The sequence below is a fragment of the Heteronotia binoei genome, chromosome 21, assembly GCF_032191835.1.
Source record: "Heteronotia binoei isolate CCM8104 ecotype False Entrance Well chromosome 21, APGP_CSIRO_Hbin_v1, whole genome shotgun sequence".
In the NCBI taxonomy this organism is placed as follows: Eukaryota; Metazoa; Chordata; class Lepidosauria; order Squamata; family Gekkonidae; genus Heteronotia; species Heteronotia binoei.
In genome coordinates this window covers 171961923-172031342 of record NC_083243.1, presented here as the reverse complement: position 1 = coordinate 172031342, position 69420 = coordinate 171961923, and the positions used below count along the sequence as shown (strand labels likewise).

Sequence of the window (69420 nt, the reverse complement as noted above, 5' to 3'; positions counted from 1 at the left end):
TCTGTAAAAGTTCTGTCATTTACTGCAACTGATAATCTGATGGTATAAAAGCTTGTGTTCTTCCTGAAATCAGGGCTCCAGACCCTTTTGGACATAAAGTCCTCTGGAGTCCGTGCACAAAATCAATAAACTGCTGTTTTCCTGACTGCCGTGGCTTAGTCTACTGATTCACCACCAATTGGCAGCGGGTCTCCTGCTACACCCCCCCCCCCCCCAATCATTAACTAGTTGAACAAAGTTTGAGTCCAGTAACACCTTTAAGACAAACAAAGTTTTAGCTCAATTAGCATTTCTAAGAAGCTGGGGGTTGTAAAGTCATTAACACCACTAACTGCTTTGCAGCTCAGAGGGAAAATCACACATGGACTCTACCACCCCATTCATGCCTGTGCGAAAACGCCCTTATAGTGATGTATGGGAAGTGGGGCTGTCCTTTTCTGTAAAAGTTCTGTCATTTACTGCAACTGATAATCTGATGGTATAAAAGCTTGTGTTCTTCCTGAAATCAGGGCTCCAGACCCTTTTGGACATAAAGTCCTCTGGAGTCCGTGCACAAAATCAATAAACTGCTGTTTTCCTGACTGCCGTGGCTTAGTCTACTGATTCACCACCAATTGGCAGCGGGTCTCCTGCTACACCCCCCCCCCCAATCATTAACTAGTTGAACAAAGTTTGAGTCCAGTAACACCTTTAAGACAAACAAAGTTTTAGCTCAATTAGCATTTCTAAGAAGCTGGGGGTTGTAAAGTCGTTAACACCACTAACTGCTTTGCAGCTCAGAGGGAAAATCACACATGGACTCTACCACCCCATTCATGCCTGTGAAGAGAATAATCTCTCCTCCTTGAAAATTTAAATTGGAAGCCCCAAAGTGTTGGTTGCCTAGAAGGGGCTTAGCCCCCGCCAGGAAAATCCAGGAGGGGCTCGAGCTCCAGCGTAGTTTATGCCTATGTTAGGCACACAAGAAAGATGACAACTCTAGAGGAGCTAGCTAGCCTGGGAAAGTACAGGAAGATGAAGAAGATATTGGATTTATATTAGATTACTAATTTACCACAGAAATTCTTTATGTTAGGCAATGGAGCCCTCCAGGAACAGCTCTTTCCATCTGAGCCTAGCTTGGAGATGGCAGACAGCACAAAAAATGCTGCTAGATTCCCTTACAATATGTCCATCTAGGAAATGCAAAAGCTATTATGGCTTGGGTAAGAACAGCCTTGAACTCTGGCCATGAATCCGTAAACTCCATATACCTGGCTATGATCCTGCTATTTATATACATTACTGCACAATGCACCTGTCATGAGATATAAATAAGAGTTAGTGCCCTGACCTGAATAACCCAGATCTTGGAAGCTAAACAGGGTCAGCCTTGGCTAGTATTTGGATGGGTAACCACCAAGGGATACCGGAGCTGTGACACAGAGGCAGGCAATGGCAAACCACCTCTAAAACATCACTTGCCTTAAAAAGCAAACCTAGTTTACCACCTAGTGGTGCATAAGGCCAAAAGAGCTAGAACTTCTGGTTGCCAGACAATCTTAGGATCTCCTGGCTATACTATCTCCTGGCTTTGTAAAAGGAAGATACAAATGATCCTAAGGGACCCTTCACATCTGGGCCATTTGCTATTTGAGATCTTACCGTCAGGTAGACGATATAGAGTGTTGAAGGCTAGGACAAACAGATTTAAGGACAGTTTCTATCCAAGTGCTGTGGTTAGGTTAAATGCAGGGTTATGAAGGATTATCTGTTTTAGATGTATTTAAATGGTTTAAATGGTTTTAATGGTTTTATGAATGTTTATCTGTTTTAGATGTATTTAAATGGTTTAAATGGTTTAAATGGTTTAAATGGTTTTAGATGTATTTAAATGGTATGAATATGAATATGTGTGTTTGATGTGTTGGTATGTTTTGTGGAAGAGCACCTCATTTCGTTGCTCTCTTTTTGTGGAGAACAATGACAATAAATTTATCTATCTATCTATCTATCCTACACACAATGCCATACGATAATTAATTAATTAATTAATTAATTAGTAAGCGGTAGTGCTGAAACATAGGTCCCTGGGTTTTTTGTGCAGAGTACTGTCTACTTCAAACTTTGATGTTCTGTTATCAACACAGTCTGGATTATTGTTTCATCTGCAGCATACTCATGGTATTGAACAGGTATTTCCTACCTTCTACTTTGATGGAGGTGCAGGAATACCTGATCTCTGAAGGGCCATTTCACACCTTATTCAGGAACAACCCCAGATTTGCCACCAAGTGTATACTTGACAAGAAACCTATCCTAATTCTCTCTTAAGTGTACAAATATGATACACATGCTTGTTGTACTAACAGCCTTGAGCACACCTTTAAAAATGTAATATGTGAAAAAGTCTTGAATGTGAAGTTTGCAAAAGGTAAGAAAAATTGGTAGAAGTCTAATCTGTATTCCTACCTCATAACCCAGGGCAGAGGGTCTACACCTCTCTTTTTCCTTCGCCTAGGGAAACTACATTACTCAGGATTACCTGAAGTATAAAAGGAAGAGATTTTGCAGCATCTCCTCCAGCAGCAGCAACTTGGAAGGATAAGACAGGATCAGCATAGCTTGGGAGGTAGAAGCTAGTGGGCAGGTACCAGCAGAAACAGGGTGGGTGGTAAGCACCTGAGAAGGAGAGAGATCAGTTCTCTGCACCTCCTTCTAATCCCCAAACTGTGAAGACCTGCCTTACTGAAATAACAGACTTATCTAACCCATGTGCCAACACACAGGTACATGCTGGTACAGCTCACATGGGCCCAACTGTAACAGATAAGTCCCTTCACGCTGTCAGTTGCTCACCTCTGGTAGCCAAGATGAACAGAATAGTTTAGGCACAAGGAGACCAAACTATGATACACTCTCATTGTCAGTCATAGGTCTGGCTACATCTCTTTTTCAGGGATGAGAGAAAAATATACTTTTATCCGAGAATAAATGAGCCATTAACAGATTTGTTCCTTGGATTGTAGCCCAGGATCTCGTGAGATGGGATCCAGATGATGCAGCATAATTGGCCAAATCCCTGAATAAAGGTGGGATGGATCTGCTTCTGAAGAGTGGCAGACAAGGGCTTGTTTGAGAGGAAGCTTCTGCTGGCCCCGGCTTCTCCCACCAAGAGCCGCTGAAGGGGATAAAAGAAGAGCATAGCTGGCGGGCATGGTAGGGAGGAGACCAGGAACCTTCCATTGCTCTTGGAAGACTGCAGTTCAAACAGGTGTGACACTAAGCTGCTGTCAAGCTCAGTGATCCTGGAAAATCCCTCTCTAGGAAAAGTATTTTTTGCTCCAGGCTCTCCCACATTAGCTGCTATACTAGTGAAGAAATTGAGCTTACACATTAGGAAGGAGGACCCACACTGCAGTTCATGAACAGCACGTACAAGGGCTGGTTATTGCATGGGTCTTTGCTTTAAGCTGCAACTGGTGGGGGGAAGGGTATACTGGAGAATTGGCAAGTACCTTGTTCCTTCAAGTCTCAGGGCAGATTCACACAACAGCTGGGAGGCATGATGAAGTGAAAGGGAATGAGGGCCAATAAATTGCAGTTCAGCCCAGATAAGACTGAAGTGCTGCTGGTTAATACTGGTGCCAGCCAAAGAGTGAGAACCTGTTCTGGAAGGGATTGCACTCCTTCGAAAGGGGGGAAGAGGTACTTTTAGAACCAGGCTCACAGGTGGAAGTTCAGACTTCTTTGATGGCTACTAGCTTTCCTTGCCAACTTTGGCTGGCTTGCCAACATGATCTGGTCACTATTATCTATACTCTGATCACATCCAGGCTAGGTTATTGTAATGCACTCTGCTGCGCTTGAAGATGATTCAGAAGCTACAACTGGAGTATGTGGCTGCAAAACTACTACTGGGTTACAGGCACTATAAAGAATTTAACAAGAATGACAGACGTTGGCAATTTCCTTATGGGCACAATTCAAAGTACTGGTTATTACAGAAGAAGACGAAGATGATGGAGGAGGAGGATTTATACCCTGTCCTTTACTTGGAATCTCAATGCTAGGGCTTTTTTTTTTAGCAGGAATGCACAGGAACACAGTTCTGGTTGGCTTGGCACCAGGGGGTGTGGCCTAATATGCAAATGAGTTCGTGCTGGGCTTTTTCTCTAAGGTCCCCTTTCCCCTTAAATATCTCCTTCTTGTATATTATACTATAATACTCTCATTGGCTGCGCACTTTTTGTGTTTTATATGAATTAGTTTGTTCTGATCTATGCTGGCCATGGGCTGTAATAATAATAAATTGAAACTGAAACTATTAAAAAAGCCTTGCTCAGAGTAGTTTAGAATCTCCTTCCCTTCCTCTCTCCACAACAGACAACCTGTGAGGTAGGTGGGAGAGCTCTCAGAGAACTGCTCTTGAGAGAACAGCTCTGTGAGAACTGTGGCTGACTCAAAGTCACCCAGCAGCTGCATGTGTAGAAGTGGGGAATCAAATCCAGCTCTCCCAGATTAGAGTCCACTCACTCAACCACTACACCAAAATGGCTCTCAAGTCCTAAATGGTCTGGGTCTAGGGTACTTAAAGGACCAGTGACATAAGCCTTCAGTTGTGGGAATCCTGAAAAATCTATTTACCCCTACCTTCTGAGGTTATAGCCACAAGAGACAGGGCTGTGTGTGTGTGCATGTGCATGTATATGTGTGTGGTGGTGCCTTAACTCTCAAATTCTCTCCCCATAGACATTTGCCTGACGCTGTATCAAGAACCAATACCAGGTAAAGACATTCCTTTTTACCCAGGGCTTTCACCACCCCAATGCCAGCAACAGCAAGTGCAGCTGCAGTGAGGCTCCCAGTGTCAGCATGCGTGCTGCCGCTGCCCACCATTGCTCCGCCTCGTGCATCTGTGACAAGAGAGGCAGAGCAATGGTGGGCAGCACATGCTGACACCAGGAGCCTTGCTGTTCCTTCTGTGTAGACCATTTCTGTAATATAGTGGGTTCAAAGCATCAAGGAGACGAAGTAACCGTGGTAACAGCTCTTTATTAGAAGCAGCATGTTAGATGGCTTCCTAACAAGACTGGGTAACCGGCCGACGGGAACATAACTATACACAACTCTGGGTTCCCAAGTTAGCAGGTTATTGGGCCATTCAAACTGGTCAGGGCCCTATGATTGGTGCAGGGCAGCAGGTATCAGGATCCTGCTGTCCATTGTTCCTAGTTCCCCAAGCTCCATTCTTCCGGCTTCAATGAGCTAAATAGGAATACCCAGATCCTTGATACACTTCAACATACATAACATCCCTCCTCCCTTAATTAGCAAAACAGACATAGTCCTTGAGGTATGCCGGCTTGTGGCATTCCCTTGTCGATCGTCTGAGCACCAGATATGTGGGAGTGCGATTACCACCTTCTGAGCTGCCAGCAGTGGGGCTGTTGGTGCTGCTGCAGCGGCCAATGGTGCTAGGTCCTCAGGGGTCTTGGCCGTGGACTGTGGCTCAGGTTCCCCTGTTGGGGCTGCAGCAATTGGGTCTTCTGCTTCCATGGCTCCTGGAGTTGGCGGGGTTGGTGCATCGTCCGGGCCCTCCCCTTCATTCTCACCCCCAGGGGCCTCCTGTGATCTCAACTGATCTATATGCCTTCTCATGGTAAACCTGTCCTTGAGTCTACCTCGTACATGTCAGCCCCTGGCACCCTAGAAACTCATGCAGGTATCCAGGCATGGCCCTCCCCCATAGTTTTTGGCAAACACCAAATCCCCTGTGTCAAATCCTCGGGGAGCTTGGACTGCCTCTGGCATGTCTTGTAGATCAGGGGCGTGGTCCAGGTGCATGCGGTCTAATGAGTGGCCACCCTATGGCCCATTAAGAGTTCGGTAGGGCTACGACCAGTGACTGTACTGGGAATGGAATGTTGGGCTAGGAGGCTTTCTGCAAGGTGAGCTTCCTAGTTCCCATGGATGGAGTGATTCCTTTGTTACACGCACCATCCTTTCTGCCTGGCCATTGGTGGCAGGGTGGAAGGGGCCAACCTTATATGTTTTATTAAGTTTTCACGTCAGATGTCCTGGAACTCAGCCGATGTGAAAGCCGATGTGAAAGCCGATGTGAAAGCCGTCCCATTTTCTGAGACCAATGTGTCGGGCAGGCCGTGGGTGGTGAAAACCCTGCACAGGGCACCCAGGGTGGCTTGGATTGATGTGGATGCTACGGGGACAACCTCTAACCACTTAGAATAGGAATCATCAATGAAGGATGTTTGCCCATGGAAGGGGCCCGCAAAATCCAGGTGCAGGCAGGACCAGGGGTTACGTGTTGATTCCCACTGTTGGACCGGGGCTCTTTGGGGGGGCTGGTCATGTTTCTTGACAAGGCTGGCATCAGGCTACCCAGGCTTCAATGGCCTCGTCCAACCCCAGCCACCACACGTAACTGCATGCCAGCGCCTTCATGCTCATGATCCCTGGATGGGTCTCGTGTAATGCTGAGAAAACCCTCTGTCTCAACACTGGAGGCACCACCACCCTGCTTCCCCATAATAGACACCCCTTATGTACAGAGAGTTCATCCCGGCAGGACGTGAAAACAGCAGACTCTGACCCCACCTGGCCTGTAGGCTATCCCCAGTCCAAAACGCAGGAGATGATTCTGTCTTTTCACGAGCAGCCAGCTATGTCCTTGGCATGCACCAGTCGGACCGGGAGTGAGTCCAATGCCATAATGTAGTGTGCCGGTGCTGGGTCGGAGTCCGTTGAGGGCAGCGGCAGGTGACCCAGGGCATCGGTGTGCCTCATAGCCTTTCCCAGCTGCTATTGCAAGTCGTAATGATAACCTGAGAGAAAGATGGACCACCGCAAGACCCACAGAGACAGCATTTGTGGTGGTTGGCAGTTGGGGCAAAAAGACCCAGTAGGAGTTTGTGATCTGTCAGGATTGTGAAGGTCATCTATACAAATAGTCATGACATTACTTGACCCCCGCCACAGTTGCCAACACCTCTTTGTCAATCTGCGTGTAATTGCACTCGGGCTTTTGTAGGGTCCGAGCGCTATTACACGGGTTCTTGCGACTGTCCGGTAGTACATGGGCTAAAACAGCGCCCACCCCATAGGGAGAGGTGTCACATGCCAGTATGACCAGTAGCCGCTCGTCAAAGTGTGCCAGCAAGCTGTTTGAAGTCAGTAAGGTTTTAACTGCCTGGAAGGCGGCCGCTTGCCGGCGCCCCCAAATCCTCCAGGCCCTCTTGTCCAAAAGCCTGTGTAAGGGTTCCACTAACACTGCCTTGTGGGGGAGGCAGGCATGGTAGAAACTGAGGAGGTCCAAGAATGCTTGTAGTTCTGCCTTATTGGTGGGGCCTCGCAAATAGCTCTAAACTTGTCCTTAGCTGGGTGGATTCCCTCTGCATCCACCGTGTAACCTAGGAAATCGATGGTGGAGACCCCCAGCACACACTTCTCTTCCACCCAAGGGTCGCCTACAATTAGGGCTAGGGTTAAGGGAGCCTTTAGAGCAGCACATATATAGATAGCAGATATTATTTCAGGTCCATTCGGAACTTGCCATAAGAGACCACTGGCCAAATCGACTGTAATGCTCTGTCCTCTTTTACTCAGTTATCCTTATTATTCAAAGTAATCAACATTCCTCTCGTTACTGCTTTATAAGCATCCCAGACCATCTGAAAATCTATATCCTCTGTGTCATTCATTTGGAAAAAAGCTTTAGTTCCATTTTCTAGGTATGTCACTGTTTCTTTATTCTGTAGCAAATCTTCATTTAATCGCCATCTTCTCAACTTCTTGGACAATTTTGTAATCCACATTATTGGGTTATGATCAGCCCCAATTTTAGGTAAAATCTCTATTTTCCTTGTTATAAGACCTAAATCTTTATTTCCCCACAACATGTCAACTCTAGAAAAAGTTCCGTGTCTTGCTGAAAAAAAAAGCACAGTCCCGAACTTCAGGGTCAAATCTCCTCCGCACATCCTCCAAATTCTCCCGCCTGACCAACCCAAAAAAAGACCTTGGCAATTTTCCTTCTTTGCTATTGTTTCTTTTCCCTCCAGACCCGTCCAATGAGCTCCCAACCGCTCCATCAAAATCTCCCATCATCAAAACTTGGTCACAAGTCAGTCCATCAAGCCGCTGTATAATGTCTTTTAAAAAAGCATCCCTTGCACCATTAGGCGCACACAATCTCAACAACAACGTCCTTTTTCCATTCAACATTGTTTCTACTGCTACAAATCCTCCATCTCTAAACACCAACCTCGGCTCCAATTCTTCTCCAACATAAAAAATCACTCCCCCCTTCCTCCGCCCAGCCAATGAAAAAAACTCTACTCCCAATTGTTCACTCCACAAAAATTTACAATCCTCCTGTTTAACATGCACTTCCTGCAAACAAATTATGTTACAGTTTTGGTACCGTGAGTAACCTACCAGTGATAGGATTTAGTACCCTGAAGTTAACTAAGAATAATTTCTCATTCTGGCTCTTGCTCCTAACACAAAGACTTGAGATTTATGGAGCTGAAAGAGTTTTGTCTGAAAATCCCCCTGAGAATGAGCAAGAAAAATCAAATTTTAAAAGGCTAGATGGTTTTGCAAAACTCTCATTTTAGAATCTATTGAGGCATATGAAATTCCTGAATTGCACTCTCTTAAAACTGCAAAACAAATGTTTGAATGCCTTAAAGATAAATATAACAAAACTCCCATAAGCACAATTCATGATTTAAAGGGCAAAATATTTGGTTTTCAAGTGCAAGAAAGGGAGAACGTGACTAAACGTCTGAAGGAATTTATGTGCATGCAATCCAGACTATAAGAGCTTGGTGAGGCTATTGCAGAAAGAAACTTAATCTCAACTATATTAAAAGCTCTGCCCAGCACTTACAAACTAATTAAGATGATTTGGAGACTGCAAAAGGATTTGAGTCTGGAAGGCCTGTTAAATGCTATCAAGGAGGAAGCAGCCTCCAGATCTGGGGACAAGGACACTGAACTGTCTATGTCTGCTTTAAGCCTGAAACCACAGTATAGGAATAAGTCAAGAAGAGATATAATATGCCATAGATGTGGGCAAAAAGGCCATATCGCAAGATATTGTAATAATTGTGATGCTGCTGCTGAACAAAGGAATAGCAATTTTAAAGCACAAGTTTCAAATGAGGGAACACGGGCGCCATCTCATGGCCACAGAAATAATAGCAGCCAGAAATTTTTAAAGCAGAAATTTTCCAAGCCACGTGGCCCAGGTGGGAACAAAGAAAAGAGAAAGTACTATGCATGTTAATAATGTTAATTTTATTGGTGAAAGAGGAAGATTTTTGATTGATAGTGGATCTTCTATGCATATTTGTCGATATAATGGCATGTTTTCAGAGTTGGATGAAAGTCAGAGACCTGAAATGATAGGTGCCAACCAGAAACACTTACAAGTTTGTGGTGTGGGTGAGATCAAAATGAAATTGCTTACCACTGGTGGAGATTTAATGCCAGTAAGACAAAAATGTAGCTTATGCACCTGAATCAATTGAGAATTTACTTTCAAGCCAAGTGCTTATAAGAAATAATTATGCTGTATACCTTGATAAAGGAGATGATGGTGAAATTATTCAGAAGAATTCTGGAATTAGTTTTAAACTGGATTAAAGAAATGGAGCTCATTATATTATGGACTTCAGTGAGAGGTCAGATGCTGTTGATGTTGTGGAAAAGACTATTTGCCAGACTGAAGGCGGAAAGTGTGACCATAGGAGATGTGTTTATGCTTGGCACATAAAGTTAGCACACAGAAGCATGCAGAGTGTTGAGAAGTTGCTAAAGGATTATGGACTTTATATTGAGCATTGTGATAAATCCAAGGAAAGATGTTTGTCCGAGAGCAAAAGGAACTGCACCTTGCTTCAGTGGAAAAAGTAGTGTGCATAATGAAAGGTTTTTGGATACAATATTCAGTGACATTGTAGGGCCAGTAAAAGATTCAATTGGGAGAAATAAATTTTTCTCAGTATTCACAGACGCAAAGACAAAATATAGCACTGTCTATATGCTCAAATCAAAAGATGAGACTCTTGATAAATTTAAAGAATATGTTGCCATGGGTTTGGCATGCACTTCAAAGTTTGCTGACAGATGGAGGTGGTGAATATTGCAATAATGAGTTTAAGAAATTTCTGAAAGCCGAAGGGATTGAACACAAAGTGACTGTCCCATACACTCCACAGCAGAATGGGAGTGCAGAAAGACTTAATCGTGTGTTACAGGAAATGACCAGAGCAGTGCTCATGCATTCTCGATTACCTAAAGGCCTGTGAGCTGAAGCTGTAAATACAGCAGTGTATATCAACAACAGAATACCTTTAAAAGTAACAGGAATTACTTCGTTCCAGACTTGGTTTGGCAAGAAGCCAGGACTTAAGTATATCAAAACTTTTGGAGCAAAAGCCTATGCATATGTTCCTAGAGAAAATAGAGGGAAACACGATGCAAGGACTGAGATTGGATTCATAGTAAGATATCCCTCAGTGGGAAAAGGCTACAGCGTCTATGATCCAAAGCTGAATAAGACTAAACATTGTAATGTTGTGTTTGTGGTTGTTAGTGATTTGCCTAGAGCACCCTGTGTACCTGAATCTGATCCTGAGGTTACTGATGATGCTTCTGAAGATTGGTATAGTTGGTTAACAGTAGTGACCACTGGTGAACTGGCAGGTCTACCTTCTGAAGACTCTACTGAACCAGAAGGGGAAACGGGGACCGCATCGCAGGGAGCGACAGAACCTCCACTCATTTTAAGACAATCAGAAAGGAGCACAAAAGGGCAACCACCACAGAAATATGGATACTGTGACACTGTGAGAGCTATAGAGACTGTGAAACCAAAAGAGTAACTCAAGAGCTGGAAACAAGTGTGTGATTTATTTAATGAAGAAAAGGAGAAATGGATTCAAGCAATGGAACAAGAGATACTATCCATTTATGAAAAAGATGTATGGACTTTTACAAAGCTACCTGCAGGAAGAAAGCCTGTTGGATGCAAATGGGTCTACAAAATAAAGTACAAAGATGATGGAACTATAGACTTGTACAAAGCAAGGCTAATAGCCAAAGGCTATGCACAAGAATCTGGAACTGATTATTCAGAGACCAGTTATCAATAGTGCTACACTTAAAACACTACTGAGTGTGGCAGCATCTAGAATTATGCTTGTAGAGCACCTAGACATTAAGACAGCATTTCTTAATGGTGAGTTATCAGAGGAAATCTATATGGAAATACCTGAAGGTTTTCAAGTCCCTGGCAAAGAGAAGTGTGTTTTCAAACTCAACAAAGGACTGTATGGTTTGAAACAGGCCACAAAAAGTTGGTATGACAAAATAATTGGACTACTACAGCAACAAGGATTTGAGCAAAGGAAAGCAGAACCCTGCATGTACACTAGACTCAAAGATGGAGAATATCAATACATTCTGGTTTACGTTGATGATTTCGTTGTGAGCTGCAAGAACAAAGAGGACATTAAAGGCATTGTTGAAAAGCCGTTTAGGACATTAAAGACCTTGTTGAAAAGCCGTTGAGATATTAAACACTATCTAGGAATACATATTGAGAGACTCAAGGATGGAACCTTTCAACGGTGCCAAAGACAAAAGATTATGGACTTTATAGAATCTCTTGGCATGAGAGACTGTAAAGAATCTAAGATATCTCTTGAACCTGCATACCTAAGAGCTCAGGGTGGTCAACCACTCAAAGACATTGGAGAGTACAGAGAAGCTATTGGAAAACTCCTGTACCTGAGTAAAACTACCAGACCTGATATCACAGCTGCTGTCGGAATACTGAGCAGAAAAGTAAGTTCGCCTAATCACCATGATTGAAATGCAGTAAAGAAACTTGCCAGATACTTAAAAGGAACTATGGACTTAAGACTGATAAGTGAACCTTCTGAGAATCCCAGACTAGTTGGATACATGGATGCCAACTATGCAGAAGAATCGTGCAATTACAGATCAACCAGTGCATACTTGTTCTTCTATGGAAATGGACTTGTAGAATGGACTAGCAGAAAACAGACTATAGTGACACAATCTACAGCAGAAGCTGAGTGTGTGTCAGCAGCCAGTGCCTGCAGTGAACTTGAATGGATTTTTCATCTGCTGAAAGACTTCAAGATAAAAGAACCTGTACCTATTGTAATGTTTGAAGATAATCAAGCTTGCATTACTATATCTAAAGGGGAAAGTAGAACAGCCAGAAGTAGATCTATTGGTATTAAATGTGAGCTAGTGAAAGATCTACACCAGAAGGGGCTGATTAAAATAGAATATTGTTGTACAGAAGCTATGGTAGCTGATATACTTACAAAGCCATTACCATGTGCTAGATTTGAATGTTTACGTGAAATGATGAATCTAGTTGATGTGAATGTTACAGTGAATAATGAGTAATGACTATTGAACATGCACATTAGGCATTGAGAAGGGGTGTTGGAAATATGTATCTGTTCTGTATGTCCTTTGCAATGTTCTAAAGTTCCAGTCGTTATAGGGTTAACACTGTGCCTGATTCCCTATTGTCTGCATGACCTGGGAAGAAGATACTAATGGCTGTCAATCAAGGTCTAGAAGCAGGAAAACCTGTTTTGTTTGCTTGGTCAGTTAGTCCGGTGACTTCCTTTGTTCAGGCAGAGAGGTCAAGAAGAAGGAGGAAGTAGTCTCCATTAAGCACATGATCTTCTAGTGTAAGCATGTAGTTCTATAGTGTTTGTTATTTTCACCTCCCAGTACCCTTTCCCTGTAGTAATAAATATGTTTTTGCTTTTTCATGTTAAATGCCTCTCAATTATTATTTGATCCAGTGATCCATTGCACTGTTTGAGATAAAGAAATAGAATTTCAAACAGAATTTCCCTAACATTCAGATCTTTTGACGACTTTGATGTTCAACCCAAATAAGCTGTGCTTTTCAGAGACTCGGGACTGCTTGGCCAGATCAGCAGAGAGGGTTACTCTATCTCCTGGTGTCTGTCCACAGTCTGAGAATTCTTGTTGTGTGCGTGTGGGGGGAAATTTCTGTTACTTTGTCTTTTATTTTATTGCCATTATAAGCTAAAATAGAAGGGCTACTGTATAAATGTTTTGTTGAATCGTCTGGGCACCAGAGGGCTGCCCACCCCGGAATTCAGTCCTATGTTAAAGGTTAACTTTATTTCCAAATAAAGTTTACATTGTTGCAAGAGTTTAGCCTTGCTTGTTTCACTTCTAGCTAGCCTTAGATAGCACAAAAGCGCCAGTGTGACTGCCTGAGCCTGGCTAAGGGGCCATGTTAGAGACAAAGGACTAAGACAAAGACTGGTGGAGGGTTGCCAACATTGGGAACTCCCCCAACAAACTAGCAGTACATTCCCTGGCATCCAGATTGTTAAGGGTGTTTTAACACACTACACAAGCACTTGTTGCTTTCCCCACACTTGCAATGGGAATACAAAACCTATATTGGCTATATGTGACTGCCTTATGTTGAGTCAAACAGCTGGGACAACTAGTTCAGCATCACCTATCGTGATTGACATTCACTGTCCCGCTAGTCATGATTGTTCAGAGTAGGGATTTATTCATTTAATCCATTCATTTGTATCCTGTCTTTATTTCCAACAGGGACCTTCCAGCTTGCATCATTCTCCAGTCCTCCATTTTATTCTCATCAACAAGACTGTGAGGGAGGTTAGGCTGAGAGAATGTGGCTGGACTAAGGTCACTCATGAACTTCCATGGCACATGTGGGGATTTGAACTGGGATCTTCCAGATACTAGTCCAACACTCCTAACCATTACAGCATACTGGCTTTCTGAATCAGGGACCTTCTATAGGCAAAGTATATGCTCTGCTGCTGAGCTACAAGTAAAAATCAACTGGCATTTTAAAAACTTTTTTTTATTTGCCTCCCAGATGGTGGTGCAATGTGCTACATGAACTCAATAAAGATCTCTAAGGCTGGGGATTTATTGCATTTTTATCCCATCAAACAAACTTGGAGCAATGTACATAAAGTTCTGTGAGGGATAAAGTTCAGCTTACTCTGAAGTCATGTGTAATAACATACTAACCTCCTTCACTGGTGAAAGAATGAAAAGAGAGCAAGTTTTTTACCTTCCTGTACCAGTCATTTTCTCCTTGAAACTCCACCTAGAACTGCTTTTCCTACAACCATTCTTCCAGCCCCGTGCTTACTTCACAAATGGAAATAGATTTATTGTATACTTTTAGCCAGGATTGGCTCTGCTAGATTCACTGGGATGGTATAGCCAAGAATCTCTATTAGGTAGCAAAGTGCACTAGGCTTACAGGCAGCGGCAGCTTCTGGGTACTGTGTGTGCTAGAAAAGTTACACAGGGCCTTTTGTGAGTTTCAAACTAATAAGAATCCTTTATTTGGGGAACTCAGTTCTAGATAATATAGATGAGAGGGACAGAAAGTACAGCACAGAGCACCTTTGGGCAGTGCCTGGAAGCCCGCCTATGACAATCAGTGGTGGGAAGTTTAACTGGCCAGGATTGGACTTGACGAGGAAGAAGGTTGTTCCGGGAAATGTATATAACAGGGGATCCGGCTCCACCATGTTGTCTTTGTGATGTACTGGCTAATAAAGCATGTTGCCATCTGAACATCTCTGACTTCAGTACATTACACTGGCAATGAAGGTGGGATACCGGTGAGCAGAGAGCAGCCTCCAGCCGCCCGCAAGCCCTGCGATCCGAGCTCTAGTGCTTCCATGGCCGAAGTCATGGCTACTGCTCCCGGACAAACCCTACCAGCATTCGACATCATCCGGCCTGACTTATGGGAATCATGGGAATCAGATCAACTACTACATAGAGCTGCACAAAATGGAGGCAGCGGCAGAGAAGAAGGCGCTTCTCCTGAGTTCGTGCGGGGTGGAGACCAACCAGCTGATGAAGCGACTCATCATGCCGACCACCCTTACAAGGGCCACCTATGACCAGCTGGTCAAGGCAATGACTAACCTCATGGCTCCATAGCCGTCCCATCTCACACACCACAGCCGTCCCATCTCACTCGCAGGCACACATTCTACACGAGACAGCAGAGACAAGCTGAGTCCGCTGCCGAGTATCTTGCAGAGCTCCGTGGATTAGCCCTGAGATGCGATTTCACAGGGGACCGGGAAGAGATCCTGCTGGATCATTTTGCGGTGGGCATCCAGGAGGAGAAAATGTGTTGAAAGTTGCTAGCATACGAGGACAAAGATATCGACCTCACGAAAGCACTCCGACAGGCAACCGCCTTCAAACAGATGCACACCAGCCCTTCTGTGAACCAGGCTGCCACTATCTCGGACAGCTCGGACGAGGAAGGGGCACATCAGCTTCGACACCAGCCACGCAGAGGGTTAAAAACAACAAACCGATCACGGGCAGCGGAGAAGCCAAGCACCAAGTGCGCCAGCTGTGGGGACCCACACGAGCACTGAGACTGCCCCTACCATAACGCAGACTGCAGAAGCTGTGGAAAAGTGGGCCACATTGCCCAAGCTTGCAGGGCCAGAACCAACACGAGGCCCCAGTCCGCACACCATGACTCGACAGACGCACACATGACAGCCACAAACAGCATCCAGGTAATGAACTTGCCCCAGGACACCCCCGACAAGGTCATAGTGCAAGTCTTGATTGAGGGGGGTCCCTGCCTGGTGGAATTGGACATGGGATCCTCCACCTCCATTGCTTCGGAGGAGACCCTCAGTAAACTCTGCCCCCACAACTGGCTGGCCCTGCGGCCCATCGAGTTCATATTGTGGGACTTTCAAAAGAATCCAGTGTAGATCATGGGGTGGGCCAGAGTTAGGATGGAGTTCAAAAATTTTAAAGGGGCCCTGGACATACTTGTGGTGAAGCGCCGGCTCACCACCCTATTGGGATTGGCTTGGTTTAAGCCCCTGGGCATCAAAATTGTAGGGGCGGTCCACATACAGGCCCACAATTTCAACCAAGTATGCTGGGAGTTCCCAGAAGTATTCAATGGGGCTCTGCAAATGTACAAGGGGCCACCTATCGCGTTGCAGCTGGACCCCAAGGTTAGGCCCTTAAGGCTGAAGGCTCGGCGGGTTCCATTTGCACTTAAGCCAAAAATTGAAGCCGAACTGGACCGCCTCATGGCCTGGGGGTGCTAGAGCCCGTCTCCCACACCACTTGGGAAACCCCCCTAGTCACCCCAGTCAAGCTGAATGGGGATGTGCGCATCTGTGCAGACTATAAATGCACAATTAATAAAGCACTACAGGACGGACTACCTATACCCAATCCTGGTGGTCAGCCATGTCCTCGTCTCCCTGGCCAGTTCCAAGATTTTTAGGAAGTTGGATTTGGCCCAATGAGTTCTGCCACCACCTTCAAGAGGTGCTCCGCTGTGCCCAGAATGTGGGTCTCAAGGTGAAGCGGGAGAAGTGCTCGCTTAGGGTGCCAAGGGTGGAGTCCCTGGGGTTTGCGGTGGACACTGCGGGAATTCACCCAACGGCCAACAAGACCAAAGCGATAGTACAGGCCCCGGCCCCCACTTGCAGGGCGGAGCTACAAAGTTTTTTGCGGCTCCTGAACTTTTACCGCTCATTCTTGCCCCACAAAGCAGCCCTGGCCAAATCCCTACACAGTCTCCTAGATAAGGGCACCCCATGGTTCAGGGGGGGAAAGCAGGCTGCGGCCTTTCAGACGGTCAAAGACATCTTGGTTTCAAATGAGGTACTCCACCATTTTAATGAGTCCCTCCCCGTGATTTTAGCATGTGATGCTTCCCCTTACGGAGTGGGCGCCGTTCTGGGCCACCAACTCTTGGACGGGAGAGAGGTCCCCGTGGCCTATTACTCTTGCACTTTGACACAGGCTGAGCACAACTACGCCCAAATAGATAAGAAGGCATTGGCAATCGTGGTGGGCGTATACAAATTCAACGACTACCTGTATGGTAGGCGCTTCATGATTGCCACAGACCACAAGCCATTGCTTGGCCTACTCGCCCCAGACAGTCAGACACCGCAGATCCTGTCACAGCAGGTCCTGTGGTGGAACAAGTTCCTCAACTCATACACCTTCAAACTCGTCTACCGCCCCGGCAAGGCAATGGGCCACACAGATGCCCTCAGCTGCCTGCTGCTGCTGCTGCTGGAGATGGACCCAGATCCAGTCCCAGCCCACCACGTGATGCTCCTGGAGTCTCTGCCGGAGCGGCTCCTCCGTGCAGCGGAGGTGGCCAGGTTCACAGGCAGAGACCACATCCTTGCACACATTTCGGTCTGGGTGGGGAGGGGTTGGCCCACGGGTAAATTGGACGCTGAATTCAGACCGTTTGTTTCCCAGGATGAACACTCCTTACACAAAAGGTGTATTCTTTGGGGCAACAGAGTGGTGGTCCCTCCCCCACTCCGGAAGCAAGTGCTCGAAGTCTTGCATGAGGTTACATCCTGACTGGGCCCCGGACCTCCGCAGCTCTCCCGAGACTAGGGAGGCCACTAGGGGGTTCTTTCTGGGGGATCCGGTCTATGCCAAGAACTTTGAAAGCAGGCCGGAGTGGATACCAGCTTGGGTGCTGCGGCTCACTGGGTCCCGCTCATACAAAGTCTCGTCGGAAGGGGGGCAGTTCCTCCACAGACACATAGACCAACTCCGCCGCTGCACCCTGAATAGGTACCTCATCCGCCACATACGGTCCGCTCCCTTTCACCTGGCCACTAACGGCCAAGCAGCGCGCAGGGTTTGCACAACCAAGGAGGCCCTGGGTCGCATAGTCCAAGGGGATTGGGACCACCGACAGTCCACTTTTCTGTTTGGGAACAGGATCATCCCCAACCCGGCTATGGGTGTAAGCCCTGCTGAGTTACTCATGGGCAGGTGGTTAACCACCTGGCTAGATAGGTTACAGGGCCAGGGGGAGTGGGGAACAGGGAGAGCACGGGGCCACCGCAGGAAGCAACCCTGCCAAGCTTGCCAGGGTCGCTGGTGAAGGAGCCTTACAGGGCGGGGAAGATACCTCCGCAGGATCGAGACAATGCTCTGTCGACCGTGGCCCAAAGCGAGGAACCAGCGGTTACAGAACCCCAAGCAGCAGCCCCAGCTCCCCAGATCGAGCCTCGGCAGTTGCTCAGAGGCCGCCTGCTCATTTGAAAGTTTATGTATCTTGAACAGGGAGGGGAGGAGTGTTGTGTCTGGCGTTCGTCCCGGAAAGTACAGCACAGCGCACCAATGGGTGGTGCCTGAAGGGACAAATGCAGCCCGCCTATGACGATCAGTGGCGGGAAGTTTAACTGGCCAGGATTGGACCTGACCAGGAAGAAGGTTGGTCCAGGAAATGTATATAACGGGGACCCAGCCCTGGCATGTTGTCTTTGTGATGTACTCTCTAATAAAGCATGTTGCCATCTGAACGTCTCCGACTTCAGTACATTATAGTAGCTGATGACAAAGATGCCATCTGAAGCCATGTTAATATCTGTTTGATTTATCAGGTATGAAAGCAGCATAAATGAAGTGTTTGAATCCAAATTCTCAAATCTATCGTATTTTTATACCTCTTTTTCCCAAGATGTCAAGAGTGCTGTACAGCGTTCTCCATCCTCAATTATATTCCCACAACAATGCTATGAGATTGGGTAGGCTAGTAAGGTGAAGACTGAAGATCATACAGAAAGCTTTATGGCTGAATGGGGATTTGTACCTGCTTTCCCCCTCACCCCATCCCAGTCTGGCCCTCGAAGCACTACTGTAAACTGTCTCTTAGAATAAACAAATGCCTTTCTTTTTATAAGGAGAAGTTTAAACTGAAAAGTAATTGGAGGGGTCCAGCACTGCCTTCTTGTAAGTTGCCCTTTCCCAAGCGCATTTTGCGCTGGAGAAGGAACCTTCAGGCAGTTGTTTTTGTGATGCAGTGGGCTTGCAAGCCCCTTTCCTTTGAGTCCCAGGTGGTCAGAAAAGCTCCATGGCCACCCCAAATCTCCGCTTAGTACTGCCACCCTTTTCCCTTATTACCAGAAGGCATCAAACTCCTCACTGGGTAACAACTGCTGCCACCACATCTGAAAGCATCTCCTGCTAGATGGATTTGCACATCTAGTTCCTTGTAGCTGCACTGCCACATAGAGGTTCCACCTAGCTGCTGCATCTCCAACTCTGTTTGTACCAGCTAGTGTGGGGACAATCAATTAAAGTTAAAGATGCAAGCAGTTGGGGTTTACATATACCTTTAGCAGAGTAGCGTGGAGAGAACCACAAAAAGCAGCCAGGCACATGGTTTTGTTTGAGAATAAAAGTAATTTACTTTTCTAATGAGGAAAGGGTTAACTGGGATTACTAGAAAACAAAGAAGGATTCAATATCATTTCTAGCTTCTAGACTACATCTCGACTCTGTGGAGTCCTAACTTCAACTGCATGGAGATCTGAGGACTTTACACAAAGGGCAATGAAACTGACCAAATGGTTTCCCTCAGACCACCACCCAAATATATAGATTAGCCTATTAGGGCTCTCCCTGAATGGTCACTATACATATCGACACCTTGCCTTGGCGGGAAGCACGTGCAGACATTCTCATTGGCTCTACCTCTCACTGGCTAAACATCAGCATGCATGTACAAACATTTAATTAACTCGTGACAACAGGAAGTGAAATTGCATCAGAAACCCAACACAAGCACCAGTCGTTTCCGACTCGAGTGACGTTGTATCACGACGTTTTCACGGCAGACTTTTTTCTGGGGTAGTTTGCCATTGCCTTCTCCAGTCATCTGCACTTTCCTTCCAGCAAGCTGGGTACTCATTTTACCGACCTTGGAAGGATGGAAGGCTGAGTCAACCTCGAGCCGGCTACTTGAACCCGGGATCAAACTCAGGTCATGAGCAGAGAGCTCATACTGCAATACTGCAGCGTTACCACTCCGCGCCACGGGGCTCTTTACAATGTCGCAATTCTAAAATATCGTGCTTGGAATTGCCTCTGTTAGGGTTGCCAGGTCCAACTCAAGAAATATCTGGGGACTTTGGGAGTGGAGCCAGGAGCAAGGGTGTAACAAGCACAACTGAACTCCAAAGATGAAGCAGAAAATGGTGAATCACATTTAAAGGGACCACATGCCTTTTAAATGCCTGTCTTCCATTTGGAAATAATGAAGGATGGGGTACCCTCTTTTGGGACTTACAGAATTGGGGGCCCTGATCCAACCTTCTTGAAACTTGGGGGGAGGGGTGTTTTGAGGAGAAGCACCGGAAGCTATGCTGAAAATTTGGTGCCCCTACCTCAACAAACATTTTCCCCCCAAAGCCCCAGATACCCATGGATCAATGCTCCATTATACCCTATGGGAATCGATCTCCATAGGGTATAATGGATTGCCCAGCAGACATCCCCCCCCCACACTTTCTGATAATCCTGAAGAGGAGGAGGGCTTCCAAACCGGGGGTCCCCTGCCCCCCAACTGGGGATTGACAACCCTAAGTAACAAGACCAAATAGACTGTATGCATTCAAACGATAAGAAAGTTTAATAAAGAAATCTAAAGAGAGTGCAGGCGTCAGGCGGAGCAAAAATATAAAGACACGTAGAAAGAACAGTTGCAGGCCAGCGGGGGCACACCAAGTCCTGAAAGCGGAAGCGTACCGCCTCCTCCCCGCCTAGGGCAGCCCATCGCCAGCCTCCTTCCACTTGCTTTCTTCTCTGCCTGTGCCTTTAAAGCAAAGCGAAAGCAGCTCTGCCATTGGCGGATACAAACAGCAACAATCATAACCGTTCGCACATCCTTTTGCGTGGGCATCGCCTACCAACTGCCCGAGAAGTCCCTCCTTCGATCGTATACGTTTCCGCGAGACATCTTGGCAGTTTTGGGGACCTGCCAGCAACAAGCGCCTCTCCCGGTAATGACGCGGCTGCATTCCGTTCGCGGAACAGCTGTTTGTTTCCCTGCTCCGCCTGCGAAAGGCACGACGCCCCAAAACAGGAATATCTTTCTAATTCTTCCTGGTTGGTGCCATTGGTCGCGCGTTGAGATCAGGGTCTTAGAGGGCCTGCTTTGGTGCTTGACAGATACAGAGATCTGTGGATCCCTTAGGAGGGGAGTGGAAAGTGGCAACGTGGGGCCCACCTGCCATAGGATTGAAAGAAGGGAGGGGTGTGCTTTGTTTTGATTCAGGACTCTTGGGTACTCTGAAAGGGCTGACAGGGCAAATGCTGAATCTTGCGAATGTGGATTCCGTTATTGGAATGGGAGGTGGAGTGCAGGAAAGATACAGGGGTGCCATATTGTGCATCCTTTGGATAGGATACGTTTTCTACACACTAGACTAGTCCTCTGCCAAAGACTGAACAGAAGACTAGTCTACTGTATAGAAAATATATGAATTGTCTTCAGCTCAGTATCAGAACCCTGTCAGTGCCAGCACTGAGCAGAAGATACGAAGTTATTATAAAGAATCAGGGTCTCTGAACATACAAAGATCACTTTTCTTTCACCCCTTCATAAACCTAGGCTCCGTCAGATGTTTGGGATTAGAAGGCGGAGTTGCTGGATAGGTGGAGGTAACTTCTATAGGTACATTTGTGTTCAGTCAGCTTTATTTTCAGAAATGAGGCAACTCTGGTTCTCATGTTGGGATTTGGTGGAACAGAACCTAAAACCACAAACTTAGACTAGCTCTGCTTTTTCTCAGCCTCCCGGTTTGGAGCAGCCTGTTGATGCTCATGGAGCCATGGACAGAAAACGTCTCATCACAGACTCTTTCCAAGTGGTAAAGAAGAAGAAAAGAGGTAGTAAGGAAGTAAAGGCTCAGAGCCCTCTGTGTGGTGAGTATTGGCAGGGTGGCATGAAAAGTGGCCTTACTAAGCACTTCATTGCCTGCTGCTGGTAGTGGCTGTTTACGTATTTATGATCGGTAGTCTATTTTAAATGGCCAAGTTGGGCTTTTTTTAACAGTTTTTTTTTTAAATGGCCAAGCTGTTAAGGTATAGAGCAGACCAATTGTCATAGGAGTGGCACTCCTTTTTGAGAAATTCAGGTACCTGGGATTGGCTGCCTTATGCATATGATGTGTAAGAGTCCTGTGGTACTGCTGCTGTCTTCTGCTGTTAGGCTTCTTTTCAGATCTGCCCTTTTTGCAAGAGGACCCCAGAGTGAGAGATTACCTATAATTGACAAGGGAGGTAAAAAGTGTTTCTGCCATGGGTTAACTGTGACAGGAGCAGTGTTTCCACCAGTGTAGCTATTCCTTTTGATAGTGGTTACATGGCTGTGCTCCTTTCCAGAAGACAGCCGTCATCATTTCCTCCATCCCTCAGTTCTGTTCAGCCCACTGTCCCAGCTGCTTGGTGCTCTGGAGAGAATGGTAGAGCAGCAAGATACTGAACATGTAACTTGTGCAGTAGTAATGTGGCAGATGGGTGCTGATGTTCTAAGGAGAGGAGAAAAGGTGGTGGGACAATACCACATACTAACATCTTTGGGAATTCAAGACATGATGGTGGTGACTGAGAAGCAAACCACCCCCTCCCTAATTCATTTTATAAAATGCAAATATTAATAATTCGCCTGATAGTATAGTTGTGAAAATTAATGCAGTCTTGCATAACCTAAAGTGATATAGCAATAAAATTCCAGAAGGTGGGGAAACCCTGATCTCTCTTCTGCATTCAAGATAAAAATAGAGTAAGCAGAACTCCAAAGAGCAGCTAGTTTCCAGCTGCCATCTTTCCCCTCCCCTTCAGCCCTTCTGGAAGGTGGATACCATTGTTGTCCCACTCCCTCAATAACTCCGTCTGTGACATACAGGGAAAGAAGAGTCTATTGAACATGTTCTGTTGTACTGCTCATTTTAAAATGACACCCAGTCTCAGTATCTCTCCAATCCTGTCAAGTTTGTCTCTCTCCTTCTCTCAGACTCTTCCCAGGAGATAACTAATAAAAGTTGCCAAATTTTGCCTTCAGGTGTGTAGGATATGCAAGTGCCCGAGTCTCAATAATTTTACCTGTCAGAGGAGGACATCACTTTCTCCATTCCTCCCCCCGTCCATGCTCACTTATTTTGTGCTCATTGGATGCTTTAAATCTTTATTTTTCTACTGTCACTGTTTACTTATATCAAAATGAACTTTGAATTATGGAGAGGAGTATCATAGTTTCTCTTCTGTGCTAATTCCTGTTGCCTTAACAATGGTAATGGTATTTGATCAATAACAAGTACCTACATCGTTTATACAGCAGAAGACAGGAGTATTTAGCCAGTATACTGAATCAAAGGGGTTAGGGCTCTACCCAAAAAACATAACTGTGAGTTGCAGATTGCAGGTCAGAAGAGCACTGGCAGGACTCGATAAGGGATGCTGTGAGCTCCTTTTCCGGGAGTGAAGGGAAGCTGATCCGTTCCTTTTTCATCAGATGCAGAGAGAGTCCAGACAGAAGCCCTCCTACAAGACGCTGTGCAACCAGACCAAGTAGAGTTGTTGAAGCAGTTTGATCTCAGCTGGGAATTTGGACCCTGCACTGGTAAGAGCTCCCAGACAAGATAAATGAGAAAAGGGAGGAGGCATGGTCTACTGAAACCTGCTCAGCTTGAGTAGCTGCTGGCCTCGCAAGAAGACTGTTTGTGGGAGGCACTCCTAATGTGCCATGATGCTTCTTTTTGCTGGCAGGAATCACCCGCTTGCAGCGCTGGGAGCGAGCAGAGTTGCTGGGGCTCAGCCCGCCCACCACAGTGCGAGAGCTGCTGCTAAAGTACAAGGGGAATCCCACCGTTATGCACAGGTTTGTAAGGTTCTGCTTCTGACTCCCTCAGCTCCTGGGTGGATATACGAAGTTCCATACTGAGATGTCCTTGGAAGATCAGGTTGGCTTATCGATGTAGACCCTTGCCAATGGCAAGTAGGTAGCGTGGCTTCTTTGCTAAGGGCTGGACAGTTTTTTTATTACCATGAATCGATGAGCAGGACACTCCAGAGGGTTAGATTCAAAGAGAACTGGAGGAAATACATTAAAGACATGGGAGAGAAGGAAAGAACCTGTAATTCATTCTTGCAGACAACTGGGGTTCCTTAGTGAAGGAACACAGGCAATCCTGTTCTCCTTTCTTTCCCTGGACCTTGTGCCAGGATCTGGATAGTTGTCCATGCAATTTCATATTGGTCGCCAAGTCCCAGTGGCTATGATTGTATTATTATTTATAAACTCCATTTTTTTCCTCAATGGGGACTGAAAGTACCTTACAGCATACGCCTCTCTTTCCATGAAGGCTCAGGTCACGACGGCTGCGGGGTCTGCCTTTTACCACCTTCGGCAGATCAGGCAGCCAGCATCATATCTATCCCCACCCCCACCCAAGACCTGGCTACAGTGATCCATGCAATGGCCACTTCCAGATTATACTACTGTAACTCGCTCTGAGCTGGCTTGCCCTTGAAGCTGATCCAGAAACTGCAGCGGGTGCAGAATGCGGCAGCTCACCTTGCTGACTGCATCATCTGTACGGATGAGCATACAGCCGGCACTCCATGGCCTGCACTGGCTGCCTATGGAGTACCAGGTCCGTTTCAAGGTGTTAGTCTTGACTTTCAAAGCCCTGTGTGGCCTGGGACCAGCATATCTATGGGACCGTCTCTCCCCATATATACCCTGGAGGTCGCTTTGTTTGGCCTCCCAAGACCTTCTGACCATCCCCAGCCCAAGAGATGCCCGTCTTGCCTCAACCAGGGTCAGAACTTTTTTGGTCCTGGCCCCGACCTGGTGGAATCAGCTCCCTATGGCGATCCGGGCCCTACCTGGCTTGTTAGCCTTTCATAGGGCCTGTAAAACGGAGCTGTTCCACCAGACTTTCAGATGAGGTGGCAGGAATGTACATGTTTAGATTGGCTGCGCCCCCCCCCCCCCGCACTATATCACTTCAGTGCTATCTTATTATACCATCTAGATGAACCATCCTGCTGTACAAAATTGGAACTGATTTTATTGGATTTTTTGAAATTTTATTGTGATAGCTGTTATTTATATTGATGTAATCTTTTTTTGATGTACTCTGCCCTGAGCTCCACCCTGTGAGGTAGGTTAGACTGAAAGAAAGTGACTGGCCAAAGGTCAGTAAGCTTTTATGGCAGAGTAGGAATTTGAACCAAATTCTACTCCAGCACCCTAACCATTACACTGCACTGGGTCCATGCGCCATGACACTTAAAAAGCTCATGCAGGCAAAGTCTTCATGCATGTTGGGGGACTGCCCCGCCCCAGTTGTATGACGTCTTCATTCCACTCTGTGCTGAACTTCCAGTCATTGTAGAAGTTGCAACCCCATTTAAAATAGAACTGAGCCCTGAAGCTTTGCAGTTTCCTTTCTTGGTGTATTATAATCAAACTGCATGTCTTAATGTACTTATTTTCCTTTAGAAAGAATAGCTAACAAGGATGATTCTAGTGGATTTCCTTACAGGAACTGACTGGTCAGACCTATGAATTTTAAGTTTCTTCATTGCTTCTGAGTTCAGAAGTGGAGCCAGCACTGGGAATGTCAGTGGCTACAAAGTCTCATAGAATAGCAGTCCCCAACCTTTTTTGCAGGGGGGACTGGTTTTGTGGAAGACAATTTTTCCACAGACCTTGGGGGGGGGGGGGGGGGAATGATACAATTGTGCACTTTATTTTGCTGGGGTGGTTAAGTGTGCAGACTCTTTATCTGGGAGAACCGGGTTGGATTCCCCACTCCTCCACTTGCAGCTGCTGGAATGGTCTCAGGTCAGCCATAGCTCTGGCAGAGGTTGTCCTTGAAAGGGCAGCTGCTGTGAGAGCCCTCTCAGACCCACCTACCTCACAGGGTGTCCGTTGTGGGGGAAGGAGATAAAGGAGATTGTAAGCCACTCTGAGATAGGATATAAATCCAATGTCTTATCATAATTAGTAGTTTTACTACATTGTAATATATAATGAAATAATCATACAACTCACAGCCCGGTTGCTAACAGGCCATGGACCGGGACCGGTCCACAGACCAGGGGTTGGGGACCCCGTCATAGAACATTAGGTGGGAATAAGTAACCCGTAATCTATTTTTTTCTGTTCTCCTCTCCATTTTTGCTCCTCTTTTGTTATTTTTTCCCCTTGTCTCCTCCTTCCTGCTGGCCAATAGCTCAGTGGCCTTGAAAGTTGAGAGCCGTGGGACACTACGCCTCAACAGATCATATGCTTAAGTGGCCATAAAATTGTGTCTGCTGGGGTGCCGCCATTGTGGCGCTGGAGGGAGCCTAGTCGAGTCCAGCTGTTTGGCAGCAGAGAACTGCTTGGAGCAGAGAGGGCAACTAAGATGCCAAATTTGGATTCCCAACAAAATAACCATGTTTTGAATGCCTCCCTTGCAGCTTGTGGCAAGAATATTCACTCTGAAAAGAACAACTGGCAATACCTCAAACCAAGAAGGAGCCCCTGCTGCTCTGATGTGGCTGCCAACTGGATAATTCCTTCATTCCTTAATAGGAAGAAAGGCCCCTGGGAAGAGTTCACAAAGGACTACCCGAGCTGGCACCTGGAGAGAGAGTTCCAATTCCAAGATGCCAGCAGCCAGCCTGGACCTTTCCTTAGAAATTTCTGTTGCGACTTGGATACAAGAATAAAAGCTTGTTACGAGAGAGACGGAGCTTGGAGGTAGTTTGTGCCAAGTAAAGGTAGTGATTGATTTGTGTCGGCTTGCTGGGCTTAAAGAATTAACAAAGAGCGTGAGTATGCCTTGAAACCTGGCTTCAAGTGACAATGGCGTATTCCAAAGAAATGCTTCAGTGCAGAAATATGAAAAGAGCTGGCAAGCTCAAGTGCCACTAGGCTGAGTTTTTGTCATATATGTCATCAGTCAGTGATCAAGAAAGCAAGCCATGCTTTTTTCTAGCAAGCTGGGAGTCTAGTTAGTAACAACTGTTCACCTGTTTCCCAGCTTTGGGACGAGTACTGTTGGCCGTGTTCCATAAACTTTTAATGTGATCTGGGATTTATCTAAAGTAAGAGTACATGCTGAAAATGCGGCTCCCCTCCTCCAAGAAAAACCAAGACGAGGCCTGTGATTCATTAGAGCAAGTTTAAATCCCCCTCGTCATATTACTTTCAGGGTACTACTAACCCCTGTGTCATTTTATTGCAAAGGCCACTGTTGGATAGGTTACTGCCTGTTGCAGGTGGCACCGAGAGATCTAACTTAAAACCTGGACCTTGGTATATTGCAGCACCTCCGGCCCCAAATGAGTTGAATAGCCAAAATGGCCACTTTGCAAGATACCCAGGGACTGTTCCAATACATTTTTTTCCCAGCCAAATTTTTTTTAAAAAAAATCCAGCCATAGTGTGTTATCTTTTCATACAAGAGCCTGTTTGGTGTAGTGGTTAAGTGCGTGGACTCTTATCTGGGAGAACAGGGTTTGATTCCCCACTCCTCCACTTGCACCTGCTGGAATGACCTTGGACCAGCCATAGCTTTCACAGGAGTTGTCCTTGAAAGGGCAGCTGCTGTAAAAAAGCTCTCTCAGCCCCACCTACCTCACAGGGTGTCTGTTGTGGGGGGCAGGGAAAGGTTGAGGAGATTGTGACCGCACTGAGATTCAGAGTATAGGGAGGGATATAAATCCAATATCTTCCACCTCGTCTGCCAAAATCCTTCCATCTGTACCCAAGACTCCACTTCCCTGCTAAGCCCTTTACTCCATGAAACTACTTACTTTCCAAAATTAGGAAATACCAAAATAGCTAATTTTTCCTGCTCCCATCTTTGCAATCTTCACAGACCTATTGCTCTATGTCTCACTTCCTCAAAGTTCCTGATAGAAATGCCTTTGGCATCCCCAAGGTGACTCCAGAAACCAAGATATGGCACTATATCCTGATAAGACATGGAAAAAAGGATACCTTCCAAAATTTACTTTGCTTTCCTGCTGTTTTTTCGAATTATATACCTAACAGTCTTAGCTAGTACTTCTAGACTGTGACGTGTGACAGTGAACAGGAAATCTTCCAGTTATCCAGCACATACGCCAGTTCTCCCTCAGCAGCAGCAGACATAACCCCCATCATCAGTTTACATTCTACAGAAGTGCTTCCATCACTGGGAGTGTAGAACATGGCCAATCCCTGTGCTAATGTACATTGTGCTTATAAATGGATAGTGGACAGATGCCAATGATCATGTTTTCTGCTGGCATGCATTGTCTGCCGTGTAACTAATCTAGCAATTCATAGACCCTTCTCTGGCCTCCTCTATGTATAGGTGTGTATACGTGAAACACTTAACGGCATGAAGAATGAACAAAATGAGGGACATACACTAGGGCTGTTACCTGAAAAGTGATAATTGCATAGATTTGAATATTTATGGATTAGCTAGTAAATCAGAGTCTGAAATACTGCTATACTAGGCTCTATTGTTGAGCGGCAAAGCCCACTAAAGAGTAGGAATGGTTCCTGAAGGCAAAATCTGTGCTTGTCAGGTATTCAGAAGTCCCACATAAGCACAATTATCTACTTCTCTCAAAGTTCCATTCCTCTGTATACAGCTGGCAGCGACATATGCATCACCTTCTTTCCCATTTAAAATGGCATGGGTTAAATGTTTCCTTACACTTGTTACGGGCCAAGTGCCCATAACACATTACTTCACAGCAGGAAACACAGTTGCTCGTGCATCTCATAAAGACACAGAAATGTTACTATCCCTGAATTCCTTTTCTGGTCAGTAGCAACATTTTCTCAAGTGCAAGTCTGAGAATAGTTAATCCCTTAAAATAAGAGTTTGGGGCACAGCCTGGTTTAACTCCACAGTGAAACATGTTCTGACATAGCTAAGAATTTGCAGTTGATGAGACGCAAGAAGTCAAGATCCCATTGCTGGCATCATGCAGGGTACAACTTTACCACGTAATTTGCACCTCTTAAAAGCACAGAAAGTGCTGGCTTGCTAAACCTTAAAGCAATGGTTGGAATAATTGAGAATGTAACTGGCAATAATTAAAGCATAATAATGTCCAAGTCTGGGAGCCAAAAGATTATTCTGTATAATCAGTACAAAATGTGTTATTTGTTTAAAACCTGCAAAAGCAGCAACACAAAATAAAAATCTCTGTATACATTTTTTTAAAAGGGAAGTTAATGGCAGTGTATATAAATCAGTGATTCAGGTAGGTATAGAACAGTAAAAGGAAGACTAAAAGGATGAATTAGGTATCAGTGAAAAACTGATAAAAGCTTAAAACACATTTTGGGAAAACAGAATGAGAAGCTCTTGAACTGCAAAATGTAACAGAAACAAGGGAGAGCCAAAACATTCATTAAACATTTAAGTAGGAAAAATCTATAAATATTCATATACACATTATAAGAGAAAAAAAAAATTCAGCTTAACTTGGACTTAACTGGGGAAAATCCCACAGGACTGGAAGCTGAAGTGCCATTAATAATTACTGCCAGGGTGGGTAACATGTTGCTCACCAAGCTGTCTTGTGGCAAATTTCCCAATTGCTGGCAGATTTCCAAACAGAAAACAGACCAGCTGTGTGGTACATAACTACTAACAATGTCTATGAATATGATGCTATCTTTGGCTAATTTAGACTTCTAAAAATATCAGCAGCATCGCCTCCATACATGAGCAACGGGAACACAAGTGGGCAGAACTAGCTGATATCTCAGCAAGGACAACTGTCTCTTATCAGGCCTCAAGCAGACAGGAACATCTGGATTTGCAGTGGCTTTAGTATATCAGTGCCTCCCCACGGCATCAATACGTTCCCCGTTGCTGGCTTGACAGGGAAAATGGGGAAAATGTAGGCTGGTCACGCCACCTTCACATTCTTACCCATAATAATAAATAATAGTGGATGTTCTTGTGCCTATATTACAATGCACGAATAATTAGACACCACAAAAAGTCAAAGATCTGAAAGACGCCAATTCATCTGCACTGCTTTTTGAAGAGACTTTTTTTCTGCGCACACACAAAAATTATGAGGGTGCGTATGTGAATTGCAAGAACGTCTGCGTACAAACAGGCAGAATTTCACAGCACTCTGCACAGAAAAGAAACATTCTCAAAAGATGAAGGTGACTTGTTCTTAGCTGGTATTTTTGTTCAAAGTTTTAAAAGAAACAAGTAGGGGATGACTGGATTCCCCCAGCTCCATTCCATTTAGGATTTGCTCTGAAGATGTTTTGTTGGTGTTCATAAACTATAAGGAACAGAACCCCAGGAGGAAAGAGGGAATAGGTTAGTCTTTCCTTCAAACCCTCACCCGCAGCCATAGGCATAGAGGGGGGAACTGTTCTAGGTGCTATGGGTGCATAATTCCACAATTTAGTGATTGCAAGAAAAGTTCCTCCATGCTTTGCTAAGGTTCTCTGGTAGCTGTCAAACACAGATCCCAGGGAGGAGGAAATCTTGAAAGTCCTTGAATCAGCATTTTTGCCACTAAGGGATCACCCAAAAAGCATAGCTAAGAATTCAGTGAGATTCTTTTAAGAATCCAAGAACAGCCCTGATAGATCAGGACAGTAATACATCTAGTCCAGCATCTTGTTCCACACAGTGGCCAAAAAGCCACCCTGGAGAGCCAACAAGAAGGGTACAGAGGCCAAAGGCCTCGCCTTATGTTGCTGCCTAGCACTGGTATACACAGGTTTATTGCTTCTGAATGTAGAGGTTCCTTCTAGTCACCATGGCTAATAGCCACTGATGGACCTCTCTCCATGAATTTGTTTGACCCCTTTTAAAGCCATCTATGCTAGTGGCAATCACTATGTCCACTGGCAGTGAATTCCACAATTTAATGACTCATTGAGTAAAGCAGTACTTTATACATCTTGACAATATTGCCCATTAACTTCTTGAGTGCCCCATATGAGAGAAAAAGTTCTCTCCATTCACTATGGAGCAGAAGGGAACAGTGTGGTAAGTTCCCTTCTGTTCTAGCAGGTATCAGCTCTACAAAACTGTGGTTTGGGAATTAGGCATATTAGCTTTCTATTGTAATTAGATAGAAGCATATAGACAGGCTCCTTCTATTTCAACATGGATGTTGTAGCATGGACTGGGGCAGGAACAAATGTTGGTGGTAAATGGAATTTCCTTCAGAACCACACCACCTGCCCACTGTATGTCAGAGGATTCTGACGGTTGCAGGGAATCTACAAAAACGCAACAGGAACTAATGAAGCCATGATCACAGCACACCCAAGATGGATGTGCAGCCAACACTGTGTATGCCCAGCTCCATTGAACTTCAAATTCTACTCTAGAGGCAACCCAAGTTCTGGGGCTGGAATCATTTGTGCAAGTGATACAAGGTACACAGTGTTTTATTATTTTTTTAGAACGGTAACTGTAAGAACACAGGCTGTGTTGGAGGCTGTAAAGTGGGGACAAGAAGCCATAAGCAATAATAGACTAAAGCTATCTTGCTGAAACCCCCAGGTAGCTCCATTTTACAACAGCTCATTGAAACTCCTAGGCAGCCCCACTTTACAAAAGTAATACCCATGACTTCTGAATTCAGCCCCCTGGAAGCAGAGATTAAAATGATGAATTCTGCGCTGGAAACCAAATCCCATCCTGCAGAAATCCAGCGTACACGTTGAAAAAAAACACACAGGCCTATAATTACTGTTAGTATTTACGGATTCACTGGTCATCAGGTTTCTGACCTGGAGTGAAAGATGGGGAAGATAGATTATTTATATCTAGAAGAGGGTATGTGCACATACTTGCATAGGTAAAATTTGCTACCACATACAGCACACGAGATTTCCCCAAGCTATGGGAAATATTACTGCAAAGCAGCAATACCCTTCACAGAAGCAGTTGGCTACAAACATCCAAATTCACAAAACAGGAATAATTCCTCTGCAACACTGAGAGAATAAAGTCCTGCGACACCTTAAAAACACAGAGGGACTCTATGCAAACTACATCACTGCCCTCTGGTGGGAAAAAAACAAGGAAATGGAAACCACACCAGCCTCTTTTGTAGCCCACATCCTAACTGAGTTCCAAGGACTAAAAGTGTTTTCTGACATCCCCTTGGGGGATTAATTGGGACTTGTAGCTCTGAGCCTTGCATTGTGCCTCTGCAACACCCACCTGAGGTTTCAAGTCAACGTTTTGTTCTGTCAAAGAGCGAGTTAAGTGGCCAGCACCAAACTGAATTCCCAGAGATTCCCTTCTTTGGAACTCTCATCCCCCATATGCACCTAGAAGCTACTGTTCTGCTTTGCATGACAAAGGAATTCCTAAATTAGAGCTTCTGCTATGGGCACTGGGGGCTACATGAGGCTGCATAGAAGGATGCAGTGGAGGACGAGAGATGGCCTGCAGAGCTTGTTCAGGCAACTGGGCTGGATGCGTCAGGATGGATGTAATCTTGCTGAGCTGCAGGAGGGAGCCAGAGACAGCTGTGTGGAGAGAGAGAGAGAGGGAAAAGAGGGTATCAGTGAGTCTTGAACATGCATCAGGACACTATAATACATGGTGGACTCTTTAAAACATTAAGACAGACTAGCGTTCCAGAACCATATCCCAGGTTCGGAAGCAAGGCATGGAAAGGAACAAAGTCTTCACATGCTGGGGAATAACAAGGCTGATCAAGGGACTGAGAGTTGAGAATTCTGAGCTCCACCCAGCCAGAGAGCACTGGCACACTGCAACCGTGGCTCTCACTTCTCTCTGCTCCTCAGGTATCGACAGGTGACACACAAGACATTTACACTTAAAATGAGAGACTGTATAAACATGATTTCTTAAATACTGCAGCGGAAGAAGCACCCCTATCCAGGAAGGAAAAGTCCTTAAAGCATACCAGGGCGCAAGATGGGCAGGGTGCAGTGTTGCTCCAACCAACTCAACACCGACTGGCAGAATTCCTTGATGCCGCCTGTGTTCACTGTTCTGGTATAGCTCTCAAACAGCGGCTTGGTTACCACGCTAAACTGCAGGTTGAAAAGAGTTAAGGAGCCTACACAGCCAATTATCCCACTCTACACGGCCCCCCCCCTTCTGAGGACTCTGCAGGGCACTTTTCAGTATTAAGACTCCAGTCCCACAATCTGCTTCCTTTGCTGCGCCCTAACAATACCATTCTGCCTCACTGCTCTACCCTCAGCTGCCGGTGGATACAAGCCAGAAGCGCCAGTCCTCTGAGGTGCGCCGGCGCACGTACTCTTCATAGAGCTGAGAAGTCTGATCTGACTGCGGTGGTAAAACAGGGGCTCCGCTGGGTGGAAGCTGACGCTGGAACTCACTGTAAGGGGGGGGGGGGGGAAACAGGACAAGCACAACCCAGCCACATTAGCTGTCTTCTCATTCTATCACAACTCTCAACCTCTTAAGGCCACAGAACTGGTTCTAGGTGGGGGGGTTATTTTTTTTTGGGGGGGGGGAAGGCAAAATGCCTGGAGGCCCCCTCTCACCTAGCACTCATACACCTGCCCCCTCCCTGGTCCGCTGCTTGCACACTGCCCCCTACCCCATTCGCATACCCACCGCCCACTCCCCATTTGTACACTCGCCATTGCTGCTTGCACCCCTCTGCTCAAGGGGTAACAGCAGTAGGCCAAGACCCCTGGCAGTTGCCCCGCTTCAGAGAATGCTGGCCCTGGCAGGCCACTCCACAACTCACTCAATGGCTGTGCTCAGCTCTTCGATTTCACCATGCAATCTTTCTACTGTTGCCCGAGTTTGTCGGTGCTCCTGCTGCAGTCTCCCCACGTATGCCACGCTCTTCTGCAGAAGCACTGCTTTGCTAAGCTGGGGGGCAAAGCAGGGATATAAGAGGGGGCAGAGGAACAAAGAGAACGGGAACAGACCTGGCACTGCCGCAGAGCCAAAGGCAAGGAAAGAGGGGAACATGTACCTTTGTGCTGGTCTGATCAGATCCTGGCAGCACCAGACTGGCAAGAGTGTTGAAGCCAGAGCTGATGAGCATACGTCGGGTGTAGTCCGAAGAGGCAAAAGTGGATCTTCGACTTCCCTACGATTGCCAATCAAATCACAAGATATCAGATACTATCCAAATTCCTGGCTATACATCTGATCTACTTGCCCCAATCTTTTATATATAGACATTCCTCATCACCTTGGCAGTACAGCGTTTGGATATTTCCTGTGGGTTACAGACAATCCTGTCCTCAGCCTCTTCCTTGGTTTGGGAACCTGAAAAAGAAAAACAACACTGAGAGAGGCATTCTCTCCTTTAAGAACACACCCCATCTTTCTGTTTGGCATTGTATACGGGCAAATTCAGTGAGGGTGGATGAGGTATTTCCAAGAAAGAGGGCTAAGTAGCCTCACAGCCTCCCTAGCCTCCTCACCAGTGTCAGGAGAGGCTGCAGCAGCAGGAGGCGGAGACTTCTCTGTCCCAGAGACTGAGCTCAACATGACATCAGCAGGGAGTCCTGAGGTGCCACAAGCCTGTGGAAGAAGATAAATATGGTTATGAGAGGAGCTAGATAAGAATGTGGGAAACAATGATCTGTGTCGATAACAGGATACTTTCTCACCTGTATGGAATTAATGACCGGAGTGAGGGACAATTGGGCTGGATCTGCAGATAAAAAGAAAAAAGTTATTTTTGCTTTCTGAGCCTCGATGGCATTCCATGTGCAGCATAAAGCCTGGTAACTAAGGAGACATGTCGGGCAACTACTGAGGTATGATCTAGCTGCTCTTTAATAAACTAGATTCTGGAATCCAGAAGAACTACTTTGGAACTTCATCAACCAAGAATTTTTTTTTAATTGTTTCAACTTTTATTAAGATTCATAAAATTTTACAAAACATAGACAGTAACAGTGTACACAGGATTAAGTTTGTTTCATCAAATATGCAAATATACATTTCTTACCCTCCCCCCCCCCCATCGGTTCCACAAGTTATTTATATTTATCATATTGCCAATAATGTCCTACTGTTCTTGAGATACGACTACAGTTTGTTCTACAAGCTGTCCTGGTCCAAATGATAAATAACAGAAAATACCTTAAACGGTTTAAGTTCCTTTTCCTTGATTACGAAAGAGCAACTAGCAATATACATTCCTGAACAGTGAGAGAGGATGGATTAGTTGGAAATTCTAATTTCCATGTTAAATAAGGCATCCAAGTTTCAGAAAACTTTGAATCACATTCAGAGTCTTCGTATTGCTTTTTAGTCTCAGTAATTTTTTTCAATATAAAGTATTCCCAAAGTTTGTTTAGCCATGCATTAAGTGTTGGAGGGTCCTCCGATCTCCATTTAAGTGCTATAGCGAACTTGGCTGCAGTAAATATAATTGAAATTAATACTCGCTGTGTCTTACAAATTTGAACACTTCCCCAGTCATCCAGTAAGAACAATTGTGGAGTAATTGGTAGTCTGCATCCAGTGATATTACGAACTTTGCGAGCGACTTGGACCCAGAAGTGTTTGATTATAGGGCATAGCCACCAATTGTGATAAAATGTAGCACGAGTACCACATCCCTTAGTGCAGATAGGAGGCACTACCGAAGTCATGTGTGAGAGGCACGTAGGAGAAAGATAAAAGACTTTTATGACATCACTTTGTATGCCTGAAACTGTATATTTATCGATTTGGATGTAAGTGAAAGCGACTTCCATATATCATACATGCATCATCTGATATGTTACACCGAATATCTGTGTGCCGTGCCTTTTGATAGGGCAATGTGTTTGGTGAGCCTGCTTTACATAATATATATAATTGACACCAAGCCTTTTATAGGGATTGCATCAGTATAAAGTAACTTTTTGAAGGGTGTAAGTTTAGTCCGCAAAGGTGGAGGAAAAACATGCGTGGTAAAAAAATGCTGTACCTGCAGGTACTCATACCATGGCAATTGTATATTAAATGCTTGCTCAAGCTCTAGTTTGGGACATAGACTGCCATGTGACAGTAGGTCTACAAATCGCGTGGCTGACACACTGCGCCAACACTTAAAAGAGTAATTCATTATTCCTGGCAGAAAACTGGGATTACCTGTAATTTCCGTGAGTGGGGACATCAGCGGGGAAGAGTGCGTCGCCATTTATTCTAGATACCGTATTCTGCGTCTAAAATGCCTATATTGCTTTTTGCGACTGTTCCATAGTGACTCTCTAAAATTATATGCCCATATGCTTTCTGTTTCTATGTCCTTCCATTCTGCAACATATGCTTCCCTATAGTGTTACCAAATTTGTTAGTATCACTGCTGCATAATACAAGGTGATATCAGGAGCTGCCTGCTCTCCCTCTGCAAGGGGGCGCTGTAATGTATGTGCACTTACCCGGGGTTTTTTGCCCTGCCATATGAAGGAATTAATGTCTTGTTGCCATTTAGTGAGACGAAACGATGGTAGTAATATCAATAACGCCCTAAAATAAAAAATATTTTTTGGGAGTAGTATCATTTTAACTAAACTTATTCTTTCTACAAACAACAGTAGTTTATTTGACCGATTTTGTTTCTGTTCCCTAATTATCCTGGAGATTTCCATATGGTTGTATTTGGAGAGATCTCCCATTTTAACTGGAATCTGTACTCCTAGGTACTTCCATTTATGTTGAGCCCAATGATATGTAAATTCTGTTTTAATAAAAGTTTGTAGCTCAGACGAGATGTTTACAGGATAAAGCAAGGTTTTATCTGCATTAACCTTTAGACCAGCTATTTTACTATAAAAATCTAGATGAGCATGTATACAAGGTAATGAACTTTTTGGGATTAGAGACAAACAGAGTGAAGAGTAAGGGCGAGAGAGGGCAGCCTTGGCGAGTCCCTCTTGTCAGGGTTATTACCGGAGAGTATTGGCCATTGACCTGTATTATAGCCTGTGGTGAGGTATATAGTGCTGTTATAGTTTGTTTAAATCTATTACCAAAATTCATATAGTCAAGTAAAGAACGCAAATATACGGGCTCCACAGAGTCAAACGCTTTCTCTATATCTATTGATAAAAGTCATAAATCTGACTCCTTATTGTGATGGTAATTAAGTATTGTACTCACCATTTTTCTGATATTATCGGTCATATCTCTCCCAGGGATAAGCCCTGTTTGTTCAATTGCTATATACTCTCCTATTATCTTATTAAGCCGCTGTGTAAGGATATTAGTTTGTAGTCCTGGTTCATCAAAGAAATTGGATGATATGATCTTGGATCAGCTTGATCTCTGTCTGGCTTAGGAATTAGTATAATTTTAGTTCTTGCCCATAATGTTGGGAGTTCTCCCGACTCGAGAGCATGGTTGAAAACATCCAGCAAGTATGGGGTTACAGTATTATTTAGAGTTTTATAGTACTCAGCTGTGAAGCCATCCAATCCCGGTGACTTACTATTTTTAGATAATTTAATTGCTGCATCCATTTCAGTTTCATCTATTGGTTGGTCTAAAAAGGTTTTGTGTGCTTCTATGAGGGTCTTATTTACAGAGGATGAATTTAAAAACTTCTTAATTAATTCGATAGGTTGATTAGTTGATTGGTATATTATAGTAATCATGAAAAACTTTTGCAATATCCTTTGATGCTGTTAATAAAGTGCCATTAGTGTCCCGAATTTGATGAACTGTGATATTGGATTGCCGTTTTGTTTGCCAAACTAATAATCTGGATGAGGTAGAATTTTTGTACCCATAAGCTTGTTTAATAAATAATTTTTTTTTTACCTTAGAAACCTCCAATGTCTCTAATTTATTTATTTCTAGCAGTAGATGTTTGTAGACTGTCTTGCTACATGTGCGCCTGTGTTCTGCTTCTAAGCGTGTAATGTTAGTTAAAATCTCTTCTCTTAGTTTATTCAGCTTTTTCCTTCGGATAGATGCTGAAGAAATTATATGTCCCCCGATATAAGCTTTGTACGTGTCCCATACCACTAAGAGGGACACTTCATTGTTCAAATTATTTTGAAAAAATTCATTGGTTAGGTTATCCAACTTGTTGGTAATTTCCTTATCTTTTAACAAAAAATTATCTAAGCACTATGAAAATTCCACCCGGGTTTGATCAAAAGGTTTAAGTTTGCATGAAACTGCAGCATGGTCCGATAAATATTTTGGCTCTATCTCAGCAGACTGTAGCTGATTAGTCATGCTTGTTAAAATAAAAATATAATCTAATCTAGGAAAAAAACTGGAACTGATTTGAAAAAAAAAAGTATAATCTTGCTCATTTGGGTGTAGAAATCTCGAGGTATCTAAAAAATCCAAGTCTTCCATTAGTTTATAAAGGCTAGCGTGTTTGTGTGCAGCACTAGCTCCCTTTGTTCTCCTCACTTGTGTGCCTTTCCTGTCTTGTATCAAGTTCATTATATAATTTAGATCTGCCCCTAGAATCAAATTACTTTCTTGGAAATCTTTTAACTTGCGTACCATTTCTGTAATAAATGTCAATTGTCCCATGTTTGGTGCATACGCTGTAGCTACTGTGATCTTGTGCCCATTCATAGTGCCTTTAACAAATAAATATTTTCCATGGGTGTCCTTTTCCTCAGCATGGCAAACAAACTGAGTGTTCTTCGAGAATAAGATGGCTACTCCACGTGCGTGCAAAAAGCCTGGTGACTCATAGCTCTGTGGAAACCATCGTGTACGAAAGATATTACTATTTTTGTTTTTGAGGTGTGTTTCTTGCAAAAGAACTATGTTAGCTCTCTGCTGTTTAAGATATGAATCAACCCTTCTAGCTTTAATGTTATTGTTGAGAGACCGTTGCAATTAAAAGTTAAAATTTTTATGCTATCCATATTGCCTGTAAGTTTTGCTATCATCCCAAAATTAGCTTTGTCCAATTTCTTTATGTGGCTTTAATGGACTCCAGCCTCTGTTCACCGTGCAGAAAGGAGCAGGCCTATTTTTATAAAGGAAATAAACAGTTGGGCCCAATAGCATATATTTAACTTCTGGAGAGCTACTACTATAGTAAACTATAAGTGTTAAGTACCATCTTAAACTGATATATCCAATTGCTATCAACAAAAAGCTTAACAGTCAAAAAAAATTTCAAGTACAATTTCTTAGCTTTCTGTCTATCATCAAACATAATGCTTTTATACCAAATCCACTAGTACAAAAGAACAGTAAAATATTTACTGTCTTAGTATGTTTAATCCCCAGATGAGCATATTTATAGCAGGTATACTTCTGTTGATTTTCACAGAAGGCTCCATACCAATGTAATTCTGCCTAACTAATCTTTGTATTAAAATGAAAACAAATACAGCTTGTATCGGCATTCACAGGACCAACGATGAATTTAAACTCTTAGAAGTCCTAAGCCCCCCTCCCCCTTCCCTTATTTTCTCAAACAAAAAACCTGTTCTTACATAGTGCTGAAAAAATATTGAATCCAAAATTTTTAACATTTGTGCATGGTTAATTCTTACAATATCGGAACACAACTGAAGCGAAACCCCCACCCTCAACCCTCCCACTCCCCACCTGTCTTGGTTTACGCAAAAGAAACAAAGAAAAAACTCTAATAAGGGCTTTAGCTGCACCCAGCATACTAGTATACGTTTGTATATATATATAAAAAAATCCACATCCTACCCGTGTCAGGGCCTGTTAGCCCTCTCATGCAGCCCTCTTCGTTATGTTGGGACCAGGAACCCCGAAAACTTCTCCTAATTCCCGTCATCCCCTTGGCATATGAACCTTCCTATACAACGCTATATATATTTATAGCATGAAAAAGGTTAACAAAAAATACAAATAAAACAAAGACTCAGACTTAGCTGGCTCTTCGGTTCATGCTATAATTGTAAGTTCACTTAGGCATCTCCGACTCTACTGTCGACATCTGAATGTTAAAGTTCCTCTTCCTCTTGAAGGCAGCTTGTCTTGGGAGTCCTATGAGGTGAAAAAAGCTCTCTTTTTCTCTTTGATGATGCCTTGCTCAGTTCCATTGGTATCTTTAAATTCAAAACTTGTAGTAAATGCTGTCCTGCATCCGGATTCTCTATTGTCCAAGATTTGCCTTCATGCTTTGCTAACAGCCATTCAGTAAAAGACCATCGGTATCTCACACCAGCATCTGCAAGCTGTCGGGCAACTGGCTTTAGTTGCGTGTGATTATAAAGAGTCTCTGCAGAGAGGTCAGGAAATATTAAAATTGTTTTGTTTTTGTAGGTTAAACCGCCCTTCTCTCTCGCCAGCGCCATGATTTTCTTCCTGTATTGAACAGCCTCAAATTCAATGATCATGTCTCTAAAGGCATTTTGGAGTGTCGACGGTCTATATACTGATCGATATGTTCGTAAAATTGTGGTTTTCAACAGTAATGACTATCATCAAGAGATTGAAAAGCAACTAGCTGTTACCATACATTATAAGTTCTTGATGTGTGATCCAACAAGGAACATTCAGAGATTGATTAAAATTGTCCTGAATGAAGCTGAAATGATGGGCATAATCTCCAACAAGTTACATAAATACTTATACAATGAATTTCCCAGGACTCTTGCCTTTACATCTTGCCTAAGATACATAAACATATACTCCCACCACCAGGGATAGGCTTCCCAAATCCCCCGCCCTGGCGGGGGACCCCCGAAATTGCGACCTCTTCCCCCGCTTTCCAATAATCCGGAAGCGGGGGAGGGGGGGGGAGAACGGTGCTTCCCCCTCACAGCGCCCGGCCGCCGCCGCCGCTGCCACCAGCACCAGCGCCGCCGGCCGGGGACCGGGCACAGGCAGCAGCCGCGGCCCGCCGTCGCCGCTGCTGCAGCCCGAGCTAGGGGCTGTCTGAGGACTCCTCAGGCAGCCCGTAGCTCGAGCGGCGGTGGCGGCGGCGGCCTCTTCGTTCCTCTGCCGCTCTCCTCAGTGAGGAGAGCGGCAGAGGAACGAAGAGGCCGCCGCCCGCCGCCGCTGCAGCCCGAGCTAGGGGCTGTCTGAGGACTCCTCAGGCAGCCCGTAGCTCGAGCGGCGGTGGCCTCTTCGTTCCTCTGCCGCTCTCCTCAGTGAGGAGAGCGGCAGAGGAAGGAAGAGGCCGCTGCCCGCCGCCGCCATCGCCGCCGCTTCACAGCCCGAGCTAGGGGCTGTCTGAGGACTCCTCAGGCAGCCCGTAGCTCGAGCGGCGGTGGCCTCTTCGTTCCTCTGCCGCTCTCCTCAGTGAGGAGAGCGGCAGAGGAAGGAAGAGGCCGCCGCCCGCCGCCGCCATCGCCGCCGCTTCACAGCCCGAGCTAGGGGCTGTCTGAGGACTCCTCAGGCAGCCCGTAGCTCGAGCGGCGGTGGCCTCTTCGTTCCTCTGCCGCTCTCCTCAGTGAGGAGAGCGGCAGAGGAAGGAAGAGGCCGCCGCCCGCCGCCGCCATCGCCGCCGCTTCACAGCCCGAGCTAGGGGCTGTCTGAGGACTCCTCGCTGCCGCCCAGACCCGGTCCTGCTGCCCCCGGCCCTGTGCAACACCTCCGCCGCCCGCCTCCTTGACGCCGCCCTGACCCACGGGCCCAACGGCGCCTGGAGCCCCGCCTCCTCGTTTGCTACCCCCCCACGGCGGCACAACGCCAGCCGCACCGCCGGACCCTGCACCCGCGTCTGGGACTACTTCCCGAGGCCGGCCTCCGCTCCACCCTCGTCATCCAGGTCCCCCGATGGGAGGCAGGTGGGAGGGGGAGGGGAGGGGAGGGGACCCAGCCTGGTCTCCCTCGCACGGCGCTTCTTGTGGCCAGGGCCAGGCGCCGTGGAAGCCGCCTTGGGTCCCCCGGGAGGAAGGGCGGCGTGCAAAGGCCGTCTGGGGTCCCCTGCTGTCGTCTCGCCGGCTCCTGTTCCCCCTCCCCCTTCAAGGAGAAAAAGCGTCTTCAGCTCGTCAGTTTCCAGGTAATGGAAAGGTATAATTCTGACACCCTCCTGGTTGTTTTAATGAGACGTTGGTTTCCTCTCTGCCTCCTTCGCTCCCCCCCTTCTGCCCTCTTTCCCATTTTTAATGAAATACCAGTTTCCTCTCTGCTACTTTGCAGATGCCTTTCCAAAAAAACGGACAGCTTTGAATTTCTTTTTCTAATGTTGGAACCAACGCTGAGCTGTAATTTATTTCCCATCTGCGGTATGCTCTCCGTACCCTCCGTGTGCTAAATGACTATTAATTGCTGAAAAATTAACATGGTGTTTAACGCTACAAGGGGAGAGGGGGAGAAAAAAAAAAGGAGTCTGCAGGAAAACATTTCTTGCTGGGCAGGGAAGATTTCTGTTTGCCTGTCTTGTCCAAACGTCAAATGTTTTCTGCAGGTCTCAGATTCAGCAGGACTTCACAGGAGCACAGCTCCTGAACCTTTCTGACTGTTCCCCCTCTTCCTTCCCACCTACCTTTGTCCATTAAACAGTAGGTGCAGCTGCATAACAATCCCTGGATAAGTGTGCGGGAGGGAGGGAAATGTCTACTGGGCACTATTATTCCCTATGGAGAACGATTCCCATAGGGAATAATGGGGAATTGATCCGCGGGTATTGCGGGCTCTGTGGAGCTATGTTTTGAGGTACAGGCACCAAATTTTTCGTATAGCATCTAATGCCTCTCCCCAAAACACCCCCCAAGTTTCAAAACGATTGGACAAGGGGGTCCAATTCTATGAGCCCTAAAAGATGGTGCCCTTATCCTTCATTATTTCCTATGGAAGAAAGGCATTTTAAAAAGGTGTGCTGTCCCTTTAAATGTGATGGCCAGAACTCCCTTGGAGTTCAATTATGCTTGTCACACCCTTGTTCCTGGCTCCGCCCCAATGTCTCCTGGCTCCACCCCCAAAGTCTCCTGGCTCCACCCCCAAAGTCCCCAGATATTTCTTGAATTGGACTTGGCAACCCTAACCAGGGAGACCAATTTTATCAGGCACAAACTCAGTGTTAGAACCCTTAGCAAAGTATTTAGATTATTATCTACAACCCTTTGTCCTCAGAATGAGGTCTTTTACTAAAGACACAACTCAATTTATTAACAACAATGAAGGTTTATTGGTTCCAGAAGAGGCAGTCTTGATCACAGCAGATGTAAAATCACTCTATACAATTATACCACATGAAGATTCAAGGCTGGTGGTTGAAGAAACTTTGGAGTTGAGGGAAATTAAAGAGCCCCCTACATATTTTCTTATGGAACTGCTAGACGTAATCCTGGATAAGAATTATTTCCAATATAGAGGTTCTTTTTATTTGCAAGTGTCTGGGGTAGCTATTGGGTCAAGTTGTGCCCCTAGCATAACAAATCTCTTTATGAACAAACTTGAGATGGAAAAATTTTTCAATGAAAATTGCAATCCTCTTTTGAAAGAGATAATTTTTACACCAGATTTATAGATGATTGTTTCTTTGTGATAAGCCACACAAAATATGTGGCAGAGCTCATGAACTGGATGAACACAATGCATGACAAGGTGGAATTTACTTACCAGGAAAGCACTAATGATGTACTTTTTTTAGATACAGTTGTGTACAAAACTGAGAATAAGTTGGCAACTAAAACCTACAGAAAGCCAACAGAAAGGAGTGCTTTTTTATAGTATTCACCATTCCATCCGCATGCTTTGAAAAAGAATATACCATATGGCCAGTTTGTAAGGTTGAGAAGAAACAGTACCCTAATGTCTGATTATCTTGAGGATAGTAATAAGCTGGCATCTCATTCTGTTGGTAGAGGCTATCCAGAAAAAGATGTTAGGATGGCTAAAAAAAGGGCTGCTAATCTAGATAGAACACAGTTACTAAAACAGAATCCCAGGATGAGAAATACTAGATTACAATGGGGACTAGAATTTAGCAGATTGTCTAGCAGAATTTGTAATGTGGTAAAGAAGCATTGGCACATTGTAAGTGATATTGGAGGTTGTGAAATGCCACCACCAATAGGATTGCGTCGCACTTATTCCATTAGGGATAAATTGGTAAGATCTAGAGAATACCAATTGGTCAATCATACTCTTAAAGGGCACTTTACTTGTAAAAGGTGTGCAATTTGTCATTTATCTATGAATGTCAAAGAGTATTATTTTGCTGAAAAGACTAGACCATTTGTTCTAAATCATTACTCTACATGTTCTACCCGCTGTGTTGTGTATTTGATCATCTGTGGGTGTGGCCTAAGGTACGTTGGCAGCACTACTCGAGCCCTTAGAGTACGTATTCTGGAACACAGGAGCAGACTTAGGAACCATGTGATTGAAGCTCCTATGGTCAGCCATTTTATGCAAAAGAATCATGACTGTGAAGATTGTTTTTTCACCTTATACATATATGAACAAACAGATAGAAAAGAAGATGTGCACAAGAGCCTGCTGCAAAAAGAGGCATACTGGATACACCAGTTGAATTGCATTTCTCCACATGGACTGAATATGACCAATGATCTGACATGTTTTTTATGAATGGTCTTCTTTATAATATTATGAGTGCTGTGCATAATTTGCCTGCGTGATAACATATTTTTGTTTAAATTATGGGATTTGACATTCTTTGTATGGAATATTTTGTATGTTGTATCTGCTGTGATATAGTTTGTGGTGTTTGCGTCTTCTAGCATGTTGCATTAGAAATATGTTACTTTACCTTTAAGTGGTTTGTGTAATGGCAGCTATAAATGAGATGTTTGCCTTTTTAAACATGTTAGATGCACCGTTAGGGTGCACAAGAAGCCACATACTGAGCTGTAGCCGATGTGAAACTGCTGGAGACGCTCTGCGTCCCTCTTTTTTGAAAATTGTGTAAAGAATCTATATAATTGAATCAGTATGTAAGTATGATACATTTTTTCACTGGAAGAGGGTTGGTGGTGTCTGAATGTCCTTCTGATATTTCTGTATAATATTTTCTTTTGTTAGTGGTCCCAGGTCTGATGAAGACTGGAAAGAAACAAGTACTTAATCGATTGGCATGTCACCACATTACTTTGGGACTTGAATATACGTTTTGAACATTTGGACTGATTTCTATATACTTCTTAGTAAATTGGTCACTAGCTTGCATTTTTTGTTGTGTTATCCATTATAGTGACCTCTCTCGGATTGTATTCTATTCCGTAAAATGAATGGGGCAGTAGCTTTGTCTAGCTCGAGTAAAGGAGCAAGCCAGTTCATGAGAAAGATTGTGAATGGTTCTGTACCTTCCTCCCGATCATCAAAGCCAAGGCATTTGATGTTTCGATCTCGCAGCTTGTTGTCCAGGGTCAAAATGCGATCTTTTGCCCATTTCTCATGTGCATTCAGGTTTTTTTATTTCTTTGCTATTGATTTCACTGGTCTCCAAAGTTAGCTTGGCTGTATTTGCCACATCTTTCAGAGAGGTTTGTATTGACTCTAGTTGGTCAACCAGGGGTTGTATTGCATCTTGGATATGGTCAAAGATTTCTTTTTTAAATGAATTGAACGATGCATGAAATTCACTTACAGTTAGTGGAGTTTCACTCAATTGTGCATCTGGTTTACCGTCGGCCATCTTGGAAGCATTGGAAGAGGCAGTAGAAGATGAAGACCTCAGATTTCTCTCTAGCCGGTCCGGTTTGTTCAAGCGTTTCGCATCAGGTTTGGGAGCTCTCTGTGGCTTCCCAAGATCTTTTGGCATGCTTTTTACACCAGGATAAATGAAGCTGAGTCCTCATGCGTTAAAGGGGAGTTTCGGGAGGAGAGCTCGGTTTTCATGCGTCTGTCGCCACTCGCGCCGCCCCCCCCCCAAAGAAATTTATTTTTATTTTAGTAGATTTATTGTCTGCCCTTCCCCATAATGGGCTCCCTTGTTCTTAAATATGAAATTACACACAATAACTGAAAACACAGCCCAACTCGAGTCTCTACTGAAATGAGCAGCATCTTACTTAACACAACAGTTAATGAACATCCTTGACTCAAGAGATATACAGATCTCTTCTAACATGTATCCAGAATGTCTCGCCAAATAGCTTCTCCTAAAATTCCTGCATGCACCACCTCTTCCAGCCTAGCAGCCACTCCACTGTTACTTACCATTACTGGGCTTCTGTACCTTTACTAGAACAGAAATGGTCTACTCTAGAGAACAAAGTTCTGGAGATAAGTTTCAGTGGAAAGCTGTGTTAGCCTGCAGTAGATTCCAATCCAGTAGCACTTTACAGACCAACAAGATTTTCAGGATATAAGTTTTCAAGAGTCATTCTCCCTTCTGGAGGTGCATCTTCTCATTTCATAATATACCTACAGATCTGCTATTCCACTTCAAACCAGCTAAAAAACAGCCTGTTCTGTTCTGTATGGCATTTGATAATCCTGAGATTACTTCTTGAATAAGCAAGCTAACAATATAGATTTTAAAAATGTACAGTTATTTATAATTTTAAAAATAAGCACTGCAACCTAACAAGTTTTCATTTCACTTCATCTAATGATTTAAAGGTTTTTGTTTAAGTATACTATGTTTGGAGCAACATTCACCTGGTTAGGTTTCATTAAGATAGTTCAATTTTGCCTCATGCCATCAGGCTTAAATTGCAAAAATCTTACCTTCTGCTCTGAAACCTGTGAGGAATGAAACTGTTATTCTGTAGCCTAGCCTATTTTTCGGAAGGAAGGTTATGGGCCATGATCCTGCAAAGACAACCTCTATATGAGCATATATCAACATACATTATCAGTCAGTGTAATGCACTGCTGATATACACTTATCTCAGAGACCAATTCTAAGTCTACTCATAAGTAAGCTCCATCTTATTCAATGGGACTTATTCCCAGGGAAGCATCCTTAGGATAGCAGCCTTGGTCTCTAGACAGGACCTAAATCTGCTGAAGACAATGCAGGTGTTGTTGTTCAGTACACAAAAGGTTAAGCCACAGATAATTTTCAAACTTTGCAATAGCCATAAATACTGGAAAACACTGCCCCTAGTCGGTGACAGCACTTTTCAATTTTTTGTATAGAAAATAGCTTCTGTTTTGCTTGAGCCATGAGCACAAAATTAAACTTATTAATTCATGAATTTGATTAAAGCTTTTCTTAACGACATTCCCAAAGTTTTTTTTAAAAAAAAAAACCCTAAACCTTCCTAATCTTCCCCAAGGCCACCAGAGACACATTAACTCAAGACAGCATTTCTAAATCTGAGAAAAAGAAAATTATCCCTACACACACAAAGGGAGGAGGAGAGGAGAGGAGAGGAGAGGAGAGGAGAGGAGAGGAGAGGAGAGGAAGACAAAACTGTATCAGCATCTAGGATGCCGAAATCCACAAGGGAAGCCCCATTGTTCCTTTTTACATCTACATCAGCACTTCCACAATTCAGCTGTTCTTTTTAAACTGACAGCCTGCCCCAATAAGAACATACCAGATGAAAGCAGGCAGGTGAGCGAGGAACTGGGAAGTGCTGTCTGTTTACTAGAAGAGGGTGCTGGAGCAATCCGTTGTAGCCGTCTGCCCCTTCCGCTCTTGGCTGGGGGAGCAGAGGTAGGCACAGCAAAGGTGCCTGCAGATGTGGATGCAGATGGAGAGGAGGGCTTTTCTGAACCTGTTTGGGTGATGACTGAGAAGACCAAGGTAGTTTGAGGTTGGATATGCAAGACTGAAGGCACAAGCGGGGGATTGATCCTCACTGGAGAAGTGGGGAAGAGCGGCAGGAAAGTCTGCTGTCCATTCAGAGGTTCAGGGGGCTCCATGTCCAGGGAGATGGGAATGGGCATGAGAAAGTCTCCAGGTAGTGGAAGTTCCTTGAGGTCACTGGCAATGGGAGACACATTTGGGTCACACTGACTCAAGGCACTAGCATCTGTTAGTGGTGGGGGAGCCTGGGGTAAGAAAAAGAGAGAGTGAGTCAGGGACAATTCTTTAGACAGACAAAACACAGTCCAGGCTTGAACCACCTGGAGGCGGCTGCACTAGGCATAACCATGCCCACACAAAACATTCCCAGTTGCAACTGGAAGAGCTCCTATTGTGATGCGGATGCCAAGAAGAGGCAATTCAGACCCCAAAAGCTTGCAATGACCATTAATCGCAGCATGCACTAGAGGCTGGAGAAACCCAAGATGTGGGACAGTAGTATTAGATAAATTGCTGTTCCTTACCTGGACAGCTGGACGAGGATGACAAGAAGTGATGAAGTCTGTGAAGAAAGAAGTAAATGTACTGGGCTTGAAGAAGACAAACAGGGCTATCACCGCAGAAGGACATGGGGAGGAGGGAACTCTTAAGGAATTCATAACACTATACTCCTATAGAACTGCTAACTTTTGTTAATATTTTAAAAAATTAAGAAATCACAAGAATTAGATAAAGTGCCCAACAAAAGCTTAATAACTGTAGCTAGATGGCATTCGCTAATGCTGCACTGAAACTGTGACCTTTTTATCCCCACTCAGTCCCGGTTAACCTCTCCTGTAATGCTCCATTGCATTTATTGTTACTTTGAAAGCTTCATACAGTAGGTCTCTGGAAAGAAAGAATATACATTTTATACTTAAATAAAAAGAGAACTGTATATCTTCACATTTACACTGTTATGCCTTCAGCTATTTAGAGGCTTTTCAATTACCTACCAGATCACTGCATGAAATGATACTACTGCCATAAATGAGGTTTTATGTTTGCAAAGTTAGAAAAGAGTTTAGTCAGATAATGCTACATTGGGCAGCTGTAACCTTCCTGTTGTGCATGACATATAAGTCAGTGATCAGCCTAGAATAGAGTAGCTTACATAAGCGCCTGGAATTTAGAAATGCAACTAATAGGTACTTTTAAGCATATTGGACATATTAAAGTTTTACTGTTTCCAAGTGATTTGTAATTACCACTCACAACCCATCCCAGCCTTTGGGGGGCGGGCGGGACACACAAATCCTGATGCTAGAAAGGCAAAAGGTGCCTAGATCTCACCCACAATCAGAATACACTTGATGACCACTTTAAAACAGACAGCTCTTGGTGGAATATGAGAAAGCTGGCCAAATGGACAACAGGTTTTTACTTGCATTCTTCTACTCTGAAGCTTTCTTAAGCTCCTGTGTGTATTCCCAACAGACTCAGTAAGGTACAGTTCTGCACTGATCGGACAGCCGTGATAGCATGCAGGTTTCAGGACGTGCTCTGAGAAGAAGAGAAGCAGCAACTATTTTGGTTACCTTTCCTAGCGGTTGGAATAGATAAGAGGAGTTTGAATAATCAGAAAAAGCACAGGAAGCAGAGCTGAACCACTGGAGACCATGACAGATAGAGGGAGAGCTAGCCAGACTGCCTGTAAAGGTCCAGGCAAAGGGGGGGGGGGAAAGAGAGAACATTGGAAGAAAAACAAAAAGGAATATGAGAACAGACTGGATCAGATATAATAGCCATTGTGCTAAGACACATGTGAAACGATGGCTGGAGGCAGATTTGTTCTGCAACAACAGCCACTAACAAAACACACACATTGGATAACCACGTCATACCTGCAGACTCTAAACGCACGCATGCATGCTCTACATATAATGGAAAAACAGGGCTAATATCTTTTCCATTTACCTTTGCACAATTTCTAGTATAAAGCAAAGAGGCAGGTAGTAAGATGTTTTAAAGTGATCAGTAAAATCAAGGCCTCATTTTTGACTTTTCAAGAAGCAGCTATGATAATTTTTACACAAAAACATATAAACTGCCAAGAAGAGTATTATTTTTATGTGCATGTTGACCGTATTTTTTGCACCATAAGGCGCTCCGGACGATAGGACGCACCTTCCTCCTGGGGGGCGATCCACTGCCTCCGATCCCGGCGCTTCCTCCGTGCCTGCCTGCCTGGCTCCAGCTCTGACGCTTACAGCGAGTGCCAGGATCGCTCCCTCTGCCCTCCGATCCCGGCGCTTGCTGTAAGCATCAGAGCTGAAGCCAGGCAGGCAGGCACGGTGGAAGCACCCGCCCCCTCCGCAAACCCAGCGCTTTGCGAGCGCCGGCTGTGGAGGGGGCAGCATGCTTCCTCCGTGCCTTTCTGCCTGGCTTCAGCTCTGACGCTTACAGCAAGCGCCGGGATCGGAGGGCAGAGGGAGCGATCCTGGCGCTTGCTGTAAGCATCAGAGCTGGAGCCAGGCAGGCAGGCGCAGGGGAAGCACCGGGATCAGAGGTGGAGGCAGCGGATCGCCCCCCCCCCAGGAAGGTAGGTACCGATACCTTCACTCCATAAGACGCACACACTTTCCCCCCCACTTTTTTTTGGGGGGGGGGGGTGCGTCTTATGGTGCGAAAAAATACGGTAATTTATTTTGATTTGTCTGCAGTCTGGCAGAGCTCCACCTGGACACAGAGTGTTTGCTCAGTGAGATTTCTACTCCGGCCTTGTGCGAACTACAATCAACGGTGGGCTGGAACACAGGCTCAGTCTTCTCTCACCAGCTGCACCTTCCAACCAGAGCTCCGATAACTGTTGATTCTCAAGATCACGAGCCTTCCTTTCAAAATAAAGAGGACTTCAGGCTTACTTTCAGAATCCACAATTTCTTCACCAGTGGCTTGAAAATATGAGGTTTTTTTAAAGAAATAATTAGCCTTGATGACACACCTATCACATTCTCTCACTTTACTCTCTTACCATGAGAGAAACTTCATTATGCAACATGATGTGACAATTCAAAGGAGTCTAAGGGATATTTCCTCATATGAATATATGCTTTAGGGAATTGCAGCATTGCAGGAAGCCTTCTTCTGGAATACAAATGCGACACTTCACGTGTGCAGAATATGACCGTGCACTTAAAACAGTGACTTGTATTCAGCCAAAGGAGCCTAAATCTCCAACAGAAGTGATTATACTGCTGGAAGAGAAGTCACTTCTGTTGCAGAAGTGTTCCTAAGGATGGAAAAGGGCTTCATGCTGAATACGGTATCCTTTAGTCATAAAACCGAAGCTGTGGTGGCACATTCCGGCCTCCTTCGTTGCAGTCACTGGGACTGTACTGCACCAAGTACTGGCTTGACACTCTGTACTGCACCAACTATTGGCTGACACTCTGAGAACACCTTCTGCTACCATTGGGTAGCCTCTCTGTTAACACGCCCACTGCAGCCTTCCCCACATTCTTGCAGAATTGGCTCACAATCTGTCTCTGCCATGCCATTGGCTGATTCTGCTTCCCCCGCTCACCGCCAGCCCTGTCAGGCAAGAACACCATCAGATGGCCACTGACCTCTGAGCGAGACAGTTCTCTGCTGGGAGCTTACTGGTTACTACTGCCTCTCCTCAGGGCACTATCTTCCTTCTCATTTTTCTTTCTCTCACTCCTTTCCCCCCCTCTTTTTTCTACCTTCCCCTTCTGTTCTTTCACTCATTCTTTCTCTGTTTCTCTGTCTTTCAGTCTTTTTATTTCATTCTGTATACCTTCCTCCCTTTATTCCACACGAACAGTAGCAGTTAATATCTCTTCAACTGACAATGAATGTTCATTCACAGCAGCGAGGGGCCATCAACACCAGCAGATAAACAGAGGAAATGAAAGGGAGGCTTGCAGTGGCTTTCTTCACAGCGTCAGCTGCTTGATACTACCAGCCATTTCCTCCCAGGGAACCACTGTTGCCAACCTCCAGGTACTTGGTTCCCACCCCCACTGTCCTTTTCCCATGTAGAGGCTACCGAGTTGCCAGCTCCAGGTTAGAAAATTCCAGAAGGCAGAGATCACCTCCCCTTGAGGGATGTGTGTGTGTGGGGGGGAATTAATGCCTTCCCTTGGCTGGATGGGGGGCACTCACACAAAGGTCTTTCCAGGTTGGTGGGAAATTCCTAAGGTATCAATACAGGCCATTGAAGAAGAGGCCTTTCCTCCTGGGAACCACTGTTGCCAACCTCCAGGTAAGGACTGGAGATTACTCAGAATTACAACTGCTATCCAGTTTGTGCCGTGGAAGCTGACTGGGTGATTTTGGACAAGTCACACACTTCCAGCCTAAGCTGCCTCACAGGGTTGTTGTTCAGACCACAGAGGGGGAAAGGAGAATGGTGTATGCTTTTGTTCCCCCCCACACACACTGTGAAGAAAGACTGTCGTTTTCATATGTAGAGGCTGCAGGGAGGGGGAAGACAATGGAAATGAAGTCAGAGGAGAAGGTAAAGGGAAGGAGATAGGGTTGCCAACTCCAGGTTAGGAAATTTAAGGGGTGGGGCCTGGAGAGGGTGGGGTTTGAGGAGGGGTGGCACCTCAGACAGGTACAATGCCATTTCCTCCTAGGGAACCACTGGAGATCACTCAGATTTACAACTGCTCTCCAAATAGCAGAGATCAGCTCCTCTTGAGGTGGGGGGAGGAGTCAATGCCTTCACTTGGGTGGGTGGGAAGACAGCAAGGGTGGCGGGCACTCTCCCAGAGCCTCCTTTTAGAGCCCGTTGTATTTTTTTTTCACAATGGGCCTTACTACTAGTTAGAATATAAACCACTGTATACAGCAAACCTAAGAAGGGACACAAAGTGGGACAAATATATTCCCCTTATATGAGCTGAACCACCCAATCACCAAGCTTAATTTAGCCATCCAGCATGATGACTATGTTACATTACCTTGGACAGGGTCCAAAGTGTCCATGAATTCCTCTCCAAATATGGGGTGCAGCTGTGTCAGGGTGGGTTGGATCATGTCAGCATTGCCCTGGTGGCCTGAAGGGACAAAATGGGAAGAAAGATTACACACTGGTTGGTCTGATCCAGAGGAAAACATTGTCCTTTGCCACTCAACATTGGACCAGGCTTCATGTATACATACTACTAATTTATTAATTAAAACTTTCATATCTTGCCTTTCCTCTTAGAATCATAGAGTTGGAAGGGACCCCCCCCCAGGGTGATCGAGTCCAACCTCCTGCATAATTCCGGAAATTCACAAACTCCTCCCCCCTACACATACATTCCCCATGAGCCCAGCTCCATGCCTAGAAGATGGCAAAATCCTCCAGAATCCCTTGCCAAACTGCCTGGAAAAAAATTGTTGACTGATCCCAAAGTGGCAATCAGCATTTCCCTGGGTGTGTAAGAAAGGGCCACAAGAACTAAGCACTGATGCAACATTTCCTGCCCTCCTTCTCATGATCTGCCTAATTTACAGAATCCGCATTGCTATCAGATGGCCATCTAGCCCCTGCTTAAAAACCTCCAAAGAAAGAAAGCCCACAACATCCCAAGGAAGCCTGAGGAACTGCTCTGTCAGGAAGTTCTTCCTAATGTTGAGTTGGAAACTCGTTTGATTTAATTTCAACCTGTTGGTTCTGGTCCGGCCTTCCGGGACGATAGAAAACAGTTCTGCACCATCCTCTATGACAGTCCTTCAAGTACTTGAAAGTGGTGATCATATCACCTCTCAGTTGTCTCCTCTCCAAGCTAAACATACCCATCTCCTTCAACCTTTACTTGTAGGACTTAGTCTCCAGACCTCTCACCATCGGGGATGGACGGTGGCTCAGTGGTAGAGCATCTGCTTAGTAAGCAGAAGGCCCCAGGTTCAATCCCTGGCATCTCCAAAAAGGGTCCAGGCAAGTAGGCATGAAAATCCTCAGCTTGAGACCCTGGAGAGCTGCTGCCAGTCTGAGAAGACAATACTGACTTTGATGGACCAAGAGTCTGATTCAGTAGAAGGCAGCTTCATATGTTCATCTTCATTGCCCTCCTCTGGATATCTTCCAGCTTATCTATATCCTTCTTAAATTGTGGTGCCCAAAACTGAACACAATACTCTAGGTGAGGTCTAATCTAAACAGAGCAGAGTAAAGCCATACCATTACTTCATATGATCTGGTCACTATACTTATGTTGATACAGCCCCAAATGGAATTTGTCTTTTCGCAAATACTACTGCTGAGACAAGTCTCCCCCATCCTATAATTATGCATTGGATTTTTCCTACCAAAATGCAGAACTTTACATGTATCCTTTATTGGTTATAGCCCAGTTTTCCAGCCTGTCAAGATCATCCTGTATCCTGACTCTGTCTTCTACTGTATTTGCGACCCCTCCCAATATAATATCATCAGCAAAATTAATAAGAACTCCCTCTAGTCTTTCATCCAAATCATTTTTGAAGATGTTGAACAAAACAGGTCGCAAGTCAGATCTTTCTCTCAGATTTACTTGTCACTCCAAGAGGATGAGGAACCATTCACAAGCACTCTTTGGGTGCGATCTGTTAATCAGTTACAGATTCACCTAACAGTAACAGGATCCAAATCATATTTTACTAACTTGTCAGCAAGAATAGGATGTGGAACTTTATCAAAGGCCTTACTGAAATCAAGATAAACAATGTCTACAGCATTCCCCTGATCCAGTAAGGTAGTCGCTTTCTCCAAAAAGGAGATGAGGTAGTCTGACATGACTTGTTCTTGAGAAACCCATGCTGGCTCTTAGTAATCACAATCATCTTTTCTAAATGTTCCAGGACTGACTGTTTGATTATTTGTTCTAAAACTTTTCCAGGTATAGACATGAAGCTGACAGGTTGGTAGCTACCTGGATCCTCCTTTTTCCCCTTCTTGAAGATGGGGACAACATTTGTCTGCCTTCAGTTTTCTGGCACCTCACCTGGTTCTCCAAGAATTCTCAAAAGTAATGGCCAAAGACTCAGAAATTATGTTTGCAAGTTCTTTTAGTACCTTTGGATGCAATTCATCTGTCCCATAGGTCTTAAGTTTCATTTACAGAAACTAGGTGTTATGTACTACCTCTATGCTGATCCTAGGCTGCAACTCCCTTCCCTCATCATATATTCTGTTTTTGCCATTATTTTATTATTGTAAACTGCCTTGAACTCTTGGTTCAAGGCAATTTACAATAATTACAACACCCCAGCTAAAACCAAAGTTAAATCACATGCACCAATCATGCCCCCCTTAAAAGATGCTACCGTTCAAACCCCCTCAAACTCTCTGGCAAACAGAAAGGCCTTGCAGCACCTCATGAAGATCTCCAAGGAGAGGACCCCCTCACTTCTTCAGGAGACTCCTTCCACAGAGCCAGAGCCATGATGGAAAAGGCCCCAGCCAGGCCACCCTAACAGATAGCTGCCTGGTGACCACAGAAAGCACACAGTGACATATGAAAAGAAACAGTCCTTCAACCTGCATTAAGAGATGAGGCCTACTACAAATCTTTGGTGCACAGGTACAGACTTAATAATAGGGTTCTTGGTAGATGGTGGCAGAGCCACAAGTTGGATGGAAGAGGCACAAAGCAGGGAATCTCACCAAAGCCACGTAGGTTGGGGCCCCCATAAGGATTCCTGCCAGAGAAGATGGTGTCCAGGAGTGCATCCAAATCATGCAAGGGGTCCAGATCCATAGGGCATCCACTGGCCATTTCACTGTACTGCTGGACTCCTGAAACATTATCAGCTACCTCCTGTTCAAAACAAGAAGAGAATGCTGCAAATTCCAGTATAACTTTGGGCAAACTCAAATAAAGGACAAGAATGCCAGGTGGCAACAGTCTCAAAACTACTTTGGTTCCATCTTTCACCATAGAGGAAGGGGAATCTGTAGGACTCAATTTTAGAACAAGGCAAAAGGGAGTATAATAACAGCACCTGAGTGGAGCCATAAATAGGTCTGTCTATCTTCTTTTGGACCTAAAACAAAAGAGACAGGATTATCATAATTAACAATAAGTTCTCAAGATGATCTATTACAGATCTAAGAGGAGGAAGAGCCATGACCAGCCCTATCAAACATACTAGGGTTTCAGTGAGCCATCAAAGCCAACAGTAATCAGAAAGGATGGCTGGGTGATCAGTGTACACATAAACCAGAGAAAGACAATGAATCACAACAGCTGGGAAGGATGGTTTGTGGGCCAAGGCACCTGACAAGTGTCAGAGAGAAGGACAATCTTCCTAATTATTCCAATGCTAGGACTTCTCGTAACTACCAATTCCAGTCAACATGGTACGGTATGACAAGAAGAATCTAGAGAAACTACCAACTTGCAAAGATCACTTCTGCGCTCTTTGAATGGGGCTACAAGACTTCCCTTCAATAATAAAAACAGTCTGGGTGCTAAATTTTGAAGAGGTCTATAAGGAGTACAAGCACACCTTACTGGACAAGGAACTTACCTTGGTATGGAAGAATGTCCTCTGCTTGGGGATGAATGTCCTCCACTTGTGATATTCCCTAATGACAACTCCGATCTGGCGCTTCCAGTACTTTCCCTCCATAATGACAGCCTTCAAAGTAAGAGTGAAGAAAGGAGTCACAGACGAATGGGCTAAGAGGGAATTTAATGCTAAGACCCAAGCATTAGCCTTGCTTACCTCGGGTTTGCGGTGCTCATCTACATCACTGCACTCCAGTGGAGTCACAAAACTGCACACAGGGTTTTGTCTCTTTTCCACATCTGTGTCCAGGAGGAAAGAAAGAATTGTGCAGTTGCATGCAGCCTCAAAGAAAAGGTAAGAACGATAGCCACCGCCTGAAAGAAGCCCCATGCTACTCCAGTTCTAGCATCCACCAGAACATTCACATGCTGTAAAAACTTAAGCAATTCCACAAGCAACCTGGTCAAAGTGAAGTTTTGCTGTTAATTCATACTTCCGTATTAAAGAGTCTGCTTTGTGGCAGTGGTCACAGGGACTATTTACAACCTTACGGGAAAAAGAAGTCCCCTTTTAAAAACTCCCACATGAACTGTGGGTAAAGCCAAGCCTTTGTGTCACCCTGCTCCCAACTACTCACACTGCAGATACCAGGCCCTCCAGATGGCATTATTGAGCCGAATCTTGTCACGCTGTAGAAGTTTCAGCCCCTTGAAAGTTTTCCACTTGGGAGAAACAATTTTCCCGCTACAAATAAGAAAGGAAACAAATTCTTGCAATATTTGGTTTCCAAAGGAAAGCTGGATGAGGCAACAAACTGAAGGAAAACAAGAGCTCCCAGAGCACAGCTGGCAAGACTATCTCTCCAGCAGACCTAGTTGTGAGGCAGACTTCGCTATTCTTAATCTATGGAAGGAAGAAAAAAACAGGCAGAGAAAGGGCTAAATTCTCTATTCAGAACAAAATAAACCAGTGAAATATATATATGCCATAGTTTTTTTTATAGATTTACTTAATTTGCATACTTTAATCTGAACCGGATATTGAAAGTTCCTCCAAGTTTGCATTTTAGGCCAAATAGGGTAGAGATGGACAGAACTTCCCTAGACATTCAGTATGGAAGATCAGAGAGTGTTTTGAAATTCAAGATAGATTTAAAAACTATCTCATATGCAAATTTATCTCTACAGTAAAGAGATCAGAAAGTACTTTGAAAAAATAAAGAAAATTAACTGAGATTCTCAGAGGCCTATGAAGCAGCCGGACCACAGTGGTGTAGTGGCAAAGAGAGCAATCTTACACATGTATACTGAATGAAGCTTACTCCCAAGAAAGTGTTTTTAGGATTGCGCTAAGAGAAAAAGCTATGGAAAGTTCCCAATTTAAGTTTCATCTGTGGAATGAACTAGACTTGAGCAAGTCATTCACTCTAAGCTTCAGCCCCCATGTGAAACATGGAGACAATATACACTAGTTTACACTGCAATAAAATATACATTAAGTACTTTTCACTATACAACCCTCCACACATGTATGGTTTAAAAAATGTTTTTAATACTCCAATGAAGCTGTTGAGCAATTAATCAAGTAGACCAGAACGATTACACAATTTTCTTCCTTGGAGATTTTTAAGAGGGGCTGGATAGGCAACTATTTGAAATGTCTTAGATTATCATGTCTTGTGCTGGAATTAGACTAGATCAGGGTGGAAGCACTGCAGTTTGCTAGTTAGATGGATTCCTAAGCAGGGCTTCCACCTAGGTCTAGTCTAATTTCTTTCACAAGACATGATAATCTACGACATTCCAAATAGTTTCCTATCCAACCTGTTCTGGAGCCCCAGCAGCTTAGCTCAATCTTTAAAGCGCTGTTTCCAGATGTGGCCAACTCGCACAAAGACACTTGTAGAACTTTTACAGACTTTATTGAAATCCCAAGCATTTTACAGGCTACTCACTGCACTCCTGTCATAAGGTGGGAAATGCGTGCTGAAATAGCTCTTACAAATGACAAATGAAAGGTGGAAAAACGGACGCGTGCCTCTGGGCCTCCATGTTGTGCTAGTTGCTTAACAAAAGATTGTAAACAAGCAGGAAGAAGACAATAAAAATAACCTTCCTGAGTCCACAGATGGGGCTGGAACCTTCCACAATTAGCCAATTGAGGGGGACTATATAATGCCACCTGACCTACAGCACCTAAAAACTACAGATCCCATCACCCCATATCCTTAAAGGTACAGCATTTCCTTCTTCTTACTGAATTAATTCTATGCCCCCTTGTGCGGGCAGAACACAACCCCTCTTTAAAATCTCCAAGGAAGAAAATTGCATAATCGCTCTGGCCTACTTGATTTGCACTGCCACAGGAGGCGGTGGCAGCTACAAGCATAGCCAGCTTCAAGAGGGGATTGGATAAAATTATGGAGCAGAGGTCCATCAGTGGCTATTAGCCACAGTGTGTGTATGTGTATTTGGCCACTGTGTGACACAGAATGTTGGACTGGATGGGCCACTGGCCTGATCCAACATGGCTTCTTTTATGTTCTTATACATGCCCGTAAACAACTCCACATTGAGAGCAGTGTCTAAAACATAGAATATTGTAAAACTTTATGTAGTGGACTTGAAATCATTCTGCTACCAAAAAAGAAGTAGTCTGCAGAAACTGACACCTGCATGGACTTTTAACAGTTTGCTCTCTTGGATATTTTATATCTGTAATAACAAGTGGTAAGTCGTAAACTCTGCTCACGACCTGAGTTCAATCCTGGCGGAAGCTGGGTTCAGGTAGCCAGCTCGAGGTTAACTCAGCCTTCCATCCCCTTCTGAGGTTGGTAAAATGAGTACCCAGCTTGCTGGGGGGAAAGTGTAGATGACTGGGAAAGGAAATGGTAAACCACCCCGTAAAAAGTCTGCTGTGAAAACGTTGTAACATATGAACATATGAAGCTGCCTTATACTGAATCAGACTCTTGGTCCATCAAAGTCAGTATTGTCTTCTCAGACAGGCAGCAGCTCTCCAGGGTCTCAAGCTAAGGTTTTTCGCACCTATTTGCCTGGACCCTTTTTTGGAGATGCCAGGGATTGAACCTGGGACCTTCTGCTTACCAAGCAGATGCTCTGCCACTGAGCCACTGTCCCTCCCCTTTGTAAAAGCAATGTCACCCCAGAGTGCTTGCACAGGGGACTACCTTTACCTTTTTAAGTGCATGTATAAGATGTGGTTCCCTTGCTACTTGAAAAGTTTGATCATGAAAACTACCATTACAAGATACAAAGCGAATCCTGTTTAAAAACTTCTGATCTCCACACAAAGGAATCTGACTTGGGAAGTACTCGCAGAACAGGCTAAGCAGAATTTTGAATATACTGAAAACAGAAGAAACTGATCTGCTTTAAGGAATTTGCAGAGGTCAGAGATAAGATCTAAGCAGCAAGATGCAGTAGTGTCACATGACCTGGTAAGAGAGTGGTGGCCTATTTTTTTTTCCTCCTGGCAAATACATCACAAGTCCAAAGTCTGAGACAACGCCACTCTTGGATGCAGTGCAATGCAGTCCTCCCATTTCTTGGAGTGGTTATGTTTTTAGCCTGCTGACCTAGGCAGCAGAGATCAGTACAAGGTTGGAGAGCTGGGCAAAAGTATAAGCCTGACTTTATGCCACAGGCTTTTTATACACATTCCTGCCAACTGTGCTGATACTGTAACAATGCTACACAAGCTTGCCTGCTGAGACCAAAACACTTATGGTTTAGGCTGTTCTAGGACTCCTTGTGATTTTTAAAAGTGGCTTTTAAACGTTAAGAAAAACAACCCAATAAAATGTACTCTGTAGCCAATGCTGACTCTAAACTAGCTTTAAACTCATGGGGAATACAGAAAAAGTGCAAGGCAGCCTGGCAAGTGTCACTTTTATTTAACAGTGCTAGCTACCTGAACACCCATCAAGACTCTGGCAGACCAGCTAGCTCGTCTGCAGCCTTCTCAGCAAACACACACCTGCAGTTCTGGGCACTACTTCCATGCACAGCTGCACTTGCATGCATCCCAAACCGATGGGAGCCATTTGGAAGATATAGTTTTTTCTCTCGCCCAGTTTGGCCTGCTATGACCGGTCCTGTTTCCCCAACCAGGCAGATTTGCCCTCCTCCCTGCCCGCTTTCCTCTCCGGCCCCCTTACCTGTAGGCAAGCGTCATGCACTCAAAGAGCTTGGCGAGGGAGATGTCGATGTTGAGGGCACCACTGCTCCGCGGCCCGTACCGGTAGGTCTCGCACGTGCCCTCGTCCACCGTGTCGAAGTCGTAGATCACCCCACAGCCCTTCGGGGCTCCGTCCCCCGTCTCTCCAGCCGCAGCCAGCCCAGGTCTGCTCTTTTTCCCGGGCCCCGGCAGTCCGGCAACAACTTGACCTCTCGGGCTCGGTGCTCCCTCTGAGTCAGGATCTGGGTCACGGTCGGGCTCGGTGTGGGGCTCCGACACCATGAAGTGGCCGCTGTGGATGATCTGGGGGCGCGGCATCATCAGCATCCTAGGCGCAGGCGGGTCCTTCACCGCCTCCCTCCGCATCGCTAGCAGAACACGGGCAATGCTATCATCACCATGGCAATAAGCAGAACGCGGGCAATGCTATCATCACCATGGCAATAAGCAGGACGCGGGCAATGCTATCATCACCATGGCAATAAGCAGAACGCGGGCAATGCTATCATCTCCATGGCAATAAGCAGAACGCGGGCAACGCTATCATCACCATGGCAATAAGTTGCCGTCGCTGAGGCCTCTGCGACGGGAAGAGGTAGCTTTCATTCCTATCCTCTCGCCTCCGCCACCTCGAAAAACGAAAAGGAAAGCACAGCCTACCGAATCCCTGCACCAATCCCGCTCCAGGCACCATAGCAACAAGGAAAAGGAGTTCTGCGCATGCGCCCCACTGAAGTACCGGATTATGAAGCATGATGGTATTTGTAGTTCTGTTTTAACTTCTTTCCGGCATCCAACTTTCACAGCGGGATTGGCCGCCGACTAGCTTACTAGAAAAACGTGAGATGGCGGCGGCGACAAGGGCGTAAGCAAATAGGACTACAGATTCCAAAGTGCGCCGCGGAACACTCATTTCCGGCGCAGGCGTGAGGTATTACTAAGAGGATGCCGGTAAATGTAGTTTTGCCTTCTAGACGGTCTTTGTTATGGTTATTGCGAAATTAGGAATGAAGGCATTAATGGGATATTTCCAGCACTGGAGGTGGGTTGCCGGAGCGACTTGGCGAGTCGAAGTTCTACTTTTTTGCTTTGAATTGACCATCTTTTTCTTCCGTATGTTATAGGGTTGCCAAGTCCAATTAAAAAAAAATCTGAGGACTTTGGGGGTGGAGCCAGGAGACTGGGGGTGGAGCTAGGAGACATTGGGGGTGGAGCCAAGAACAAGGATGTGACAAGCATAATTGAACTCCAAGGGAGTTCTGGCCATCACATTTAAAGAGACAGCACACCTTTTAAAATGCCTTTCTCCCATAGGAAATAATTAAGGATAGGGGCACCATATTTTGGGGCTCATAGAATTGGACCCTCTAGTCCAATCGTTTTGAAACTTGGGGGGTATTTTGGGGAGAGGCACTAGATGCTATACGAAAACTTTGGTGCCTCTACTTCAAAAAATAGCCCCCCCAGAGCCCCCAATACCCACGGATCAATTTCCTATTATTCCCTATGGGAATCGTTCTCCATAGGGAATAATAGAGTGCCTAGTAGACATTTCCCTCCCCCCCCCACGCTTTCTAAAGGGGAGGAGGGCCTCCAAACTAGGGAATCCCCTGCCCCCTCCCTCTCACACACACACACTTACTAGATCTTCCTCCGGACAACTCTACTTCCTGTGAAAACAAAAGCAAAGAAAGGGAGGGGCCGTTCTCAGAAGCCCTTTCTGCTTCCTGCCCAGCCTTAAAGGGGCAGACATTTTGCAAACGGCTCAGGAGCTCTACAACATGAAGCCTAAAGGTATGTTCTCTCCCCCCTCCACCCCCCACCCCCGCTTCCAGAGTTTTGAAGAGCGAGAGATGAGGCTGCGAACCCAGAAGTCTCCCGCCAGAGCGGGAGGTTTGGGAAGCCTAGTATGTTAATTTTGTAGTGCATTCTAAAATCTTGTTCACGTATAACTTGATGTTTTGCTATTATGAATGCGTCATAAAAAGAGAGAATTTTTAGTCCAGTGGTACCTTTAAGACCGAAAAAAGTTTATTCAAGGTATGAGTTTTCCTCAGATACATAGACATGGAAGGTAACAGTTCAAACTTCTAGACAGGGGCTGAACAGAAAACATGAACATCATGATGTTTTAAAACATGCAAAGACAAATCAGAAATAACATGTTAAGTTTAAGCAATAAATATAGCAGGAGATCAATGTGTAAAAGTATCCTTTCTAATTGTGGGAAGTTAACTGAGACTCTGTTGCTACACTCTGTTGTTACACTCTATACTATGAGGGATTGATGAGACATAAATGTCACTTTGTATGGGCCATGCGTGTGATAAAATGTAACACGGAGAGGTAAACTTTATAAACGAGATTTCAGATGCCGAATGGAAATACCATGTGAACCACAGTAGCAAGCTTGATTGGGTTAGGCGTGAAATGCATAGGGGTAGTAGGAGTGAAGATACCATCATTGATAATGAGACAGGAAACCTAGGACTCAGTTCGGTCCAGAAGGCTGCAAAGAATAAATGGACATAAGTCTGACATTAGAAACCACAACATTCAAAAACTAGTGGGGGAACATTTAACCTTCCAGGGCATTCAGTTGCTGACTGAAGAGTATCAGTTCGCATACAAAGGAATTTTGAAGAGAGATTTTTAGAAAGAGAGACTGCTGAATTGCAACAGATAATGAAGCTCATCAAGACAACGCATCCTTCAGGACTGAATTGATACCTAGGTTTCCTGTTTCATTCTAATGCCTGCTATTATCATTTGGCATCTGATATCATTCCACTCTCCAAGACATAAGGACCAATGGACTCACATTCTAGCTGTATTTGAACAAGTGAGCAGTAAGCGTGCTCTGCCACGGGACTCATGCTCCTTTTCTCTAATAAAGACTGCAAGCTGAGCTGTTAGGTTTCTTTTTATTTTCTTCTTCTGTTTAAACTGGAGAGGGGGATCTCTCCAAATGAAATAATGTGTTGATTTCAGACTGGGCAAAATCATTGCTAGTGCATCAGCAGCAAAGAGGGAGTCAAGAAAGGTAGCCAGTGGGCGTAGTATTACGCTAGATGAATGGGAAACTCTTTGGAAATCTAATATTAAATTAACCAAATCAGTATTTTGAAAGGAAAATTTGTGTAAGATGTTTTACAGATGGTATGTAACCTCTCAAAAGCTTTCTAAAATGTATTCTAATATGACTAACAAATGTTAGAAATGTACAAAACAGGTGGGATCGTTTTATCATATGTGGTGGACTTGTGAGAAGGTGAAAGACTATTGGAAGATGTTACCTGAACTATTGCAGAAAATGTTGAAGATGCACACTCCTCATAAACCAGAACTGTTTTTGCTGAATATGTATCCTAGTGATTATACAAAAGAGACAAGACACTTAATGGCACATATTAATACTGCAGCTAGGATAGGGTTGCCAAGTCCAATTCAAGAAATATCTGGGGACTTCGGGGGTAGAGCCAGGAGACTTTGGGGGTGGAGCCAGGAGACATTGGGGGCAGAGCCAGGAGCAAGGGTGTGACAAGCATAATTGAACTCCAAGGGAGTTCTGGCCATCACATTTAAACGGACAGCACACCTTTTTAAATGCCTTCCTTCCACAGGAAATAATGAAGGATAGAGGCACCTTCTTTTGAGGCTCATAGAATTGGACCCCCTGGTCCAATTGTTTTGAAACGTGGGGGGTATTTTGGGGAGAGGCACTAGATGTTATACTGAAAATTTGGTGCCTCTACCTCAAAAAACAGCCCTCCCAGAGCCCCCGATACCTCCAGATCAATTCCCCATTATACCCTATGAGAATCAATCCCCACATAGGGAATAATGAAGTGCCCAGCAGACATTTCCCTCCCCCACCCCTGTTTCTGGCGACTCTGAAGCGAGGGATTGGCGTCTCTACTCACGAGTTGCTGCCAGCTTCTTCAACGTAACATAGGCACCCCATCCCAAGAGGAAGCCTTTCAATCGGAGACTGAAGCCTCCGGAGGTGGAAAGTCACATGGTGGCTGTGGGGGTGGGGCTCCCCCCTCCCCCGCCGGCCAGCTGACTTGGGGTGGGAAGGAGTCTGGAAAAGCAGGAAAACCTCCACTGGGACCTGGGGACAGGCAAGCCTAAGCTTTTCTTGCTCAGAAATGGAAGCTCCAAGAACTACCCATGAAACAGGAACTGATCAGGAAAATATTGGAAGCAGCAGAGATGGACTATTTATCACTATTGCTTGCTGGAAAATCCAAGGAAGAAGCAAGAGAATACTGGGAGAAGTTATATGTATGGCTAGACACTTAAATTGCTTTGGTGTGAACTGTGATTAATATTCTTCAATTTATATGGTTGAAATACAAGCTAAATGGATAACCTAAATGGGAACTTATAATATAATTCTATATGATTACTGTGACGAGAGGCTAAGCGTGTAACGGTATGATGACAGGACTCCCAGCTTCCCTTCCAAGTTCCGAGGCCTAGCCTTTGTGTGCCTGGTCACCACAGAGACAGTTTACTGCCTTTTGTGCCCCTGGAGAAGTAACTACTTGCCAACTGCCTGCCTTCCCTTGGCACTACTTGTAAGATAGCATGTCCAAGATGGTGGAAATCTTATGTGGTGCGGAGAACCACTATCAGGATCAAAAATTGTAAAGTATTAAAATGTTTACAAGTCTACCATTAGCACAGCACCAGACTGAGCAAGGGATTCAAAAGGAAACAGTAAAACACAACTCCTCTGTCCTTCCCTCTATACGTGCCCTATTTGTTGTTAAATATAGGGCAGGCACCTTAGCTTAGAATGTTATAGATCTCTAGAGACGTTCAAATACCTTGCAGCTTCCTCCAGGCCAGCACATGGCAATGGCGTCCTCCTCGAGATCTCAGTTAAGAGTTCTGATGGACTCAGCACAAAAGAGATCTTCCTTCTTTCTCCCAGGAGTTTCATCATTTCTCTTTTCTCCACCCACTGATGAGGTCAGGCTGGTTCAAAGCTTTTCCTGAACTCTCCAGAAGTTTCTTCCTGAAGTCCAGCTAGTCTTTAATACCTCCAAATCGCTGTTCCCTGCTGGGGGTGGGGAGACTGGACTCTAGCTGGACCTATTAATTCTTTAGCAGTAGATGAGGTGAGGCTGAAAAGCCATTGAATTGATCCTCCCCTTCCCTGCCCAGAGAAATGCTTGTAAAACCTCCTGGTAAAGCTTTTACTCAGGTCAGACCTAGGGTGGCCAGGTCCCGCTGGTGCGCATGGGGGGTGGATCCTGTGGTTTCTGGCGCCAGTTGGCTGGCAGGAGAGAGTTACTGCCCAAACGCTTTCCGAGACTACAAATGATAAAATTTCTTAGCGTGTCTTGGTAAAGGCCTATACAATTCCTTAAATTGGTACAGTATGCTGGAAGAATCATGGAAGAGGGAGATAGCTGTCTATAAAAGTATAGATGTTCTCAAAGTGCCTTCTAGACTTAGATTGGTTGAGCACTTTGGTCTAATAATATTTGTGTCATGAGTAATTTGGCTGCTTAGAATCCAAGGGGCCTCTGAGAAGCCCTGGCTAGCCACTAATCTCAATATAAAACTCCACCATGAGTTACCCTTCATCTCTCCATATGCCAAAGTCAAAAGGCCTGGGGATGTGTAAATGTATGCAGAGTACTTTGTGCATGGCTGATTGCTAAATCAGAACAAGGGACTTAATCTTGCTTTAAAGCTCCAGGGCTGCAAGACAATAGGACTTCTCCTGATGCTCTATGGTCTTCTTTACCTAGATCAACTGAAATTCTGGCCCCATTAAGCATGGAGGCAACATATGCCTTTGGAACAATCTTTCTTGTTCTGAAGATAATAGTTTAACTGGAGTGGGCAATTGGGACATTTCACCCTCTTTCACAGGACATTTTTTTATCTTGTTCTTAGCTGAACAGCCCCCTTTTGTTTTTCTCTGGCTGTCCCAAGCAGTAAACACTGACCCAGCCTAGGGGACTGAGGGGAGAGACTAAAATCCTTCTTTTGTCCTTGTTTTGTAATGCCACATGAGAGGCTGTCCTGAAGCTAGTAGTCTAACTGGAGGGGATGATTGGGGCATTTATTACAATTTCACCCTCCCTCACAACTAACAAACTTGTTTTCCACTTTCAGGAGAAATGGTCAGGTAGGAATCAGGTTTAGAACTTATGAGGTGAATAGGCAACAGGAATGAGGTAAATTTGTATAAAAAATAAACACCAGATAATTTATACCAAACAAGTAACTTTCTGTTATTTAGACAGGTTTTTAAAATTTGAGGAGAGAAATTTCTTAGCAGTCTTTGCTTACATAAACAACCATAAACTTTTTGGTATCATGGACACTAAAGTTGATATGAATTATGTGGCTGGAGAAACTGAAAATGCAGGTGTGAACCAGAAAGGGTAAGATTATGGCATAGTAGAGGAGAATAATTGCATAATGGGAGAAGAGAGTACTGACATTTGTATGGAAATAAGACCAATTCAAAGTAATTTGTAAGCATGAGCAAGAGCACCCATTGCTGCTATGCACCAACAGCAAGCCAACACCCCTGTAGTGTGTTAATCTTCAGAGGCCCTGCCTTGGGTGCTCTCAACCATCTGAGGCTAGACAGGAAGCAACCCCCTTCTCAATCATAGTGCTGAAACTTTGGAACTTCTGCCTCAAGGATAGAGGGAGATTCATCTGTCTCCCTCTATTGTTGTCTTTGGTCACCTGGTGAAGACTTTTGTTTGTTTGCCATTCCCTCTCTAACTCTTATTAGCCCTCTTCCCTCCTCATATATGTCACAGTCCTTTCTCCACCCAAATCTCCCACTACGTTATGGCTCCAACATAACAGCCTTCTCTGAGCTTTCTTCTCTAAAATCAAGGGGGGGGGGGGGAGATGGAGAGAAGTCGGGCTACATTGATTTAGTTAAATGAACTTGTAATTATGCTCCATGCTTTCTGTGGTTTAACGATATCTGAACAAAAGGATCACTTTTAAAATACAAATTATGCTGTCTTCAAGACTGGAATAGCCTTTAAGAGTGGAACAGTAGTCCAAGCAAAAGAATCTTTTACCTTTCCTTTATATATTTGCCAGGTACAAAGAAATTAACATATGGCTTCCTGGTAGTTCTCCTGGAGTAATGATTCTGTCATCAAGATTTTCAGGGAACTCCAGCCAAACATTTACTGCTGCCTGATTCTGGATTTTTATTCAGCCATAAACAGAATTGATGTGTCTGCAGAATACTGGCTGTGACTGGCAGAACCCTCTTTTAACGCTGCAGATTACGACTATGGAATGTGGAGTTCATTTACGCTTTTTAAATAAGAAACCTAGAGCAGGGGGTGTCAAATGTCCAGCCCACGGGTCAGAAGCAGCCTGCCCAGGGCTTTAATGAGACCTGCAGCTTTTTTCTCCCCCTCCTGTCCTCACCTTAGCAGCTGTGAGGCTGGCAAAATTCCCAGCTCCTTCTGCCTTGTTTTTGCCGGCTGCCGCCAAAAGCTCTTCTGGGCTTGCAAAGAAAATGTGGAATGGATTTTAAATTAAGGTCTCTGTGCCCAGATAGTCAGTCTATCTGGGCCGAGAGATCTTAATGGAAAGTCCATTTCGTATTCTCCTTCAACCTTGTCTGTGCTGCAATGTGTTTCAATGAGGTGAAACTCAGTTTCACTTTCCAGCATTCCTATGGCCAGCTGCTTCCTGGAGTTGTGTCCTTGCAAATAAAGGGTTGATGCCTTGAGCCAGCTTGTGTCTGCTGAACAGATCTAAGAACTGGTGTCTAGTGAGTACTGTAACCTGGGAACCCACAGCCAAAGGGGGATATTACACTGGAGGGCCATTGCCAGTAGACCCGGGAGGTGGGAGGAAAGCTTGCAATGCCCAGCCATTTCATGTTTTCCTAGGTTCACATCTGCTGTGGTATCTACTGTGATCCTTGTGCTTTTTCTTGATGTTTTATTTTAAAAACTGCATTGCCATATCCCACTATTCCCCCTCTGTTCAGTCAAACAAAATATTGCGAGAGTTTTAAGCATGTTTATATTTTAAGTTAAAAAAAATTGTGTTTGTGTCCTTTATAAAATTTATCTGCTACCTGGCATTACAGTTTATGACATGCATGACTCAGCCCCACAAAGTCCCATTTATGTCAGATCCAACCCTCGTAACAAATGAGTTAGACATCCCTGCATTAAAACTTGAAGTCAAAGATGTGGTTGGTTACTGATTTTGAATTAACAGGATGGTTCTTCACCCTTTGCTATTTCCAGCCACACAGTTCTCTTCTTAGCTCATTAATTCACTTTTCTTTTTCTCAGACTCATCCCTTTAGTGCTCTGGACCACTCTTTCCCCACCTGACCTCAGCCTTTGCTTTCCCTGGTTTGGTACTTTTAAAAGTCCTGTTTCCCTACACCTTAGTTTCTATTCTTCCTCAGGTGCTTGTGTCACCCCTTCCTAAAATGTGAACAGGTCCACCGGTGGCAACCAGGGGCTTGCTACAAGCCTTCCTGTCTGAAACATCAGGCTTGCACGTTCAGTGCAGAAGCTTCAGCACCCCCACGAAGTATCTTACTTGCCTAAGTGAGTAAAAAGATAGTTGGAAGTAGATCTTGTTTCCTACTCTAAATAATCAGAAGCAAATCTGTTCTACCTGGAAATTCTTGACTTACAGAATATGTCAAGCAAGCTATGCAATGGCACTGCTCTTCTTGTACAAGTTAGGGCCTTATGATGGTGGAGTGAGCCTCCTTAGAAATGTATGGGGAAAAGCCACGACCTGGAAGCTCTTCAGCTCCTAGGGTGCAAACAGATGACTGCTTCACACATTGTTTGTGTTTAACAAAATAAGCAGCTCTAACCACATGGGGAGCCAGTTGCCTGTTCTGCATGAGAAGGCTTCTGGCTGCCTTCATTTTGTGGTTTCAATGGGCAGTAGCAGAGCACAGGAAGAGGTGTTCTCCCCCTCATCCCACTACTGACTCAGCTCAGAAATGGCCTGTTTGCAGGACAGTTGGGGAGTGCTGTTCTTACTTGCTTCCACTGGCTTTGGGCAGCAGTGGCATTAATAAGGTGACAGCACACTCTCCCTTTCCCCCCTCGCATGGTTGCAACTCCAACAGGCAGCAGGTCTCTGCAGCTGACTGGGAGATGGCAACCAGTGTAAGTCATGCTTCCTGCTTTTTGGCATCCCCTAATGACCACTTGGGTGGTTAAA

At 44.8% G+C, this 69420-nt stretch overlaps 2 protein-coding genes and 1 non-coding gene across 4 annotated transcripts; 2 read left to right on the top strand and 1 right to left on the bottom strand.

Moving 5' to 3' along the window:
• Nucleotides 1–20715: 20715 nt before the first annotated feature.
• On the top strand, nucleotides 20716–26663 carry POLD4 (DNA polymerase delta 4, accessory subunit). 2 transcript variants are annotated; one of them, XM_060261899.1, is made up of 5 exons: nucleotides 20716–20921; nucleotides 21714–21846; nucleotides 23435–23542; nucleotides 23689–23800; nucleotides 26395–26663. In XM_060261899.1, the coding sequence occupies exons 2-5, from the start codon at nucleotides 21753–21755 to the stop codon at nucleotides 26417–26419; spliced, it is 339 nt and encodes a 112-aa protein (XP_060117882.1). In that variant the 5' UTR covers nucleotides 20716–20921; nucleotides 21714–21752; the 3' UTR covers nucleotides 26420–26663. The 2 variants fall into 2 exon arrangements, with proteins under 2 accessions (XP_060117882.1, XP_060117883.1); XM_060261900.1 differs by lacking the exon at nucleotides 20716–20921 and having other exon boundaries at nucleotides 21684–21846; nucleotides 23441–23542.
• A 2394-nt stretch (nucleotides 26664–29057) lies between these two features.
• On the bottom strand, nucleotides 29058–60525 carry LOC132589211 (MLX-interacting protein-like). The gene is made up of 17 exons (XM_060261897.1): nucleotides 60185–60525; nucleotides 56642–56748; nucleotides 56221–56303; nucleotides 56023–56133; nucleotides 55495–55536; nucleotides 55157–55310; nucleotides 52485–52580; nucleotides 48039–48076; nucleotides 47303–47759; nucleotides 34556–34599; nucleotides 34367–34466; nucleotides 34120–34208; nucleotides 33910–34026; nucleotides 33676–33803; nucleotides 33174–33297; nucleotides 32857–32986; nucleotides 29058–32452 (listed from the first exon to the last, which is right to left on the bottom strand). Exons 1-17 carry the CDS (start codon nucleotides 60523–60525, stop codon nucleotides 32259–32261), a joined length of 2355 nt encoding a protein of 784 aa, XP_060117880.1. The 3' UTR covers nucleotides 29058–32258.
• On the top strand, nucleotides 53361–53437 carry TRNAT-AGU (transfer RNA threonine (anticodon AGU)). The gene has a single exon. It is a non-coding gene; the product is annotated as a tRNA-Thr (tRNA).
• Nucleotides 60526–69420: the final 8895 nt, after the last annotated feature.

Coding starts and splice junctions, on each gene's coding strand:
- POLD4 (XM_060261899.1), top strand. CDS start 21,753: ATGGACAGAAAACGTCTCATCACAGACTCTTTCCAAGTGGTAAAGAAG. Junction 21,847..23,434: donor GGCTCAGAGCCCTCTGTGTG/GTGAGTATTGGC, acceptor CTTTTTCATCAG/ATGCAGAGAGAGTCCAGACA. Junction 23,543..23,688: donor GGAATTTGGACCCTGCACTG/GTAAGAGCTCCC, acceptor TTTTGCTGGCAG/GAATCACCCGCTTGCAGCGC.
- LOC132589211 (XM_060261897.1), bottom strand. CDS start 60,525: ATGATGCCGCGCCCCCAGATCATCCACAGCGGCCACTTCATGGTGTCG. Junction 34,600..47,302: donor CACCTGCCTGCTTTCATCTG/GTATGTTCTTAT, acceptor TTTTATCTGCAG/ATCCAGCCCAATTGTCCCTC. Junction 34,209..34,366: donor TGCAGCCTCTCCTGACACTG/GTGAGGAGGCTA, acceptor TTTCTTTTTCAG/GTTCCCAAACCAAGGAAGAG.